Source organism: Apteryx mantelli, chromosome 9 (assembly GCF_036417845.1).
Source record: "Apteryx mantelli isolate bAptMan1 chromosome 9, bAptMan1.hap1, whole genome shotgun sequence".
Lineage (NCBI taxonomy): Eukaryota > Metazoa > Chordata > Aves > Apterygiformes > Apterygidae > Apteryx > Apteryx mantelli.
Window position 1 is genome coordinate 13122349 of NC_089986.1, and position 69743 is coordinate 13192091.

General features: G+C 52.5%; 2 protein-coding genes across 2 annotated transcripts; one reads left to right on the plus strand and one right to left on the minus strand.

The window, feature by feature from the left end:
• The first annotated feature begins 8744 nt into the window (after positions 1-8744).
• On the plus strand, positions 8745-10900 carry LOC106498007 (receptor-transporting protein 3-like). Its single transcript, XM_013959101.2, has 2 exons — positions 8745-8890; positions 10342-10900. The coding sequence occupies exons 1-2, from the start codon at positions 8745-8747 to the stop codon at positions 10898-10900; spliced, it is 705 nt and encodes a 234-aa protein (XP_013814555.2).
• A 10043-nt stretch (positions 10901-20943) lies between these two features.
• On the minus strand, positions 20944-49017 carry MASP1 (MBL associated serine protease 1). The gene is made up of 11 exons (XM_067301448.1): positions 48988-49017; positions 46220-46445; positions 37017-37194; positions 36452-36583; positions 35448-35644; positions 34909-35056; positions 34283-34401; positions 32623-32701; positions 27032-27169; positions 25931-26005; positions 20944-22134 (listed from the first exon to the last, which is right to left on the minus strand). The coding sequence occupies exons 1-11, from the start codon at positions 48990-48992 to the stop codon at positions 21239-21241; spliced, it is 2193 nt and encodes a 730-aa protein (XP_067157549.1). The 5' UTR covers positions 48993-49017; the 3' UTR covers positions 20944-21238.
• Between the last annotated feature and the right edge of the window lie 20726 nt (positions 49018-69743).

Sequence of the window (69743 nt, forward strand, 5' to 3'; positions counted from 1 at the left end):
TGGCCTGCAGCTGCCTGGAGGACCCTGAGCCAGCCGGCAGGGCTGGGGCATGGTGAAAACAACCCTAGCTGTCATTAGGGGTGGTTGAGCATTGGACCCATGGCTGTGCCTCTGTCCCCCGGCCACCCAACAGCCTGGCTGGGATCCTGCACCTTTAGCTGTTGCTCATTGCCAAGGTGAACTCCAGGCAGGATGCAGATTTCAGACTCCCGACTGAGCATCCCTAGACCAAGCAGTGCCCCAAGATGGGTGTCAGCATCTGCATCCCAGCATCCTGCTCTGGGCTGGGCAGTCGAGCTTCTGCTGAGCGTGCGACTGTGTGTTCATGTACAGGGACTGCTTTTGTCTTTCCATGCAAGCCAGGAGAGCAGCAACTCCCATTTTTGACTCTTCCTCCAGCCTGGTGATGGTATTAGTTCAGTCTTTTGACCACAGCCCTCCTGCTCTGTGCCTTTGCCAATCTCTGCACTCCTACCAGCTGGTAGGGTGATATTTGCACCACTGGCAGGTTTACACCCCTTTCCTCTGCTCCCAAATTAAGCAGGGACCTGAGCAACTCATTTCCACCTATGATGCTAAGGTGCAGTAAACATCAGGTCTTCTGGGGGGCTGAGATAGCACCCTGTATCCTCAAAGGTTGATGCCCTTCAACTGCTCTGGCTTTCCCAGCCCACACCAAGAAGCAGCTGGGCTGTGGTGGGCCCAGGGGCAGTATGGTTTGGTTTGGGATATGGCAGATTCTGGTCTTTCTGCCACAACCGCTTTGCAGTGCTCTGGAGGGGCTGCACTAACCAGATGTGGGTGGCATGGTTTTGGAGGTCTTTGGTTTAGTCTGTGGAGAGGAGGTTTGTTGCAGAACAAATAGCCCAATTTCCCACCGCCTATGGTTTTGACCTTGCTCACTTCAGCAGCACCACAGCTGCTGGGGCTACCCCACGTGTGTCAAAATGACTGTCCATAGAAAGGCTAAGAGCAGGGCCTGAGTGTGTTCCTCAGCATCCCACTTTGGAAAACCTAGGCTGATGGCAGTGCAAATGAGAGAAGAATGAGGTCCTGTAAAATTAAATAGCAGCTGGACCTGATTTTTTCCTTGCTTTCAGTCTTTCATCACTCCTGAAAGGCCAGAGGGGACAAGACAAAGGGATGACCCTGCTTCCCTCATGCCTGCTGCAACCCTGACCAGGGGTGACAGATGGTGCTGCTGACAGCCCCTTTCCCTGTGCTTTGTGCTTGCATATAGAAGCCAAACTGGAGGGATTTCCTGATTTTCCAGTGATCACTCCAGAGGCACAAATTCCCAGCCTGACCATGGACATGCACAGTCATGTGAAAACGCACATGAATACAGACAAACATACAGGTGCGCACACAGTTCCCCTTGCAAAGTTGCATGCGTACCTGCAGACATGCACATACCTGCAAACACATCCCCACACAGATGCACAGCCTTTGGCCAACCCTGGCCACTCTGTCCAAGTGCTGCAAAACGGCAGCTCTTTCAAACGTGTGACTAGCTGGTGTGCAGCCAAGGTGGTGACTGTGGTCGCTGAAGCTGCTCTCCATTTCCTGTGTACTCTGGTCTGTCAGTTAGAGCAACCGCTTCCGACCACGGATACCCTGAGCTCCCCTGATGAGTGGAACAAGGGCTGCCAGCAGTATCGGTGCCAAAATTGCTTTGTCAGCTTCCAGCCTCCTGGGACCAAGCATCAGTCAGGGCCCCTGCCTTAGGAGAGCAGAGCTTGCTGATGGGCCCAACACTCCAGTCCTATAACGGGATCTTGCCTACCAGGTACAACTTTGGCTTGTTTGAGGCATGCATAAGCAAGTAGAGACCCCAACATGCATACCTGAGAACCAACCTGGCTCTTAATAAGGAGCTGTATCTCTTTATATACACCAGCCCTTGATTAAAGATGATTTGGAACACCTTTTGGGCAACCATTTCTTAAAGAAACCCTAGCCCAAAAGCCAGATTTTGAGAGAGCTAGGCAGGAAGATGAAAATGGAGAAGTCCTCTCCTGCTGCTTGCAACACCTCCTTTGAGGAGAACTGCACCATGAAATTGTAAAGTGCCTTTCCTGCAAAATGGAACATTGTACATGCCTGGGGAAGAATGGCCAGTAAGGTCATGCATGACAACAACATTCTGCTCACTTACAAGCCAACATGCTGAAAACAGCCCTCTCATGGGGGGCTGGGAGGTTTTGGAGCTGCGTCTCAGTTTTGGAAAGGCTTGGCCGGAAGATGCTTCAGCAGGGTGTGCATGTTATTGGCCCCTCATGTTTATGGGGTGATCTCTGGGTGGGACTGATCTGTCAGATGCTATGGGATGGAAGCATTTCCATGGCCTTGTCTCACTGGGATAGTGACTGTTGGTCCAGAGGGGACCTGGTGGGGGTAAACTGGTGTGCACCCCTTGTTGGTCAGCGTTGGTGGGAGGGACGAGCTCTCAGGGCAAGTTGCCAGGGCCTGTAGGCACAGGCAGTCTGCACAACCCTGGTGTGTCCTGACCTGTCCAGGCCCATTGCGTCTCCTCCATCCCTTCCCGCTGAGAGCCTTGCCCTCCTGCCTTTCACCAAGTATGCTGTAGGCTTGCAGAACATTTGCGTTTCCTCCCACTGGCCTCATTTTGCTTTCTCTAGTTTTGCTTTGAGTTGGCTCCATAGTTTCTCATTCTCTCTCTTCCTGCCTTTGATGGGATCTGCTGTTTGAAGAGGGAAGCAGCCGGTGGGACTTGTGCTGGGGATCCTCTCACTCCCGGGCTTGGAGGGCAAGCGAATCAGCCTCCATCCTACTAGACAGACATGGCCTGGCGCTGACATGGTAATACTGCTAATCCTTGGCCTGTTGCACTGAAAGTCTGGCCAAGGACAGTGCCCAAGATCAACCTCTTACCCATCATACTAGAATGGAGTCTCGCTGGGGGGGGCTGAGCTCTCTTCTTGATCCCGGAGGGACCATCACGAGGCCCAACAAACAAACATGGAGCCAAACACCATTTGCATCTGCTTGCATTTTCTGCCAACACTGCACAGCCAGCCCCTCCCTTAAATCCATCCCCACCTCTCAGCATCCCTCACTATCCTAGAAGTCCTGGGCAATGTCCCCTCTCTATACATCTGGCTTGGGCATATCCTCGTTTTCATGGGACTTGGTCCTCCTTGCCTCAAATCTACCCTGGTATAGGTGACTCCCTCCTCTAAAGGCCTGGCTATGAAGATAGTCCAGCATGGAAAGGATCTGATAGCCGTTGCTTGTCCCTAGAGGACATGGGCATCATTGTTAGGGGTTGACAAGCATTTACCATCGATAATGGCAGGCTCGGAGCAGGGGACAGGGGTGCAGACAGCTGGGGCAGAACGGTGTCCTGGGAGGACAGGGATACCCGATTCACCCTTTGCTTCAAGGAAAGGGAAAAAAGGAGGATCTGGGAAATTATAGATGAGTCAGCCTGCCCTTGATACTCAGAAAACCACTGGAACAAATTAGTAAGGCCACCAAGTGGTAAAGATTGAGAGGCAGTGCTGGGGCTGAGAACACAGATTTAGCAGGAACAAATTGTGTCAAACCAACCTAATTTCCTTTTCACTACAGTGACTGGCTGGGTAATGCAGGGAAACTGGGAGCGATACTATCTTCATGCAGCCTTGCATGACATTCTCATAAGCAAATTAGGAAATTGGAAATTCTCACGCTGTGGGTGGATGGCTACCTATCAAACTATATCCCAAGAACAGTTATCAATAGCTCACAGGCAGATACTTCAAACGGAGTTTCTCTGGGAAAAGGAAGTGCAAGGCTCAAATGATGGCAAAAGGCAATTTGGGAAGGGTATGGGAGCCTTCTGGGAAAAGGACAGAAATCAAAATCACCCTGATGAGCAGCAGAAAAGAGCAAATATGCCCCCCCCCCCCAAGAAATTCCAGAAAGACAACAACAAAACCTTCATGCTAGAGAAACAAATGCATGGAGCTGAACCGGGATATCACCCGCATGGGCCAGGCTCTGAAATGCCGTGGCAGTGGGACACGGAGAGGTGCTGTGTGCGTGGAGTTGGTGGGATGCCACTTACAGCCCGAGGTCCTGGCTACAGCATCGGCTTTCCCCCAGCACTGGGCGATCCCTGGGGGAGCAATGTCTCTGCAGGAGACCCCAGCAGGGTCCTCATCAGCAACGTGGGCACTTCGACTCCGGTGTCTGAGCTCGAAACCTTCCTCATAGTGCCTGCCCGGCTCACCTGGGGGTGTGGGTTGAAGTTACGAATAGTTTTAGGCTATGTGAAAGCGGCAGGGAAATTACCACCCAGGCTGCGCTGTTTCTTTGCCTCCTTCAAGCATCTCTCCACACCCGGAGGAGGAGTCATTACCGGAGCACCAGGATGGAGGGGATCTGCGGGGTCCAGCCCTGGCGGGTGGCCAGCCCAGCGTGGTCACACCGGCACAGGGACGAGGTTTGTCCCCGGTCCCTGCCGAGGCCAGGCTGTGTCGGCACCTGCAGGAGTGCTTTTCTTTCCCAGGTGAGCCCTGACAAGCGGCAAGGCGCTCGGGCTGCGCCGGGAGGTGTGTGCGCAAAGTGGAACAGGACGTCAAAGCAGTTTCGTCTCCGTGGGTGGTTCTGGGAAAGTCCCTTTAGTAACAGCAAATCGAAGGCTTTAATAGAGGGAGCAGCGCCGGGCTCCTTCTCAGAGATGACTCCGAGGACTCAGCACACTGAGTCGTGATTTGAGTCGTGTTGCCATGACGTAACAGGGGGCTGATTTCCACGGCAGCAGGCTTTCGGCGGCAGGGGCTCGACTCCGTGCCGGGGTAGCACCGAGCTCCCCCGTGAGCCGCGTTACCGAGAAAGGAGCGTTTTGGGGAAGCGATGCCTGCCTCGGCCGAGAGCCTTCCTCTGCCCCGTGGCAGCAGCTTTGGGAAGGAAGAGCGGGGCTGCAACCACAAGTTCTCCAGATGAAGTGATCGGTTTGCCTGGGTGAATATGACAGCTCCTGGAGAAAGGACTGCCTCCCCGGGGGTCCTCTGCTAAAAATAGCTCCAGGTGTTCAACGCAGATGCATCTGCCATTGAAGTAAATGGGAGAAGTCAAAACCGTTTGATCTTCCTTTGATTCAGCCCCCCCCCCAGAAAAACTCAGCCACCAGAAAAGAGGGGTCCAAGGAGATGGGCAGATGCCATAGTGCGAGCGGCTCCATCCCAGTCACTTTATGGCTAGTGGCTCTCCTGCCCTGACCCCAGGGCCTTTACGCCCCGAGGCGTAGCAGGGAGAGGATGCCAACTATGAAGATAACCCAGCAGCACTGAGGAATATATTATCAGTTCCTCAGTTCTCTCCCTCTTTCCGCACGAGGAGATTTCCACGTCCCTGGAGGTCCTCTCCGTCGTAGTGAGAGCGCAGCAGAGGCAGCTGCACTGCCCGCCCTGGGCTCTGGCGTGGCTGTTTCATTTGCCGGCGTATAAAAGGCTGGGCAGATGCAGGACACTGCTGCTTTGGCTCATTGGGTGCAGGGGGATATGGTTCACCATAGATCAGCTTTGGGCTCCGCAGGTTAGGGCTTTGCTAGCTCTCTGTAACTCTCCAGGATCCTGAAAGTCTTGGCTCAGCTCTCTCTGCTGTGTTTGTGTAGCTCCAAGCACCAGGGTCTGAGACTGGAGCTTGTGGTTTCTATTTTAATACTGACATGAAATAATAATTAATGAGCAAACCCGGGGGAGAGACAGGGCTGGTGTGTGCTGCCTCTTCCCTGCTCGGCAAAGGGGCCGAGCCCTCCCTCCTTCCCTGCCATCCCACTGCTCCCTTTCTGAAGCACTGGCACTTCCACGGGCAACTCCTGCTCTACTCAGTGAGACGCGGCCTCTCTGCTTTCAGCTTCTCCCCGGTATTGGCCAGAAACAGCAGCTTCAGGGGAAAATACAAGAGCCCTGCACATGCAGCTGTGGGATACGCTGCCATCGGGGCCCCCATCCTGGCCCTGACCCTGTGGGATGGGGATCCCTGAGCCGGGGGTTTAGTCCTCCCCTGTCCTGCAGGCACCTAGTGGTGATTTGCAGTGTTAGTAGGTTGCCTTCACACTGGATGATGCCTGTGTGCTGCTCTGCAGACTACGGAAAGCCAGCTAAACCCTGGGCTCGGGCTCCTCTCTCTTAAATCCGCCTCTTAACAGATATGGGTTTACTGGGGGGCTGAAGGGCCTGTGAAACCCGGGTGCTCCTGGGGCTGCAGCTGCGTGGCTGTGCGGTTGCTCCTGCCCGCGGTGGGGGTCGGCTCTGCTCCGTGCTCCCTCGGGAGCCGTCGTGGCTCACCCAGGGATGGGGAAGAGTGCGCAGGAGGAACGGCTGTTTGCGCTGCTCAGGCAGGAGGAGAAGCAGTTTGGGATGCACCTTGTTTTTTCACTTGCATTGCTTGGGGGTCCCAGCCGCGGACTGGCTTCTTGTGCGAGGCACTTGGGAGGAGGAAAGAGAAGAAAGCAGAAGATTGGCTCTGCCCCAGGATCCTGTCATCTCCTCCACTCTCCCAGAATGGGTAGTGCGTGTCTCAAAGGCGCTGGAGAGCTCTTGGTACAAAGGACTTGCTAGTTTTTCCCTTCCAGCAGCAAATATCAAAGACTCCCTGTCATCCTGCAGTACTTATCTCTACTCCCGGGATCTGTAGGACAAGTCTGACGTGCCTGGTGCTGTTTGACACCTCCTCGCCACCACTGCTGCTGGCTGCTGTGAGCTGCCGTTCCCCTCCCCAGAGGTGCCAGGTGCTGCAGCACTATGTGCATCCTCACCTCCCCCTTCCCTTAGACAAAATATCAACAGGTGACATCCCTTGCTGGCACCGGTTTTAGCTGAGCTGAAATACATGGATCAGAGGCAACTCTGCAGTTGTTCGCTGCTTTTCTTAACCCGAGCAGGGCCTGCCCTTGAGCGTAATGCCTGGACCAGCTGCGGTGTGGAGGCCACCACTGTTCTCACTTGCAGCCACATGAAAAAAAGGCTGAGCTTTGACTGGTGGGTGGATGATTTTGGTCCTTTCCATTTTTTATTTCTTCTTCTGCTTCAGGGTCTGAAATGCATCTGTCTGCCTTGAAAATCAAGGCTGGCTGTGACCACCCTCTTTCCTTGACAACTTCAGGCTATGGCCATACCATTAAATTATGCCTGGCCAAGATGTGTCTATCTCCTCACCAGCACAGACATTGGTGCCAAGTGCCGGTAGCTGTTCTCTGGCGCTGTTTAATTCACTAATCACTGATGGCCTCAACATGTCTCGCTCCCCCCAGCAAGCGCTGCCCCAGGCCAGCTCCAAGGCAGGGCCAAGCTCTGGCCTGCTGGTCTATGTGCTTTTTGCCTATGTGACAAGCTTCAACAACTGCCATGGAGACATGCTGCATTTGAAGTCAATGTGAAATATCTTCAGTCTGATTCTCGGATCCTTCTGCCCTGTTTAAACAGATGTCTGTTATACTGCAGGATTTATTATCCTACGGTCTTTAAATTAAATCCTCTCGGCTTCTGGGAGCCTGAGTGAAACTCTGGGGTGGGAACTTGCTGCTCTGGAAGCCTGACCCAAAGAGCTGTGATTTCTTTCCATGGTGGCTTTGCCCTCAGTAGCCACCTGACACATTTCCTCTGAGGCTGGGCAGCTTTTGCCAAGCCAGCAGACGAGGTGATTTGGGTGGTTTTGTACCCACTCTGTGCACAGGATTGTCTCCTCCAAAAGCTTCAGCCTAGATGAGATGGTCTGCTTTCCATGGCAAGCTGAAGCTGCTTTATCAGACTCCCCATCTTCCCCTAATCTCTCTCTCAAAGCCAGCTATCATCTGGCCTCTTTCCTAACCTGCTTCCTATCCTGCATTGCTCCCCATGGGATGTCTGGGGGGATATGGACATCTAGCATCCTTCACTGCTCCTTGCAGATCAGAAGCAGCAGCGGGAAGGTCAGACATGTCGCACGGCAGAGAGGCGAGCTCGGAAAGAGCCAGCTACAAGCAGCCCGCGGTGGGTTTGCAAGCTCTCACCGGTGGCCCGCGCTGGCTTCACCTCTCTGTTGTGCGCTCGGTGCAGAGCGCAAATTGCCTGTTTCAGTTTTACGTGCAGCGCCGGCCTCCTCGACTTTCCACTGCACAGTTTCACATCAGGCCTCTTCTGCCTGGGTTCGCCGAAAGGTCTGAAAAACAGCCCCTGTTCGGTGGCAGCTCTCAAGAGCGATAAGGCCACCTCGGGCTTATCAGCTGCTGAGTCTTGCATTTTCAGAGGGTTTCACTTCCATTAGCCTGTGCTAGGCACAATCTCTGCACATTTCCCCCCACTGCCATGATATCGGTAGTCATGGACAGCCACGGCAGCCTGGCGGAGGTGTGCATTTTCAAAGTCTCTGAGTAGAGACAGATCTGTGCCATAAGAGCATGACTTCAGTGGGGTCGGGAGGTCCTCCCACATCCATACCTCGTGTGAAGAAACATGTGGGCCTTGGGGAGACCTTGTCTTTGCTTTGGGGTACATTTTGCCTGGCTGGCACCTGATGCTGTGTCAGCAGAACCTTTCGGTGCAGGAATCAAGACAGGGCAGCAGTGTTAATGGGGGAGCAAAGGTTGCCCTTCACAAGCACAACGACTTGACTTTGAGCCCACGAGGGAGCAAAAGTCCGGGAAAAGAAAGTTACTTACAGGTAGCAGCACCCAGAAGCTGCAAGCTTGACCTCTATCTAGGACCCTTTGATGGACCCTCATCCCTGCCACTTCCCCAGCTCCAGGTGGTACCATGAAGACCTGGAAGGACATTTTTATGGAGAAGGTGAAGGAAATGCATGTAACAGAGCCATGGATACTTCAAGAGGACAATACCATCCAGGTGAACATCCTCAAGCCTGGCTGGAAGGAGTTCATGCAGCGCCGTGCGTTTGGGAGGTAGGGGGCTGGCTGACCTGGCTGATGGGTCTGTCCCCTTTCAGCGTAGGCTCAACAGCAGAGGGTTTGCCTTTTCCTTCCTCGATGTTAGTTTATAGGAAACAAAAGGGGCAGTCTGGAGGCAGGTAAGGGTGGGAGGGGATTTCCTATTTTGTTCCAAACTTGGAGGGCTCATTTCCAAACTGAAAAAACATATGATAATTGGAGGGGAGGAGTGTGAGGTAGCTCCAACAGGCCAAAACACAGCTGGCATTTGGCCAGAGCTTCTTCATGTTCATTCCAAGATACAAATGGTTCCGCCAGTGGACAGGAGGAGTAACACCCTGTAGCTGGCAAATCCAATCCCTTTCCATCTGGACTTTCTGGGTCAGTTCTGTGCATGGCTGACTTGGGAAAAAGGACTCCTGGTTTCCCCTGAGGTGTGATGGGGAGCTGCCTTGCCCTGAAGCATTTGTGTGCCTCAAAGGAGTCTCCACACACACTGCTCCCACACTCTACTCCCCTCTCTAAAACAGGAGGTGCAGCAGGGTGATGCCGGCCATGGAGAAGGGGTTGCAGAGTGTGCACACAGCCCTTCATCCATGCCACCCTGCAGCCGCATGAGGGAGGAAGGGAGGTGCAAAGGGGGCAGGGGTTGTGCTGGAAAGGGATGGGGAGGGATGCAGAAAGGTTGAGGGAAGACAGATGGCAGGAGATGAGGAGGAGAGGCCTGGGCAGGACACCCAGCCTGCTGGGACACGGGCAGGCAGGGATGCCTGAGCAGTCTCTGCACCTGCACCCAGAACGGGGGGTCCCAGAGCAGAGAGCAGTCACGGCTCAGTGATGCTGGTGCAGGAGCCCATCCCAAGCATCACCCACTCTGGGCAGGACACCAGGCATCGAGCAGACAGCAGGAGACTGCAGTTGCTGCCATGCACACTGTGAAAGAGAAGCTGTGGGTTACACTCCTTTCAACTTCTCAAGACATCTTCTCACCTGCCCTGCAGCCTCCACCCACACTTTCCTTCTATTTTTCTTCTTTTTTGATTTCCTCGGTCCCCGGGCTTGAGGCTCACTTTCCGCTGAGCTATGCAGTGCAGGCACAGGTGAGGGACTGGAGCCATAGCCCCACATGGACCTGGTTGCTGATGCTTCCCCCCTCGAGGGGTCCCTGTTCCTGGTGGCAGGGCCCAGACAGACTACGAAAGGGGGATAGGCTGGTCCCAGCAGGCAGCCTTGTCCTAAAATCTTTAATGTTGGGGCCAGCCCTAATCTCATGTGTATGTTGAACTACTCAGGTAAGCTTTATGCTGACAGGTGTAGGATGGGCCATTGGCTGATCCGGTGTAAAGCTTGCATGTGTGCAGTTAATGCATGAGCCCTGGCTTCCCTGGTCCCTACTGACTGTGCTGGAGGCCACTGGCTCAGCGCAAGGAGCTGAGGATGAGCTTGTCTTCTCCTTGCCCTGGCAGGTTTCAGTGCTCCCAGTGCTGGCACAAGTGGTCATCGGCCAAGGTGCACATCCTGTTCCACATGCACCGGAGCCGGCGCCAGTGCCAGGGAGCAGTGCGGATGAGAGTCTTTCGCCAGGCATGCAGGCAGTGCCCTGACCCCCAGCTGGAAGAGCCCGACTTCAGCCAGGAGAACATGGCCAGGATCCTGAACAACCTCGTGCTAAAGATCCTCCAGGAGTGCTACCACGTGCCGGTGCAGCCCTCTGACCTTGTCGAAGTCGTTGTGGACGCACCGGTGGCAGGGCCGCACGACAGCGCCCGCTGCGAGGGCTGCCAGCTTGGGGTTTGCCGAGAGCCAAGGCCAGCCCAGGCGTCGGCTGCCTCAACGCGTGTGAAAAAGGCCAGCACCCACCGCATCTGGAGAGGCTGGGACTTGACGCCCCAAGCAACCCAAACGTGCTGCCCCCCTTCCTTTAGCAGCACCTCCCTCTGGAAGCGTTACTGTTGCATCGGTGGCTGCTTGCTCTGTGTTTTGGCAGTGCTCCTCTTTGTTCTGCTTTATTTCACCAACAAGTAGAGGGAGCTGGGGCTTGCAAAGAGAAACCTGGGGTGATGGCTATGGGTTCGGGACACTGAGCGCTTGGACAAGTGGTTCTCCGTGGTCAGCTGTCATTTGTCTCAGTTCACAGGCCACTGCAAGGGAAGTCTGGTGGATCTGATGATTTATTATGGGGCACGTACTGCACAAAGACATCTCTTAGCTCCCTGATGTTAAGGGTAGGGCAGGCTTGCAAGAATAAAATAAGCCCCTCATTCTTAGCCAAAGAAAGTATCTGTGCTTTTTACTTTCTCCAAACCCTTTCCCAGGTATGTGCAAACAGCTTGTCTGGAAGCTTGGGGCCATCATGATCTGCCAGCTGGGCTAGTCTCAGCTCTCAGGGGAGAGACATCCTACTGCTGCGTATTTTCTCTCTCCTGACTTTGGCCTTGGCGAAATTGGGCTCCCAAAGCAGCTGAAGGGCAGCTAGAGCTGCAGGTTTGCTGCAGACTCACGGGGATCAGGTGCTGCCTCCCTACAGTTGTGTACAGGGGCATCTGCCCCAGCCCTGGATGTAGACGGGTGTCCACTGTGTGACTGGAGGCCTGGAGACTGCGTTGGCCTCCAAAAATGTCCGGGAACTGAGCTTTGGTATGGTGAAAACAGCTCTGAAAAACACCCTGGCAAACACAAAGCCCTCCAAGCTGGCACCCGTGGTGCAGCGAGGCTGCGGCAGCTCTCCAGGGCTTTGCTTCCTCCCTGTGCTACCTCCGGGAGCTTTTTCACCTCCCCTAGGGACCGGCACTGTGACCATGTTTGCAGCCTTGCCCCAGCTCTCGTCCCAGGCTGGCATGTTTCCAGGCCACATTTCATTCCTGGGGCACAAATCATTCTCTCTGCGAAGGTGAATTGCCTGTTAATTCTATTTATTTGCTGACAGTAGGTGTTACACTGCATAATTGCGCAAAGGTGAACTAAAGCTAAAACAAAGTCAGGCAGTAGTCACCTGACTTCTCGCAATCACTCTCACTGCCATAAAAAGTGAAAATCAGCTCAGGCCAAGACAAGTCCAACAAGTCCTGAGGCCCTACCCTGTCAGGTCAATAAAAAAGCCTTTTGCTAGTCATGGCAAAATTGTATTTATGGTGCTACAGGGTCTGGACAAAGGGGAGGATGCTGACTCCTTCTGCATGCTGCTGCTTCGCCCTGAGAGGCTCTGGGGACATGATGGGCATCACAGAGATGGAAGGAAACCTCCTGCCCACCAGCAGCCTGACACCGCTCAACCTCTCACCTTCCTGGAGTGCAGCTGCTGGGCTCCTGCAGAACTTACCCATGGGGATGGCATGTCCCATGGGTACCTCCTTGGCCCAGAAAACCAAGGGTTAATTGTCCAGATGACATATGACTGTAAATGTTTGCAAAAGGTTTTGAAATAGCAGTTGGGACACCATCCTCTTCTGGTGGAGTTTCTTATGCACGCAGAGCAGAGCTCTCAGCCCTGGTATCGAGACCCATCACCTCCTGGGTACTGGCTCCTTTCCTAGCAGGGAGCAGAGAGCCTTTGGCTAGAGGAGGGGCTGGGAGCAATTTGTCACCAGCCAGGAAAGCCTTTGTGAGTCCAAGCTGTGTTTATGTCTCCTGTCAGCCCTTCCTCACTCACAGCACCCTGGAGCGCCTCTCTGAAGAGGAACCACACTGATGAGCAGCAGCCTTTCCCTTTTTCCCCAAAAAACGAGCAAGCCAGCCCTCCCCAGGCACACAGCAGGCCTGGTGGAAAAGACACAGAAACCAAAATACTGGTTGGGCACTGGAGACAAAACTCCTTTTGGTTTCATTTCTTGCACTCAGGCCTTGACTCCTTCCCCTTGTGGTCCTCAGCAAGCCCGGACAGGGAACCTCCCCTCCGTGCCCTCTCCGGAGGAGGTAGCGAGGAGAGCGGGGCACCAGCGTGGGAACTGCTGCCTGCACCCAGGGCAGCATCGCCCAGCCCCAAGCAGAGATGGAGCAGCTGTGGATGGATTCCTGGAGGGACATATTTTATGATGTGATAGAGGAGGTGAAGCCAGAGCATGAGCGGAACCTGAAGACGGACCAGAATCTTGTTCCCGATGCCCTGCCTCAGGGCTGGAAGTAAGTGCTGGAGAAGCATGCGTTTGCCAGGTGAGGGTCTGTCGTGGGGCTGGGGAAGTGGACAGCCAGCACCTGCCTTTAGCCGGCGACTGGTTTAGAGGGTAGGGTGAAATGCTGCGTGCACGGGAGAGAATTATGTCTTTTATCTACGAACTGCACCTAACCCCTCTTTTAAAGGCACACCCTTTCTGCTCCTGGAGGAAGCAGTCTGCCTCTGCTAATCTCTCGCTGCCCTGCTTGCTTGTGGCGTTTGGTTTAAATGACAAAACTTTGGGTCTGGCACAGTCTCATGCTCTCCTGTGAGCTCTAAAACATGCAGTAATGGGAGCCTTCCCCCTTCTCCCCTGCCTGGCCCAGCACCAGGACACTGCCACGTCCCAGGCCCCCACCCTGCCTGTGGCATTAGGCACATCTGTGCAGCCTTGTCGTGCTTTGCTTTCCCTGTCTGTAAAACAGGGATTGCAGGGATTGCATGGGGGCACTCAACTCCTGCAATGCTGGGGACCGAGAGGAAGAGCTCAGGGTGCAGCCGGGGTTGATGTCCCACTTGTGGCAAGGCACCAAGGCTATTGCTTTTGCTTCTCCAGGATAATCCTGCTGGGAAAGTTTTGCCAGGGGGAGAGAAAGCAGGTCAGTTCCTACCTTTAATGCCAGCCAGAGTGTCTCTGCTGGGCGATGAACAGCCTAGGGCTGAGCAGTGGCATCCTGACTTCCTTGCTGATATACAGAGGGGAACGTGGATTTGGGAAGCACCTTGCCCTGGGGAAGCAGCGTGCTGGCAGCACCCATGCAGTCATCAGCCAGAGCCCTCCACAAGGACCTGGGTGGGTTTAAGCCCAATTCAGGAAACTTGATTCCCTGTTGTCTCTGTGACATTTTTATCTTGTTTTTCATTTTCATTACCTCTCACTTCCCAGAAAAGCTGGCTGGGGCGCTTGGCTTGTGAATTGCTTTTATTATTTCCATCAACCTTGCTGGCTTGTTCTGCATTAAAAGCACTGTGTCCCTGATTGCGCCTGGGCACTGGGATGAAGGCGGCCAGTGTGGGAAACTTCTAGGACACCCTGCTCAAAGCTTTGGGAATCTTCCACAAACCAGAGCTGCATCGTTCACTTGTTGCCTTTCTGCTGTTTTCTTTGTGGTTCGTACACTCAGTCTGGCTAGTCGAGGAACAGAGACACAGACAAGTGATCTGGGTGACCTGCTGTGCCCTGCGAATAGCAAGGGCTGAAGCAGCTCCTGGTAACTCCCGACTCTGCAGTTGTTTGTTGAGGCTTTTTGGCAAACTGGTCCAACAAGGACCAGTCTCGCAGAGTCGCCGAGGCAGCTGCATCCGTCACCTTCTGACTTTGCAAATGATTTGATGCTAAAAATGGACATGGTAGAAAAGAGACAGGATTTCATGACTGAATTAACTGAAGAAAGATGAGCTGAAGGAAACAAGTCAGCCAAATTCAGCGTCCTCGATGTAACTTGTACAGAGTCAACCCATGGCTCACACAGCCCAGGTGCTCTTCTGCCTGCTGTGTCAGGGTCATTTACACTACTTACTTGGGGTTTGCTTTTTTCCCCCTTTTGGTGGCGTCAGAATGTCTTGTATTTTCATGTGTAAAAAACTGCAAGCTACTGGTAAAAAAACCAAGAAAACCCTGTACGGTACAGGGGCCGTGTGGATTTTGCTTCCTAAGTGCCCTGTCCCACTCATCCCAACGACTCTCTTCTTCCCCCAGCGCCTTCCCTCCTCCACGGCCTCCCTCAGCCCCGGCTGCGGAGCCAGCAGATGGAGCTGCAAGATCTCTGGAGCCCAGCTCCAGTGCCGCACTGGGACCAGTGACTGGCCAGCACTGGGATGGGCCAGCCCTCCCCATGTGCGGGGTGCCCTGTCTCCACCCCTGCGCCCACCCATCTCACTGTAGCATCCTCCCCCCCCCCCCCCCCCCAGCCATATCCTTTGTGGATATTTTTCCCGAGGGGACAGAAAATGCCAAACTTTCCAGACTCAGGGACTTTGTGACTGCTGCAGTGACACCCCCAAAATATGTATTACTTGAGCAACCCCCAGCCTTAAGGAACAAAGTGCAGGCTCAATAAACAGTTTAAAGGCATCAAGATCTCCATGGGATTGACTGAAAAAAGTCTGGAGATCCTGTGCTTCATCCTATGCCCTGGCAGGATATATCCCCTGCTCTCCGCAAGGCATCTCCCAGGCACCTCTTGTAGCCCGAGGATGACTCCTCCAGCAGGTTTCACATTGGAGCTTTCTGATCTGTTCAAAGTTTCCTCAGGGCTTCCCGTGACGAGGGTCCTCCTTGATATTTGCTGAGGGAATGAATATCTGTGTTTTTGCGGGGGCAGCAGTGGCCGCGGGAGTGCTGGGGACCCAGAGGGCTGCTGTGCTTGCGAGTAAACGGACCTGTCTTTCTGGAGGAGACTTTGTGCTTGGGGCAGCCCGGTGCTGAGATGCTCTGCCAGGAAGGGGGAGGCTTATCCTGCCGCCTGGATGGCCTCTTCCCCTCCCGCAGCAGCTCTCCCAGCCTGCCCTCTCCCCACCAGCGTTATGTCATGAAGGCAGAGACAGGGCCAAGTTTCTTGCTGCCGTTGCCTGCAGCCCTCTTCTTTCCCTGCTGAGGTTCTCCCAGCCCCAGTCGTCATTTTTGGCCATCTGCAGCCTCCCAAACCACCCAGCAGCTGAGGGGAACTCCCTTGCCTCCGCCTGGTAAGCCATCTCTGGCAGAGACCACATTTCTGCAGGGATCCTTATTTTCTTGCCTGGCCCTGTCTGCTCTTTTACAAAGGCAGAGCCATCCCTCAACCTGCCTGACACCCTCCCCAGACACCGTGAACTCTCCCACCTACATCCTTGCCTGCATACGCTGCTTTTTCCCAGGTCTCCTCTCCAAAGTTTCCTGCATGCCTGTCTGTCTCCCACATCCCATGTAACGTGTGTTGGGGGGATTCCTCTGCTCCTTTGACCCTCTCCCCATCACTCAGAGACACCTGTGCATGTGTGGCTGCCTCAGCCACAGCCTCATTTTGGGTGTCCTTCCAGGTCAACCTGCTCTGATGTTCAGTTCTGCCAATCTTGCAAGTATTTCCCAGCAAAGTGTCCTAGAAGTGAAGCTTTTCCTGCCTCTTGGTGCTTTTGGAGCCCAGAGCAAGCCCCCACGGCTCAGTCCTGTCCCCGGACTGTTGTGCTCTCACCACGGGATGCACGGCAAGCGGCCAGGAGCGCAGTCCACAGCACGCGGTGCACAGCCCCAAGGGTCTTGGGCAGGCTGTGGCTGTGCCCCTGGCATGCTGCACCGGCCCGTCCACTGCTGCGCTCTGCTGCAGCCGAGTCTCAGCCCACTCCTGGCACTCACAGCTGGCCAGGGATGGGCAAACCTTATCTGGGGGGTGGTGTTTCACTGGCCTTTCACTGCAGTCAGACTGATAAATTGCTGTCTCCATGCCTGTCTTCCTGAAGAGCGGCTCTCACTGCTCTGGCAGGTTGCAAGGTGCCAGCAAATGCAAGGTCTGCTGTTGCTCTCCTTTTTCTCATCTGCTGCCTGTTCCTAGCCCTCCCTGCAAGGAGCAGCAGTGACCGCAGAGGCGCAGGGGGGAAGGTGCTTGGCAGCCGGACTGGTCAGAGAGCAGGGGACAGGGGGTGCATTGCGTCGGGAATTTCACTGCAGAGCTGATGAAGGGAGGAGGAGGAAAATATTTATGACTGATCCCTTGTGGGGCAGCAACATTTTGTAACATGCCTGGGAGCTGTCTAGGCCCAGATCCTACAGCTGATGGTTTAATACCCAAGGGACGTGCTTTGCTTTTGCTTTTGCTTTCTCCTCCCCTTCATCCTTCTGATGTCTTTCGGCCTGCTAGGAATGAGCCAGGCCATCCTCCCTCCACCCTGCTGCCTGCTGTGAGCCCAGAGGAATCCAGTGGAGATCAGTGGAGTTATTTCAGATCTGTGCCTTAGGAAAATGGGAATCAGTAACCCAGCTCCAAGCCCTGGGTCCGGGCCCATGGAAGGAAAGAGTTCCCTTGATTTTAAGCTCTCTCCAAGGGCTGCATTTTCACAGCCTGTGATGTGGAGAAGAGATGCCCAGCAGAGCTGTGTCCCTGCCTCAACTTCCACATGTGTTTGCAGCAGAGCAGCTACTTTGCTAATTGCAGCAAATTAGCTTTGCTACAATTAGCAAAGACACCCCTCAGCCCACACTCCGTGCCCTGACAGCTCTTCCCTTCTTGCGAAGCCCCAACCTGCTGGTGGCTCACTGCTAGTGACTGTTCCTCACCCTGGCTCAGACAGGGGGGAAGAGCACGGGACGCCTGAGTGGGAGGCTGGAAACAGCACAAAGTTTTACCTTCTTTCTCCTTGACACAGATTGTGTCATCGGTCACAGCTCTGTGGAGCCTGGCACAGGCATCGCTGCACTCACTGTGCTCGGTGCTGGGGACCTCTGTCTGCAACGCAATGCACGGCTCGTTTGTGAGGATGGAGAGCTAGTCCGCATGGGATCCCTGAAATGCAAGCTGTGTTTCAGCTGGCAGAAGGGTTGAGCTTGAGTCCTGCCTGCCTTGGGCTCCAGCCCTCTATTCTCCTTGCTGGCACACTGGGGTCTGGGCAGCTGCAGCGAGTGCATCAATGCCCCAGGGTGACTGTGCTGCATCAAACTGGTACAGGGTTTGAAATGGCAAACATCTTGCTTGACCCATGGAAACCTGAGATGGAGAAAAGCCAACAGACTGTCTCTGGCAGAATTTAGCCCTGGAAAGGGGCTAGTCTGGAGCTCAGATTCATGCTGGCAGCTTTGTGGATTGGGAAGTTTGATGGGGGAGTGTGATGGGTCATGGACCCATCTGGAAGAGCCACAGACATAAAGAGCAGAGACAGAGGCAACCTTGGAAATGGCTAGGGCTCTGCAGCGTCCCAGCAACAGGAGGAGACGGGCAGGGATTTGAGACACCAGTGTGAAGCAGTGAGCTTGCAGTGGTCTGCCTAGTGTTTCATTTCATTTCTTCCTGCTTCTCCCCATCCAACCTCTTCTGCTTTCTCTGAGTTCAGACCCCGTCTGCCCCGGATAGCTGAAATAGAGCTGTTGGCAACCTGGCAAGAAATCAGGTCACCTGCAGCCTGTTACTGAAAAGTGCCACCACCCATGGTGGGGTTTGCAAAGCAGCTGGCATGACACATTGTGCTCTGTTACCAGCCCCTGCTTTCCCCAAAGCCTCTTTTTTAATCAATAAACTTGAATCAATAGTTCTAACAAAAGCTACCTGCCTGGTTAAACATTGCACTGCCTTGTTCCTGCTGAAAAGCTGACCTATTTCTCCTCTGGACTCTTCTGAACCCAGCAGTGTCAGCGCTTCCACATCACAGCTGGTGAGAGCAGCTGAGCAAAGCGATAGTATTTGCTCAGGGCTCAGTCACAGCACATTGACTTTTCAGTGAAATTCCCCTGCTCACCAGCCCTGTGGAGCTATTCTGGGGAAGGGCTGCCCAACTGCTGAAAACAGGGCGATGACCAGGGGGTCACTGCTGGAGGGGGCTTTCCTCTCCCCCTCTACTCCCGGTCTGGATCTGGGGTGTGGGAGCCAGTCCTCTTGGCTCTGAGTGTCTGCAGCGCTTCTCAAACCACCGTCTCTCCTTAATTCACAGCACTGCTTGTGCCTCATCCCCTTGGAGGGAATCATCTCCCCGCTGTGACGGGGGTCACGGGCACACGGAGCAGCGCCATGCCTTGCCAGGGTCACAGTCAGCACCACGTCACGCAGCACGTCACAGCGCTGTGGTGCCAGCAGGGGACCTGCACAGAAGGGCCAGCTGCTCTGAAAGAGCATGGCAACCCAGGGGGAGCTTCCTCCCTGGGTATTCCACAGCACTGCTGCAACTGAGCGGGAAGGGTGACACTAAGCCGTGTGAGACCCAGAATTGCATAGACTAGCTCTCCCCAGAAGTTCCTTTCAGACAAGACTTGCTCCATTGCCACTGCTCCCTGGTGCCTTCCCTTCCTTGACAGAGGTACAACACAACATGACAATCCCTGCCAGTGTACGGAGGGGGTTAAACACTGTCAGAGTGGGGGCTGAGTTGCCCGTGCAGTGCGTATACAGGTGGCACTGGACCGTTTTAGTGTTTTGTTCACCCTCCTTCAATTCATTGAGTAGAGAAGGTTTGTTGGGAATGCATAAGTCTGTTCACGTAGGGTCAAGGCTCTGGGACTGGCTGCAGCTGGATTTCACCTCTCCCATGTTTTCTGTGCTCTGCAGTCCAGCCTCTGTGTTGGGCATGGGAAGACTGCACATGACATAGAGCTGGCCTGTGCTGAGCTCAGGTCATTGTGGATGGGGGCTCACAGGCAGAGAGCAGATGCCACAGGGAAGGAGCATGAGTGCAAGGCAGAGACTTGTGGCCAGCCTTTGCCCTCAACCCCTGACCGTCTCCTGCGTGGAATGAAAGTCTCAGGACACAAGATCATAACATACCAAAGTTTTATTTTATCCTCAGGAGGAAGGTTACACAGAACCACTCCTACATGACATCAGATATTTTACAGAATGTAGTATCAAAAATGAAAAAAAAAGTACCTTGAAGTTACACAGCACAGTCATGAGTACAGTTCTTAGCATGTCTTCGAGTTAGACCTGTTCCTTAGACCTCCTGCTCCTCTACGTTCTCTACAAATGGCTTTTTGAATGACAGGCAAAATAGCAGAGTAACTCATTCACTCTTGATTCCTTCCATGCACAGCAAAACTGAAGGAGGAGGAGAACAGGCCCAAAGGAGGCTAAATGGGTGCAGGAAGGAGAGCAGGCACATTTTTGTATGTTGCTGACAGCTATAGGAGGCCTTACTGGCAAGTGGAGGAGGTGTCCCTGCTGAAGGAAACTATGATCACCTGACCTTGTTCCTTGGCAGGGCTTAATTCTCTGCACAGGTCACAGAGGAAGCTGGGGGAGATATGAATCCTTACACTACTTTGGACAAGGTGGGCTGAGTCTAGGGCTGGAGCGACTCAGACACACACAATAGGCCAAAAAAGCCATGACTGAACTCTGGACACCATCAGTAACCTGCAAACTAGCCAGGTCAATGGTCTTAAAAACAACCAAAAGGAACTTGATTCCTGCGAAAATGAATGAATCGCCATGCAAGACTGTCCAGGCCCCCTAGAAAACATTAAATACCAAGGAAGGGCTGCAGGCTGGTTGGCTGCATTCCCATAGCTCTCAGTGGCAATAGATCCATTTTCTCTGAAATGCTTCTGCTGAGAACAAATGTTTGTTATGTACATGTCTCCTGCCATGCCAGAAGATGTGATGCTGTCTTGTGTGTTGGAAATCTTTCCTTAGGAGGTCTACTGTGGCTGGAAACCACTCCGAGCTCTGGTCTGAAGGGAGGACTTGAGACCGCTTGAGGTGATAGAGATGATGGATAAGGAAGGGAGGCAAGAAGGTGGTGGCTGGATGTGAGGATGACACTGAAGCCAAACTCTGCTCCCCATCTCTGTGTCCTTTGTGGGGTGCCCACCCCCACACGGCGGGTAGAGTGGTCCATCTGGGTCGGTGCTGTCTCGGCAGCCTGATAACATTATACAAGCTTTCCAGCCACGGCTGAAGGTTAGGGCTAATGTGGAAACATCCTCACATCCCCAGGGCCAGGCAGAGCATCATTTGAGATGCCATCAGACAGGGACATTTGTTTGCAAATAAAAATGCTGGCAATCCCCTAGTGCTTTCTCACTACTCCTCACAAGAAAATGCTGTCATGCAGTGTGAGGGACCTGTGAGTCCCAGGCCTGCCCAGTTGGGTTTTCCACATTGTCCTCAGCCCCTGTTGCTCCTGCAGTTATGTTGTCTGATGGGAAGAGCTGGTGTGAGAGCTTGGGGTGTGGGGGAAATTCTCTGTGCACAGACAAGGCTTAGGTGGCAGAAAAATGCCTCCTCCATCACTGTGCCTTTGTCATGGCTTGGAGGGAGCCTCCCCGGGAGCAGGGGCAAGCTTTGGAGCTCAGCAGTATGAGCTAAGGAAGCTGGCTGAGATCTAGCCCTTTGCTGCCCTCCCCCAGCTCCCTAGCAAACTTTTCCAAAGAGCACAGCAAAGGGATGTGGGACCAAGCGAAACACATGACGTGAAGGGCTGGCAAAGGCCTGGAGTGTGACTGAGCATCGTGGCTACTGCTTGCGAAAGACCAGAGTCTGGAGCATATTAAAAAACAACAAAAATAACAAAGCAGCAGCAGCAAGCTGCTTAGTCACTCATCTCTCCAGCTCAGGGTCCAGAAATGTCCACCTCTCGGAGGAGCCTGTTTTCTTCTCCACCCAGTCCACATAGTTAGAGACTTTGGTGTACACACCATACACCTGCTTGCTGCCACACTCCTCTGGGCCACCCCATGAAACCAGCCCTTGGGCCACCCACCTCCGGGTCCCTGGGTCCTGAATGACGAAGGCTCCCCCGCTGTCTCCCAAGCAAGTGTCCTTCCCACCTTCGTAGTATCCGGCGCAGAACATGTTCTCGGTCACACTGTAGTTCCCCGACCGGGACTCATAGCTGGTCTTGCACTCTTCATGGAGCACCACTGGGAGTTTGACATACTGCAGGATATCGGACAGTGTCCTCATGCCTGAACTGATAATCTCATCCACAGTGATGTTGGGGTTGGAGATACCCCAGCCGGCCACCAGCCCCAATGTGTTGGGGTGAGGCCCCTCCAGCTCATGCTCAAACTGAGGCAGGCAGACAGGCATGACGTAGTTCCCCATCGTCACTTTCTCCTTCAGCTTGACCAGAGCGATATCGTGGTTGTAATTCTGGATGTCAAACTCCTCATGGAGTATGATCCTCTCTACTGTCCGGTTGATGGCATCCATCTTGTTCCTGACATCATGGAGGGCAAGGTAGACGGTGACATGCTCCTTGGAGACGGGGATGACGGTCTTGTCCCGCCGCTGTGAGCGGAGCACATGGGCAGCTGTCAGCACCCAGGAGTCTGAGAGTAGGGCCCCACTGCCAAACCATTTGTCATTGGGCACCCGGGACATGTCCTCCACCACAATCAGGGCCTGCCAGGGGAAGAAGCCGGGCTCTGCATTTCGCCCACCAATGATGCGCTTGATGATCCCAGGTAGAGCACGAGCTGGCCGGCCACACACTGGGGACAAAAGGGACAGGACAGTTACTCCCAGCTGAGCAAGCACTTATCTAGGGAACCGCTGAAAAGGGACACCCCTGTAGATTATACCACGTGGTTGGTTATATTTATAACCAAATGCTCGCTTGTGTCTTTTCTTTCTGTAGAGGACAACTCTACTCCTTTTCCTGGTGGATAAAGCCTATCCTCTCTAGCATCCTCACCTTCTCTTGGCAGAGTGCACTTAAGAGCCTGAAGCAGGCTGGGCACTGCACCCCATCCCCTATGCTAACAAGTCCTTGGAGGTATGTCTGGGAAGGGAGCATGTCTGTCGTTCTGCAGGGTTTTGCTTCCTAAAGGCAGCCCCAGCTCCCTTTGTGTCTCCCTTGCCTGGTAGGACCATTTCTGTTGGCCATGGTTTGCCCCCCCTTAGAGAGGGTCAGTCTATTGTTCTTCCATAAGGGTGAGGGTGTGACATCTGCAGACCCTGTTCAGCCCTCACTGAAGCTACTCAGGGAAACAGAGGCCAGTCTGAAGCCTACATGGCTTGTCCAGTTATTTCTGTGAGCTAGGAGCCACCCTGTATTTCTCTAAGCCTGATGGCTCAGACATGAGACTAGGACACCTCAGTGCTAGCGCTGCCCCTGCCACCAAACTGCTACATGACATTGGACACATCTCATCACTCTGTTGGGCTGAGCTATTTCTGCAAGACTTTCGGAGCATGGAGCATCTTTGTTGGCTCACAGTCCAAGGACAATAGGGACCTACTCTCCAAGCAGTAAAAATAGTCATACCAAGCCCTAGGGTTGTCCCATGTTTTCTGTGCTTGTGGACAATGAGGCATAGAGTTAGGCAGTGTCTTATCTATGGGTCAATAGCAGGCCAGGACTAGAGTCTAGAGCCTGTTGGTTTCCAGTATTTGGACCCCATTCCCCAACGTGCCCTTGGAAATGCCAGTCGTGGCATCTGCTCCTAAATAGCAGCCTGGAAGACCCAAGAGAGGATCTCAGGTGGTTGTCTCAGGAGGTGCCACTAAGCCTATGGCATAATCTACCTGCTCTGATGAATTCATGTTGCTCAACATCATCCATCATTGCACCTTTGGAGCCTGCAATACCTTCAAGGTGGGACAGGGGGCCCGAAATCTCCCTGTATCTCTCCAGGGTGTGCATACCCTGAAATATGGCTGTAAGGTTCCCATGGTTACGGCAACCTGGCCAAAACAGGCCATTCTTCAGCCGGCAATGAGACAGGATCAGAATCAAGCTGAGCCACTAGTCCCCCATGCCAGAGCAGGGAAGGTGGCATCTTTGGAGCTGGGAGCTCCCTTTGGCTGCTGTCCTGGCTCTGCGGGAGTCCATCGATTCCTCACTTTGCACTTCGGTTTCTAGAGCGATTTGTCTGAATCTGCATCACTTCAGAAACAGAAAGGCAAAGTGAGTAATCCTGCAACCTCACACTCCCCTGTGAGCTCACTCAGCCCTTTCCTGACCATCCTGCCTCTTGCCCAGCTCCTGCTTTCCATGTGCCAAGAAACCCAGGGAAATGCTGATGGGAGGACTGGAGACTTACGTCAGCCCAGCCAAGTCTCTCCCCTCACTCTGGGGCTTGTCATAAGGTCCCTGTGGTCCCAGGGCTGTGGCATTCGTGCTCTCAGAGGAGTTGTGGCTGGAGAACGCCTGGCTGCGGGATGTTGCCTAGCACCGTGGGCTGCTCTCCCTCCCTCTTGAGTCCTCATCACAGCTGTGGCAGCCAAAACAGCCTTCCTCTGCTCAGCTCCTTGGCAGACCTCGAATTAATGTCTGAAGAGCCCCATGTGCTGCCTAGTTTGCCTCTGACCATCTTTGCCAGGCCCTGCAACCTGGTGTGAGGAAGAGGAGGATTTCAGCATGCCTCTGAGAGGGTTGGACTGGGCAGGCTGGACAATGACAGGGAAGGTCATTGCCCTTCCACAGCTGGAAGAGCCTCAAAATCCCAGCAGCACAGGTGTGCTGCGAGGCAGGCAGGAGGAAAACGGGAGGACCACTCTCATCCCTCTCGGCCCACAAAGGGAATCCACGTCCTCCAAGGAAAATGCCAGCACTCTGCCGCGACACCCTCTGTGCTCCCTTGCCAGGGATGTGGGGTTGCAGGGCCTCACAGAAAAGAGGTCCTGACCCCCCAGGGCGATGGCATCGGGGCTGTGGGCCAGCCTTGTAAGCAGGGCAGGAGCTAACACTGATTTGTTGTGGCTGCGATCTGCTGCTAGGAAAACTGTAACTCCCACAGGCAGCATGGGAGTGTGCCTCTCTGTGCGTTTAGCTCCCCTGCCTTTTCCAGTGCTGTAAGGAATAGGAAACATGCTTAGGCAAATAATTCCTGTGTTCCAGCCCAGCCCAGCTGTTCTGCTGCACCAAAGCTGACAGCCACCCCAGTGAGATGATTTTAGAGGAAGTGCAACCAGCCAAATATTTATTCTATTAAATTACATATCAAAAATGCTGACCAGGCTGCAAATGCTCCCACTAATGGCAGAGGCAGACGTGGAGTGGCCTGGAAGAGGAGTTTCTACTGATACGGAGGTAGCGTGAGACATGAGAAGATCTGAAGAGCAGCTGGCCAGCTGCTGCCTGCAGATCCCAATCTCAGGAGAACGTCACCCTCTCTCTGGGATTTTCCATTTTCCTGAAGTCTCTCTGACTTCTGTCACTAATCAGGAGGTCTGGAAACAGCCCATGAAAGCAACTATGGCCCCAAAAGATGTCCCCATATGCTCCCAGCTCAAATTATTTCAGGCTGAAGCATCACGGAGGGATGCAGGGAGCAGCCGCTGAAACAAGAGCAACCACAAGCCTGGTTTCTGAGCTCTGTAGGCACCAGGGTATCTCACTGGATCCTTCCTCTGGCCTTCGGATCACTTAACCCAGCTGGACACCCTGCAATACCCACCATGGGGCTGAGCCAGGTCCTGAGCTTCTGGGTATGTGGGGTACTGCAGCTGCTGTGCAGCGGCTGGACCCCTGCGCCTCTCCAGAGAGACATCCCTGCACATCAGACCGCAGTGCATGTAACCAGCACCGAAAGCTTCTGCCAGCTCCACTCCCCCTCCTGGCAGCCAGACCGGCCTCACGCTCAGCTAGGGCCAGCCAATGTCCCAGGAACTTTTGTTTGATCCCAAGTGGGCGCCTGGCCTGGAAACTTGCTGGCTGCAAACATTTCTGCCACTGCTCAAAGGCTTGGAACTTTTCCTCCCTTGTGAACCAGCTGGGTTTTTCTGCAAGGCTTGGAGAGGTGCTAATTACTCCTGCATGTGGACACACTGCTAGTGGGAGCTGACAGGTAATGCTCTGCCCTTGGCTGCATGGCACGTGCCACCTCTGGTGACTCTGGGCTGACTGTGGCCAGTGGGCTCTGCTCTGGGTGCTGGGGCTGCTGGTTTCCTTCTTCTGCTGGAGTGGGGAGCTTGGAGCCACCTGGACAGTGGGGATGGCTGCAGCACCCCTGCTGCCTGAGCCGTGGCCCCACACCACCACAGTGATGCCCTTGTCACTGCTGCTCGGAGACACCCTCTGCACCCTGGCCATCTGTAGCCAGCACCCAGCAAGCCAGGATAGCAGGAGGCCTGTGTCCCCATCGTTCTCTTGGCCATACGTTGCAACCAGAGGCAGGATATGTATAGCCCATGACGCGTGGTACTGCTGCCACAAAGCAGGGTCCTTATCTAGGGAAGCACCAGGTCACATTAAGCTCAGAGACAGTCCTGTCCCTGCCCATCTCCCCTCTGCACCCCTCACCGTGGGTCCAGCCACTCTGCTCTCACCCCCACCCCTGGTACCTGGTTGGCAGGATGGCAGCTTGGTCCCCAACTCCTCGCTCCTCCACACCCCCAACGCGTCACATGTGTAGGTGGCTGGAAGAGAGCAAAGTGTTAGCTGGGCTGTGGCATGGCTTGGGGGGGGGGGGGGTTCTTTTGCAGTGAGGAGACCCTGCCCAGCCATCAGGACCCTCTGAACACTTTTCTAGAGCAGGACGTGACTTCCCTGTTAAGTCCTCTGTGCTCCTTTCCCTGAGGGGTCCTGGCAGTCCTGTCTCCATGTGCGTGCAATCACCCTTGGTGTCATTGCCCTGAGTCCTCTGGAGAGCTTGTGCTCTGCCTTCAGCCTCTCCTGGGAACTGCTGTCCCATTAATGCTTCCAGTGCTCGTTACACTAATGAGTGCTGGATGCTCGGGACCAGATGCACAGGGCCAGTGGGTTGCAGGGGAACATGAGCAGGAACACTGGAATGAGAGGAAATCCTTTGGCTTTCCTTGCTGAGGGAGGAGGAGGAAGGAGGGCTGGAGCATGCACTTGGGCTCTGTGCAGCCCCTCCTGCTGCCAGAGCTGGGACCAAAGCGTGCAGTGACCTCTGGGGCTTCGCAAAGCACCTTATGGTGTCTCTGTGGTTGTTGACCAGGGGGATAACATGAAAACTCAGCCTGCTGTGATCCCACTGCTGTCTGTTTGTCTTGGTCTTGCTGGACATTTGGGTGCTGGGATGGGGGCTGCAGACCCAGGTGAGGCTGCTTTGAGCAAAAGGCCCTGTTTAAGGCTCTGCAGCAGCTCTGGACCTCAGGCATAGCTGATGGATCTGGCTGCCCTGTGCCTATGGAGAGCGTTTGCCACTCTGCTCTGCCAAGGCTATGAAAGACATGGTCAAAGCAGCACGTGGTGTCAACTCTGTCCTACCTTGCTGCGGAGCAGGATGAGGCCAATCTGACACCCAGGTAGTGCAGATGCAGGGTACACGTATATAACTTATATGCACAGACTGCTGCTTGCAGCGCATGCCAGGGTGGCTGTCCTTAGCTCCCCCGACACTTGCACATGCATGCACACACAGATGCACACCCACCCGCACCATGCCGGTGGCGGTGCGGCCCTGCCCCACTGCTCACCGGTGCTGTTGGGTGCCATGTGGTAATAAGGGTGCTGGCAGTGGTACTGGATGCCTGCCCCATAGGTGGTGAGGTTGTTCCTGGAGGAGAAGGTGACAAAGCCATGCTCCAGCTCCGGTGGTGCTTTGCAGTCAGCAACTGGAAGTCAACACAGAAGGAAGGCTGAGCACTGCGCCGTTTCTCAGGGCACCTTGCTAGCAGGCAGGTAACGCTGGGCTTCAGCACATAGCGGTCATACAGAGAGGCCTGTGTAGCCCAGTATCTCCCATCTAGGACACCGCAGGTGGTACAGCTTGACACGCTTCCCCCTTTGACAATTTAGTCCACTTCAGGTGGCAGCTGGAGGCAGGCCAGCTCAACTCCTAGCCACCGATGGACTGTCTAACCCTCTGCTCCTCTAATGTCTGCGTTGGCTTGGCTGCCTCTGCACCCTGCAGCAGGGAGTCCCCACAGCTCCCTGTGTTCTCCGCCCGGAAAGGCCATGGGGCTCCCTGAGGAGTGGAGAGCTGCTCCCTCTCCACCTTCACTGCCTCTTGAGGGGTCAGGAGTCACCTCCGGCCTGCTGCAGAGGAGCTTAAGGGCCTCCAGAGCTGGGCAGGAGAGGACGTGGAAAGCCTCAGGCTGTGACTTTGCTAAATTTAAGGTTTTGTCTCTCCCATCTCTCCTAGGTGTCAAGCTCAGCCTCACCTCTGGGAGGTGGAGCCTCCCCTCCTGGGTCTCCAGGAAGGCGGTGAAGGAAATCCCAGCCCTGCTGAAGTACAGAGGTCCATTTCCCAGCTCCAACCTTCTCCTCTAAGCCCCCCCACCCCTACCCCCGCATTGCATTACCTCTGACCAGGCTACTCTGTGCTCCTGGCTCACTGCCTGTCCCCCATCCCCAGGCAGGGCAGCAGTCCTCTCGTTACCTGGCCCCATGAAACCCACCCTCTGCAAAGACGGGGCACATGGGCAGCACCGCTGAATACAAATAGCATCCCACAGACTGCGGCTGACACCACTCATGCTGGTGGAGACCCCATGCTGTGAGCCCCTCCTGAGCCCTGCATTTAGTGCGAGATCTCTCTGTTGTACCTTTGAGAGGGGAAGAAACTGCACAGGCAGGTAAGAACCTTTGGGGGATGCTCTGTCTTTGCATCACCTACTAATGGGCAAGAAAAAGCACGCAGTGATTTACTATCCTGTGCATCAGTGGAATCCTCTGAGCGCAAGGCTTTGCTAACCGTGCAGCCCCATCCCTCCTGCTCTGGGCCTTGCACATCAGGCAATGCTGGTCAGTGCTTACAGCTCAGACTGAGCAACCCCAGGTCCTGGCTGTCCCGTGACAGCAGGAGGTGAAGGACAGAGAGAGTGTGGCTTGGCTGGTCTGCAGATGTGGTGGAAAATGAGTAGAAATGGGGAAGACCCTGTCTGCTCCATTGCAAGGATGTGGGCAGGTTTGGCTCTGCTTCACCCACCCCTGATGTAGACCCAGGGCCTGGTGGAGGGAGAAGGATTTCTGGGTGCTGTTGGCTTTCCCATGGTCTGTCCATGGTCCCCTTCCTCCCCCAGATCCTTCACAGGGCTCCCCCCAGCCTCTCCTTCTACACTGTCCCTGAGATCAGGCTTGTGCCACCCATCCTGAGAAGGATCCCCTGTCTGCAAGATCGCTCTTCTGCCAAAGCCAGGAGTTACCTCGTGGGTGCCCTGTGGGAGCTGCTGACTCCCTGTGGTGTGAGTGATTGGCAGTGCAATTGCTTGAGTGATGCTGTGCAGCGTCTCCCGTTCCAGGGGACCTGCCCATGCGAGAGGGCAGGAACCCAGCTCCAATCCTGTCTAGGAAATGCAGCTCTGCTAAACTAGCAGAAACTTTTAACTTAAGATGAGGGGTTGAATAGGGAATGGGGGCCTTTGCAGGGAGCAGATCCTGCGGACCAGGGATGATGTGAACTCTGTGGGCCTCTTCTATGTGCGAGAGGATTGGGAGGTAGTTAAACAGGACAGCGAGCTGAGGGCAGGAGCCCTAACTCCTCATGCAGTGCTCCAGACCGACCAAGAGAGAATTAGCTAGGAGCAGCTGCCAGCACCATGGACGTTTACTGATGCTCAGGGTTAGCCACCTGCCTGGGGGGGAAAACCCTTGTTTACGGCAAAACACTGCAGCCCACAGTTCACCAGGGTCCCCTCCACCTCCTGCCTGGTGGGAAGGGACAGCAGGTGATGGGAGATGGGTGTGCAGGTGCAGTGCAGTTGGGAGGAGGCTCTGGGTATCTGGGTCTTGCAGAGGAGCAGAGGAGGGGAACATGGACCCCCTCTCAGCAGTCCCCCCGGGTCCCCGTCTGGCTGGAGCTTTCCTGCTCTCTTCCTATGGTGCTCAGGAGCATGGTGCTTTCGGGCTGTGGTGCCAACAACCACAGGAGCTTTATAAGATGCTGAGGGATAACAGGACTTGCAGGAAGGAGGGAAGTGATGTTTGGGGACCACTCCAGCTTGCAAGTCTGCTCTGGGGCTGTTTATGGCTGCAGGTGGTAGGCTCACTAATGCACATGTCTTGTTCCCTCCCTGTGTGTCCCACAGGTCTGGGGTAGGCCTGACACCTGGAGAATGGTCACTTGCATAGACATGTTCCCTCCCCCCCCCCCCCGTCATGTCCTAGGACTTGCCCAAAGGGATAGGGGAGCAAGTTTGTGCCTTCAGGCCATTCCAGACTTTTGCCTTGGGAAAGGGGCTATGTAGCACCAAGCTCCCCAGTGTACACCTATCCCTCCTCTTCCAGCCACCAGGCCACATCCCAGGTCCCTCCCAGTGAGGCCCCCTGATGCACCCCAGGGTGCATGCCCTGGGCCCCTGGGACATGGATGAGGCCAGACTTGTGGCTTTGATCTCTGGCTGTGACTGGCCTGATGCCAGCTCATACTTGGCTCTGCCAGGCCAGCAGCAGGGAGCAAAGCGGGAGCTGGAGAGAGCAACCTCCCGTGCCCTGGTGCTCAGTGCCCTGCGGGCAAAGGCATGCAGTTTCTGATGCCAACCCATCCTCTAGGCATCCCTTGCATGGGGAAGGTCTGCGAGGCACCAGGACTCTCGGAGAGAGGAGAGGAAGGAGTGTTTCTTATTTGTGGTGCTGGGCCAGAGAGGAAGGGCAGTGGGAGGTTAAATCCAAATAAACAAACAAACAAGCAGGCAGCCGTGCGCGTGGTGGCTGTTCCTCGCGCAGCCGCGGTCTTCGAAGGGGAAGCAGAGCTGAGCCATGGCGTCCGAGCGGAGTGGGAGGGATGCGGAGGATGTGGCAGGGGTTCGAGGGAGCACCCGGGCCCCGAGCAGCATTGCTGGGGCCGGGCAGGCACCGTTCTTGCAGGACAGAGGGAAAGGTGGCTTGACTCCGAATTTCCTTCCCCCCTCTGGAGACGGAGCTGGAGTTAAGGAAGCACCAGGCGTGGAGGGGTTAAGAGTGCCATGCCAGTTAGACAAGCCGCAGAGATGGATTTGGCAGCCGGGCCTGAGACAAGGGGAACCTGCCCTGGGTCCCGGACAGATTGGAGAGGGGCACCGAGACAGGCTGCCGTCTCGGGGGGCGGCCAGCGCAAGCCTCATGCCGCCACTTGCTCCGAACTGGCTCTTCTCTCTGTCTGGTTGTCGGCTCTATCTGCAGCTGTGCCGAAGGCAGAGGGGAAGGAGGAAAGCAGAGAGAGAGAAAGCCGAATTAGTAGACGAGCAGAGAGAGGCATGCAGGAGACCCAACCCCCAAAACACCAGAAATCGTTAATGAGCGACCCTGTCACCCTGGCAAGCCCTGCGGGGTGTTGTGGGCCCCGAGCTGCGGTGCAGTCGGTGCCGTGCTGGGGACCCTCTCCAGCTGCTCCACCGCGGCAGCCCGGGGCAGCGGCTGGGACAAGCCTTCGTGGGGTTGGTGTTCTCTCTCACCGGGCCGTAGAGCTGCATTTTATCCACCTTGGCTGAGAAGTTATCTTTTTTTTGCATTTCTTTCCAAACTATTTTTGCTCATGCTTTGCCTCTCCCAGACGTTCAGGGGAGGTGGGAGGCATTGCAGTTTGAAGGCCTGAATTGCCCAGTTAGGGGCTTTTTGGCTTTCCAAAAAAGCCCTGGAATTTCAGTGTAGTGATTCATATCATACAAGAAGGGAGCAGTTCCAGCCCGTCTGGAATAATGTAGGTAAACATCTCAATTTTTTCAAAAAAATAATGCTTTTTGGGGTTAAAACTATTTACCCAGATTTTTTGTCTTTTTTTTCTAGCCAATGGTAATTTTTAACTGCTCTCTGCTCAGGCAGAGTGCTGGACAAAATCCATGGGAGACTGCTGTAGTGAGAGCAGTATGACTGGGGAGTTTCCTTTGCAGAGCAGAGACATCACTGACCCCCATACTTTGTAAGGAGCCCTTTCAGATATGAAATTATTTAGCAGGTCTAAGAGCCTCCCACTTTCCATTTTGAGTGAGCAAACATGAATTAAACCTCCAGAAATACTCTGCTAAGGTAGGATCCACAATATCACTAAAATAAAAAGAATCTGGCCTGTTGGGAAGAACCTGGATCCCACATCCCTTGAGTGTATCTATTCCTGCCTCTCTTTGAAGGTCTTTGTTGCAAATCTCTTCTCTGGGTCAGCCTTACGGTAGATTGTGAAGATAGAAGTGAGTGCCTCCCCAAGGGCTGAAGGATAGCAGTGTGTGTTTGGGGAAAAGAAAGAAATGTTATCAGGTACATGAAAAGCGCATCTCCCAAGCCTGGGCCGGAGAGAAGAACTGGGTTAGATGAAAGAAGAGATGATGCAAACCCTTTCAAAAGGAATCTCCTTTCTTCTGCCCCTTTTCCCTTTTTGAGATTTGTAAATATCTGGGCAATTTTTTTCAACCCTTTCACTTAGCACCTGGTTTGGGCTAGGACCTGGGACCTCTCCAATGCCCTTGATCCCACTGGGCCCATTTGAAAGGAATTTCAGACCAGGAGCCAGATTATCGGTGTCCCAGATTTATCTGACAGGTTGGACAAAACTCTCTTACTCACCTGGGACTGGCCATCTCCCTCCCTCCCTCCAGCAGGAACCATTCATTAATGGGCATCACCACAAAGGCAGTTTGATGTGAGCAGTGCCCAGATTTTGCAGTCAAATAGGCTCTGAGGAAGCCTTGATCAATGATAAAACTCTCAGGTGTTTTAACTGGGAAGGAGTCTGCCTAGACTTCACTCACACTTTGAGAGCTGGATTCAGCTCCCCTCAAAGTCATCTGGAGCCCCATGACCTAAGCTTCACACTGTGGTGGACCCATCTCAGACAGTGCTGCTTCTCACCTCACTGCTGGGAACTCTCTCAAGAGCCAGGGTGGCTCTTTTTTGACAGCGAGACAGTAAGCTAGTCACAAATCAAGTTATATGAGCAATCTAAAGACAAGAACAAACCTCTTGCCTATGCCATTTGGACCAAGCCCCGTTATGTTGTCTGAGAAAGAGCCAAAAGAGCTTTGCAGAGTTACATAGCTTCTTTGGCTGGGTGTGCATTTCCGAGTAAGGAACTCTGCTCTGGCAGGGCAGCTCCATTTAGCATGGAATGATTTCAGCAGAAGAAGGGCATTGTCAGGATGAAAAAGGCTGTCCTTACTTTTGCAGGTAGGGATCTTGTTACTCCATGTCCCATCCTTTTGACACTCAATCTGGAAGGAGTCGCTTTCCAGGTTATCCTGTGCAGAAGATGCCAGTTAAAAAACACTGTCAATGTACTAGGCAAGAAAATGTTGCTCTCTGTAAAAAGTCAAATTGTTAGTGATTTAGTCAAGATATATCCAGATTCCCTGGAAGAGGACTTTTATAGCTAAAAATCATAATAAAATCAAAATAAGAGTTCAAAGAGTTTTCTTTTGCTTAGTACCAGCAACTCAATGGCATGCTGAATGCAGAAGAACTGGAGACAATTATTTGTATTCTAGGTGCTGGATTACTATGGCCAAAGGTGGGTAAGGAAGCAGCTCTGCATGGAGGATGAGTCTGGGAAGAGATTAGAGAAATACTCAGCTCCATGTCGGAAGTCAAATCGGGCTACTGGTTTGGAGGGAAGACAGCCACCACGTGAGTCACTCGCACTCCCTGTGGTGCTCAGCTGTTTCCTGGAGATGGCCTGCCAAAAATCCCAGCCCCCTCAACTTGCTGAAGCATTCACAAAGTCCCAGAGGACCACCCGGCCAGCCAAGGCTGGCCGCCCGCACGCCCGGCTGGCGGGTTTCCCTGGAAGCTGAATCAGAGCCCACTGAGGTGGGGAGCAGGCAGTGTCCTGGCAGCTCCCCAGGGGCTTTTAGTGACTTTTTCTCTCGCAGAGGTGCCAAGCCTTGTATCCTCTGAGCTGGCCAGCTCTGGAGGGATGCTAAGAGGATGGCTCAGAAAAGTGCCATTTCCTCTCTCCTCCTGCTTCTTTGGAAAGGAGTGTTTGTGGCTTTCAGAGGAGGCTTCGTCCTTGCCCTAAGGAGGGGGAAGGGTGGTGTGTGGGTCGTGTTCACTCTCTGTGGAGATGCAATGGCTTTGGTAGGACCGAAAAGCCCCTGATGCTCAGGAAAGAAAGAGTCTTATTTTGGGCACACAGAGACAGGTGGATCAGAGGAGAGCAATGACTGGGTATTGCACATGCCTGAGAAGTCAGGGGAAGGACTGAGCTAGCTGGTGTAACAGAGCACCAGGGGGATCCACTTGGCAAATGTATAAAAATTGGTGCAGTGAAATGGGGAATAGTCTCCTTTCTGTGCCTGCTGTGGGTGGGACGAGGAGTCACAAATGCTGTGTCAGACAAGCCCACCCTAACAGTGATAAAACCCTTCTAACAGTAAGGGTGGATGTGGCCAGGGAGCATCACTCCTGAGTTTGGGAGAAAGGACTGCATACCCTAGGGATAGTTGGGGACAGGCCATCAGCACACCCTTGGGGACTGAGTCTGTCTTGGGTCAGGGGATGGATTTCCTGGGTCCCTCCAACTATATGACACCACATATGTCTTGCCCATGATGGGCAGATCAGTTGATGGCAGGAGAAAGGCCAGGTGTTGCTGGAGCCTGGCAAGGCCTGGTGGCAGTGTGTCATGATGTGTCACACCATAGTGCATGGGTCTTGCTGCTCTAGAAGAGCAGTCCTCTCTTAAACAAGGAAACAGGGGAGCTTGAGTCCTTCGGAGCCCTGTCCAGCAGAAGAGCTCTTGCTTTTGCAGTGATCTAAGTTAAAAACATGAAGGATTCCTCCCTTCCTACCCAAGTGCCCAGCTCTATGCCATCGCCTTGTACCTTCAGCACTTTGTATCCGGTGTTGCAGCTGATGACAACCTGGTCTTTGAAGGTGTACTTGGCTTGGGAAGGCTCGATTTTCCCATTGATTGGTGGTTGCACCAGTGGGCATGGGTTCCCTTTGAATAAAGAGCAAGCAAAGCAAAATGAGACTCAGCTGAATAACTGGAGCAAACAGAGAATCCCAGCTCTACCATCCCATCCACTTGGCAGTGAAGCACCCCTGCCCTGCTCTTTGCTATTAGCCTACACTACCAGGGCTCAGCTAGGCTCTTTCCCCCTGAGGAGAGGAGGTTCCTGGTTTCTCCCCCAGTCCTGGGCTGCCCCTGGTTTTGGGCGTTACAAGCCTGGGAGTGAAAAACAGTTGCTTGTGCAATTATCCTGCCCAGAACTGCATTGCTTTGCAATATGCTCTTATTTCAGGGCCCAGCTGCAGCAGGAAGAAAAAGCACCCTTTGAAGGGAGGTATCCATGTTATTTTATTCCTCTTTTCTTGTGATCTCTGCCACAAATCCTTTCCAGAGACAGGATCATAGATCACCAAACTCACAACCTCCACCTGCAGGGTTTACAAAATCCTTCCCCTGCCCCAAGCCTAGAAAATGGAGGAAAGCAGCAGGATTTACCAATTGCCGTGTACGATAGCTTCCAGCCCCTGTTCTCTCCTGAGTTGTCACTGTGGAAGAGGATCTGCACGCTGTTGGTTTGAGTTTCAATGCGTCCTGGTGATTTCTCTCCACAGAAAGGGCCAAACTCCCTATGTCCAGCTTTGATCTGCCAGGAGAAACAAGAGTGGGTGGCTTGAGTGGACGGCTTGAGGAGGAGGCATGAATCCCGGGGACTCACTTCACCCTGAGGCTGATGGTTGGGGACACTTCACTGCAATGGGGTCACTGGAGCTTATGCACAATGTGGTGATGAGTTGTGAACAGCTTCTGGGCCCAGGACCAGAAAGAAGGTCATCATTGCCTCAGAAGGGCAAAATCAGACATGGTGAGAGACAGGGGTTCAGTCAAGCATTGGGGTCCTGCTGGCTTTATCACCCCCATTTAGACTGGGGCAATTTTGGTCCTATCACCAGGGACCAGGGACCATCACCCAGTAATACTGGGGAACTGATAGGAAGAGAGAGCAGGACTAGGGGAGCACATAGAGCACAGCTCACCTTGATAAAGTCATAGGGACAGGTAACCTCGGGGTGGTCTTCCACATCGAAGCTGTCCTCGAAGCTCAGGGTGATGAAGAAGCCTTCCTCCAGCTCGATGCGGTACAAACAGTCTGAGCTTTTGGGATAGGGGCTGGGGAAGTCGGCACTGGTGACCACCCCACTCCTCTGGGTGAAGAGGTTGTCACTGCACTCGACTGAAACACAGCCACAGCTTGCTCAGCATCTGGCCAGCCAGCACCCATCCCTGGCCATGCTCAGGAGCCCCTGTGGACTCGCCTTCCCAATACTTGGCTTCTCCCCATATCCAACCTCCCCTGCATGCCCCATGCTCAGCCTGGGCAGGTGGCTACAGAGAAGTCCTCTACGTTTTTTAGCCCCAGTACAGGGCTGAAAGGGCTGTCGGCTCTTGTATGACCTTGACTGACATTCCACGCACTTTGCAGGCCCTGTGATAAGAGACACCTGGCTGCTCAACTTCCTCTCATCCCAGTCACAGAAGCACCTGGCCCTTCTTGCACCCAGCTCCCTGCCTGCTCATTCCCATAGCAGGCATGAAGTGGAGTCTGCTGGGTGGCTCAGTGTGATGGGGGAGCCACGCTCATGGCTCTGAATATGGGTCCATACAAGAAGGACCCAACATAGCCATCCTCCAAACATGCCTTTGACATGGAGGGTCCCAGGGTAAGAGCTAATCCCAGCTAATCTACATCAGCTCATTCAGATTTAGAGCAGAGGCTAAACTTTTTCATTTCTCTGTCTTGAGTAGGTCTGCAGGGCTTAGATGAGGAGTACAGCCCACGGGGAAAATTGCTTCTCCTTCCCGTGCAAGACGACAGCAGGCCTTGGGCACTCTCCAGTCCCAGGCTATCGTAGGGGAAGAGGCACCTTGACCCTCCTGGGAGCAAGAGAGAGCAGTTTTGCCTGCATTTTGCAGCTCTGTGGCCTGCTCAGGGCCCCCTCTGTGTGACCATCCCCATGTCTGGGCTGTGCCTGGATGGTACCTTTGCAGGTCCTGTTGTCAGAGTGGAGGATGTAGCCAAACCTGCAGGAGCAGTAGTACCCCCCGATGTAGTTGTGGCAGTAGTGGTCACATGCCAGCTCCTCGTCACTTTTCTCCAGGCACTCGTCCACGTCTAGGGTGGATGGGGAGGAGACAGAAAGGAAAGAGGTCACCCTGGGATCTTCTATATATCCCTCTCCACTGAGGCATTTGTCACGGACACTGAGAAATCTGTTGTCCCATGGGGTGGGTCACATTGCAGAAATGGCAGGGTGGAGAAGGGGCAGAGGATTAGTGTAGCTGCTGGGAAAAAGTCCTTGGCATGCAAGGCTTTGCTAGGGCGCACAGCCGCTGGTACGTCTCAACTCTGCAGCCTCTCTACTGCATCGTGAGTGCCCAGCAATTCCCCAAAGAACAGGGTCTGGGCTGCGTACAAAGACCTCAGCTTCTCTTATCGGGTCCCTGGAAGCAAGGGCTGGGATGTGATCCTAGTCGGGGGACCCAAAGGGCAGTGAATTTGTTACGCTACCCTGGCAAGCTAGTCCCGGAGGCCAAGTGTTCCTTACCCACGGCTGTGTAATGGGCATCGAAGCCAGTGAAGCGTTCCTCATTGGAGAAGTCGGATCTGAAGGTGAGCCCCATGTAGGGACCTGGGGACAGGATCACTTGTTGGCCAGGAGCCTGCTCTGTGTCTGTCGTCTCCCTCCCGCAGAAAGTTGCCAGCTCTTGGTCTTCAGCTTCAATCTGTTAGCAGAAAGACTGAGTCGGTGTTTGGCATGGTTCAGGACTTGCTATCTGGGCTCTGCTCAGCGCTTGGCTCTGTAGAGGAGCCAAGCCAGCCTGTGTGGTACTGGACATTCCTACATCCTTCTGCTACCAGACCGTCAAGTAAATTTATGTGGTTTGGAAGAGTCTGTGGAGACACCTCTTGGTCAATGCTTTCACCTCAGCCTTCCTAACCTAGCCACACTGGGCCACAGGAGAGCACAGTAACCCATTGGTCTGCCTGGCCTCTCAGAGCCTTTTCCCCTCTGTGCATTTTGAAAAGGAGGAAATGACTTTTCCCACCTGTACAAATCAACAGCCCATGAACGGCCCAGACTGGGCTGAGCTGGTGATGAGGAACCATGAGGCTTTGGAGAGCTCTGGCGCTGCATGCTTTGCACACCCTCCTCGGACCCAGCTGCTCTGCTCCAGCCCAGTTCTCTTTCCCTTGCAACATCATCTCCCCTCACTGCTGCAGAATCCAGCAGACTTGTCCCAGCTTCCTAGGGCTGCCTGGGATTTTCCAGCAGGTCGGAAGCACAGCATTTGATGGCTACAGTCTAAGGACATATTACTCCAACACAGCGCTGAGCTCTGGGCCGCACTGTAGTGCATGTGTCCTCCTGGCCCCTGCACCCCCAGTGCAGTCGCAGCACCTGAGCATGGGCAGCTCTGCTCCCCTGGGTGCCCCATCCCACTCTGCCCTGCACCCCCTCAGCCCTCCCAAGGTGGGCTGCAGGTGGGTGATCCAGGGAGCCTGGACACCTTTGCAGAAGCAATTTCCAGCCTTTCCCTCTTCATCTACATCCTGGATGTAGAGAGTTGCTGGGAGTTTGTAAGGAGAGGGTGCAGGAAGGGATCCTGTTTGGGAGGTGAGGTGAGAGCGTGGGCAGGTGCTGCAGAAGGCAGCATGTGAAAATCAGCCCCAGGTTATGTCATTCCCCCTTGGAGCTGCCGGTTCCTGAGATGCCTCTTCCTTCCACCTAAGCATTCATCAGCGCAGCAGCATCTGTATGACAGCTGCAGGGCCAGATGGTGTTGCTGGGAGGGCGCTTGGACCCCCAAGGAAACTCCCTGCCCCTCAGCCCTGGGCATGCTGAGATGGGAAGCAGAGCAGACAACCTGTTAGCAGTGCTGGCGTGAGAGCTGGAGTCACTGCATGCGCTGGGGGGACCAGGCATTAATCACCTCCGCTTGGGATGTCTCGTACTTTGAGGTTGCTTGTCCTCTCCACACTACATGGTCCCCATGTGTGTCCCCATTATCACTGCCCCTGCCTGCTGGGAACAAGCCACGCACAACCTCACTGCTGGCCCATTTGGAGAGGCCGCAGCCCATGGCTGGTTTGCATCAGGTCAGTCAGGTCTGATTTGCAATCAGCTCTAATTTGAAGGGTGTTTCTGTCCCCTCGGCCGGCCTGCACAACCTTGGTCTCGTCCCGGCTGTCCCTGTGTGTATCCCTGCTGCTCAGGTCCCGGTCAGTCCTGAACATGCAGCGGCAGGCACATTGACTCTGAGCCGTGTCCCATGGCCCAGTGGGCACTGCGAGAGGCCGATGGACCAGTGTGCCCAGCTGCCATCCTCATGCGCTCGCTAGCCTCTGTGTGCATACCTTTAAAGCACAGCCTTGTTGGTGCCTGGAGGCACTGCAATCCCTGCGGAAAACTCTCCTGCTTTCCCTGGAAACCCCCTCCCCTCCTTTTTCCTTGCTGTTTTCCCCAGGAAAATTTCAGGTTTGAGTCCTTATGATCCCATCTCGGTCCTGCTATCCCGCCCCCCCAACCCCTTTCTCGGTCGCAACCTCTCCCAGCTCCAGCGCCCAGCACCCTGTCTGCTTTTCCCCAGGAGATTTGAATATGAATGACCCCTTGGCGGAGGAATGCAGGCTCCTGCGAGCACGCCAGCCCACCGTCACTCATGCCAAGCGGTGGCTATTGAGGCTGCGAGGAAGAGAGCAGCCCCCCGGCACGGAGAGCAGGGAGCCAGCAGCCAAAGTGCAGCGACTGCCGTGAAGCATCTGCGGAAAGCGGCCCACCTGGCTGGGACCGCGCGGCATCGCAGGGCCATCCTGGGCTTGCCTTGGACTCAGTGATGTGAAATCCCCCTTGCACTGCCTCCGCAGGCTCCCATGGCAGCCACCGGCACCTAGAGACCCTCCGGACTGGGGCAAAAAGGGAAATTTCCCAGGGCTGAGCATACAGGCGAAAACTTGCTCATGCCAGGCAAAGACTACATGGAAATGGCAACTCAGCATGCCTTGACATTGCCTCCAGATATTTTCCATACTCTCATATGAGCCAGAGCTCGCCAGAAAAGAGAGAGACTTTCCGATGATAAATTTTGAGAATTCGGAGAAAAAACATACGTCCCACATTGGGACAAAAAACAATTCAATTTTGTGCGTGTGTATGTGTGGGTAAAAAAGTTCCGAAACAAACAAACAAACAAACAAAAAGTTATTTGGGGTTCATCTGGTTTCAATTGCATTGAAATATACTGTGGTGCTTTGGAATTTTTTTTAAATCTAAAATAAAGAACGGTTCGAAACAAAATATCATTTCAAAATGAGAAATGGGAGCTGCTACCTCCCAAAGTGTAAAAACCTGGCATTTCAGCCATGTTAAAAAGCACACTGCTTTTCCTTCCCCAATGTGAATCTCATCCGAGGCAATGTGAATACATGACACACGGCATCTTCTGTCCAAAGGAACCGTTTCTAGCTGTCTCCTCTATTCTCAGGCCAGCCCTAGCTGTCACCTCTGCCTGCAGGGATGTGTGAGCCGCGGCCGCAAACTCATCCCCTCCCCGCTGGCCCGAAACCGCGCTGGAGCCGCTGAGCAGCAGGATGCAGGAGGAAGCCCTTCCCGCGCAGCCCTGGCCGTGGCTGGGCCATCCCAGGGAGCCGCGGGACGAGGCCCGGAAAGCTGTAGCTGAGGGTATCCGCGGCCCCTTATCTGTGACGGGTCCCATGCCCCGAGACCCAGGGAGCAGAGACAGCCCTCCGGCAGTAAACTAAACAGAGAGGTCATCCTCCCTGGTTAATATTTGCTGCTGCTGCTGAGGACTGTATACTTTTTCGTAGATCATTTACATCCAGTGAGCAGGCTGGTAATTAAATCCTGGTTGTTTGTTTGGAGTTTCTCCCTCTAGGGTCACGATGTCGACGTTTTCACTAGAGAAGATGTGTCCCTGAGGGAAATATCAATTGCTGAAGAGAATTCCCTATAAAAATATGCTGAAAGAATCCTCCTTTGAAAAATAAAGCATAGTGACACTCTTGTGCCTTAAATTTACCCTTGCAGAAGCTGGACAACTGAATGCCCCTGCCTCCTGCCGTCTTTCCCATTTCTGCTTTGCTCCTGAGCCCATTGTTAGGATTTATCTCTCCAAGGAAATGGAAGGAGATGGGAGTCCCTCCCCGAGCTGGGGCTCTGTCCCCTGCATTTTGGCTTGGACTGTGACTAAGGGGTTGGCATGATGCAATGTGAAGTGGTGAAAGAAGTCGTGCATCCCCAGTGCCCCACGCGGGTTTCTCTGCTGGGACTGGGGGTCTGGGGCACCCTGGTTCGACCAAACGCTCGGCGAAAAGGAAAGCCTTCCTCAGGGCATCAGCTCCTGGAGAGACCAGAGCAGCAGCGCTTCGGAGAGACCTCCTGCAATGGGCGAGTTAAAGAAACTTCACAAACCCCAAGTGGAATTTGGCCTGGCAGTTCGATATCTGTCACCGGAAAAGAGCACGAAGCTGCAATAAGGAAATGCGGCCGCCACCCCCACACTCAGCCCTCCAGGAATGCACTAATTGGACTGATGAGGGCAAAACATACCGCTTGTAATATATATAAACGGCTCATTAGGCAGAGGAACTGCAGTGCCGGGCTGAAGACACTGGGAACATGACATGGGGAGGAGATGCTCAGAGACAGGGAAGGGCACAGAATAGCCCCTGCAGAGTCGCCTTGCCATTAAAGTGCATGAAAGAGGACAACACCCAGATTAATGGGGCTTTTGTAAAATGACTGATGATGCTACTTTCTGTTGGGAACAAGGCTGGGATGGGACAGCCCAAGCCAGGACCAGAAGCCTGCATCTTGGCTTCCTAGAGATCGTCTGCCCCGTATGCATGCGTCTTCTCCCCGATATGTGTCCATCCTCTCCCTGATGTGCTTTTGGGGTCCATCAGCATGCAAATGTGCACCTGAATTCCCACAGGAACACGCACAGCAGCTCGGGAAAAAGTGCTCCTGCTGCAGCGGGACAGGGAGGATGGGCAGCTTCTCCTGCTGGGGACTTGGCACAGCATTTCAAGACTGTCTCCTCCCATGGTCTCGCTGTGCCCACATGCCCTAATTCTCCAGCACGCCTGGGCTGGGCTTGCTCCCTGCTGAGGCATATGAGATGGGATACCAGGGTTGCAATGGAGCCACTGGCTCCTTTGCCTGGCTGTTCCTCACTCTTTCCCTCTGGGGCTGCATTGGGGGTGACTGTGGCCCCTAACCATGCAGGGGGTGGCAGGTGTCACCAGGCTTCTCTGGTCAGAGACATCATGGTTGGAAACGCAGGCAGCAAAGCCCTGGGCTCTTCTGTCCTCCCAGCTGCCTCCGGGATACTTGACATGCTCCGCTTGGAATTCCAAAGCGCCAGGGCCCTGATTACCCCCAGCTGAGCCTGGCTGACGGCACGACCCCCCTGCCTCCCCCGAGTTCATGCCAAGCCCTGCTTTTTGGTTTTCTCCCCTCCCTGCTCTCTCTGAGCAGACAAACATGTACATGGGACTGGCATGCAATCCCCGGCGCCCCAGGCTGCACGTGGCCCTGGAAGTGGCAGCGGGCTCCTTCCCCGGCCCCACTTGGCGCTGCAGGGGCCACGACAGCACAGAGCACCCACGGTCTCTGCAGGGACCGTGGCGCTCGGCATGAGGCTGCAGCACAGCGTGCAGCCCTTCCCTGGCATTACCCAAGTGCTGAAAAGCAGGCAAATACGGGCTTCCCTCTCTGCTAGCTTGCGGGCAGGAGGCGGCAAACCCCGAGCCGAGGACGCCACATGCAACGCCAGTCTGTGACATGCCCTGAATGCCACGCTAAACCTCGGGGAGACATGGCTCCGTCACATCGCAAAGCTTTCACAATTGCCTGTGAGCTGCTTACCGGAGCTGGGGCATTAATCGCATGCTCTCTCTGGTGCGGCTGTGCCCGCTCTCGCAGTCTGTGCTTGGAGGAGGGAAAGGAAAGCCCTATGGCATGTGCTGAAATCTGCCAGGCCTCAAGCATGTGCCGTCCTGAATTGGGATCCAGTGGCAGGGCTTGGGGTGAAGAAGGGTAACACCACCAAGACTGTGAGCCTGCAAGGACTCATCATAAGCTGACTGTGGGGAAATCATCTCACCAAAGGCCCCGTCTTCATCTTCTTCATTCAAGAACTTGGACCCAGCTGCTCTGCCAAACTTTCAAAGGCTGATTTAATTCCAGAGCTTGACAGAATATGTGCAAAAACGCATGTATAATACCTCAGGTTCAGTGTCCCTGACCAGCTGCTGGATTGAGACATGAAGGCCCTTCAGAAGGGTACAGGGAACAGCAAAGTCATCCAACCCCTGAGTGAGTTGTAGGAAAACTGCAGGCTACTTTGCACACTCCTTCTAGCAGGACCCATCTCCCCATGGCTGGCCTGGAAAGCACCTGGCACCTCTGTGACAAATTGACTCCCACATGGGGTGGATACCAGCCTGGAGGTACTCCAGATTTATGACCCAAAGCTGTGACAGCTGCTTCCCAAGAAACCCTGAAAAACCACACAGAGGTTTTGAGTCACAGCCTTGGAAGTTCCCCTTGCTTCCCCCAGTTCAAGACACAGAGATTCAACCCAAGCTGAGCCCATTTGTCCAGGCTGGGGCAGAGCCTCGCACAAAAAGCCGTTCAGATTTCGTCTTGCAGCTCCCTGCCTCTACCACAGTGCTCCCCTATGCCACTAGTCAAGTCCCTTAACCCACTTTTCCTGATTGCAGCCACTGCTTTCTGGGTGCTCCAGGACAGTGCAGCACTTGTGGCACCCTGGAAGGGAGCCGAACTTTGTGCAAAGCCAGGTGAGACCACCCCAGACGACGTACCCCACATCAGTGGTGAGAGGGACCCAAGGACGCTCCGCGGGGCTGTGCCATGGTGAGGGCTGGGGCAGAGCCATCAGGGGAGCAAACATTCCCCCTGTCCTGGCAGGGCTGACGCAGCTTGTGGGGTGGAAAGCTGGAGGGCACAAGCTGAGCAGAGAGTACAGAGCCCAGCATCCACGGCTGCTTATTCCCAGTCCCTCCTGGGCCTGGCACACGGTTCGGGGCATGGATCCAAAAGTCTGGGAGAGGCTGTCTCCAACTCATGAAGGCCCTGAGTTCAACTTCCAAAGGCAGTTTGTATGCTGGCGTTTCCTACCTGTGCAGGGCTGACTTTCTTTGGGTGCATATTTTGAGGGGTGACTGTCCCTCATGTCCCTTCTGGATCACCCCCTCCCTAAAGCACCACTCAGCCTTTGCCATCTCCATTCGCACAAACAATCCTCCTGGCCTGTAAGCATTGCTTTCGAAGCTGCATGTTCTTTTTCTATATATATGTATGCATATATCTGTATATAAAAATAAACAGCTATTGTTTTAATTAGCCATTGTTTCAGAGCTCTGGAAACTGTTCACTTCTGAAGACCACCCCGAAGGCAGGGATCTGTGTATGTTTGAAGCTTGGCTTCCCCTGAACTTGCCACTCAAGATCACTTTCTACACTGCTCCAGAGCAGGCATGTGGATGGCTGAGAAGATAATGAAAGCAAAGGCCACAGCACAGTTGCTTTCTACCTGTCCTGAGCTGGGATTTCGTTTTTCCTTGCCTTGCACTGGGGCTATTTAGCCCTGGTGTTTGACCTCATTCTTATAGCAGTGAAGACAATGAAGAGGCTGACAGGAGAGTCCAACAGACTTTGGATCAGGGCCTTGTTCAGGACAAACAAGCGGAGGTATTTCTTCACACACGTATGTAATCACATATTTAATCTGTGCAACTCTGGCACAGGATGCTGCAGAGAGTCACACATGAGTTCAGAAAGCAACTGGACAAATTCATGGAGGGGAAATCAAGTACTATCAAGTACTAGCAGACACAGAGATGCCACCTTTGGCTTTCTAAACTGTGATGAGCTTCTTTACTGGAACTGGCAGAGTATTAAAGAGAAGCACCTATATACATTGGGTCTAGAACTATGTTCTATAGGCATGCACCGTGGGCCTCTATCAAAGACAGGGCATGAGCTGATTCTCTTTTCATGTCTTGCACTGATGGTGGTGGAGGCTGCACACACAGACCCAGGGAGGGAAATGGCCATGAAGTCAATTTTGTGCTCTCCTTACATTTTCTTAGCTGGTAGTTTATCAGCATCAGGATTGCATCTCAACCTAGTGGAGGAGCTTACAGATCCCCCATAATCCATCCAGATGGACGTTTTCTGAGCATTTTCAACACAAATATAATTCCTTGGTGGAGGCTCCGCAAGCTGAGTTTCAGCCCAGAGCAAATTTATACAGCTGAGATCTAAATCCCTGTGAAAAATACTGCCTTCTTATGGAAATCCAGCGGCAGGGAGAGTTATGATGCCAAATTGGCATCATGGCCAAATAACAGGGAGCCTAATGAAAAAGGAAAAATGAGCAGGGGGTGAAGGGCGGGAGGAGGGGTAAAGCTTGGAATGGGGAAAGTTTCCAAGAAATCCACTCCTTGAGACTATTGGGTTTTTAAAGTAATATATCTCTATATATGTCCCTGGCCCTTGTGCTTGGAGAAGATCCAGGAGAAGCAGAAAGAACTAATCAAACCTCAGTAAGAGCTGTTATTAGCGGAAGGAGTGCCAGCACAAAGGGGAAATTAAAACAGCAAACAGCAGATCTGAGAGGAAAAACACAAACATTTGCTTCATCTTCTTAGTGCAAAAATGAAATAATAATTTCAATTAGCTGGCAACTAGTGTCAGGGCTGAGCTCTGTGGCTGCAGACCTGGATCGACACTCCACCTGCCTCTGTGCGAGGGGCTGAGTGAGACCTGTGCCTAGTTTTGGCCCTGTTCAGCAGGGCTAACATCGAAAGCACCTGCTTGCTATAGTTGGCCCAGAGAGCAGCAAACCTTATCTAGTCCAAAGCGAGGGGGAACCCAGCTTGTTCTAGACACAAAGGAGAGCCCTGTCTGAAGAGACGTGTTTCAAGGTACAAGGATGCTCTGAGGCACGGCAGTGTGTGGCGCGCTGTGGTTTCTGATAGGGTCTGCTCTGCGCTGAAGCAAACTGAAATCTTCTGTCGCTGGTCATGACAGCTTCCTGGGAACACAGATTGTCTATGCTGTGGGTATTTATGAGCAGTGGCCTTGAAATTTGGATCTGAGCTGTGAAATGGGCTTGCAGTGAACCCAAGGAAGCCTTTGGGTCTGAACTGTGCTGCTTGTGGGAGGGAGGCTGTGGACACAGATCCAAGCTTGCAGGCTGAAGCTCAGGTCTAAAGCTTCCCTCTTGCTTCCCTTGGGACTGGACGGGATGTCCTGAGAACCTGTAAGCACAACTGGGAGTCCAGGCTGCCTGTGGGACACACACGGCCATGCCTAGAGAAGGTGCACAACTCATCAGGCGCCCTCCTTGCATGTGTTTGGCACTACAGTAGCACAGGTTGGGGGTTTAGCTCACTTTCATCAGCATTTAGGTGCCTAAATACCATTGGGTTCAATGAGAATTAGGTGCCCAAATACCTTCAGAAACCTGGGCCTTTGTGGTTAAGCTCTAAACCTTGTGTCCCATTCACTGGTTAGTCCAATGTATCATCTTATCATCTTATCTGTGCTTGCCCTGTCATCAACTGGACTAGCAATTCTTGTGCCTAATAAACAGTGAAAAATAGCGTGTTCCCAGATTTTCCAGCACTACCCTCTCCCAGCTGGCAAAACCGGTCTCCCTGCTACCCGTCCATTTGCCCTGTGACACCACAGCTCACCTTCACATAGTCGTATTCACAGAGGTAGGATGACTCCAAGTCAAAGTGCATGAAGTAGAGCTTGATTTTAAATCCATCGGGCACAGAAATATTCCATGTCATTTCTGAGTCACTGGGATAGGAATCTGGGAAGTTTGGGGACTGGATCTCTCCAAACATATCTGTCAGCTCAATGGCATCCACCACAGAGAGCAGAAAAGCACAAAAGGACCAAGCCGGAGGGTACCTGGAAAACACAAAGGGAGACCAAATGAAGCTCTTGCAACACCAAAACCTATCAAGGGCTCAGTCTGTTTTTCCAAGCAGGTCATGTAAGGTCTCATGGTTGAGACACTGGAATCTGACTGTATGACTAAGGGCAGGTCCTAGATGCAACATCAGGGCAACATCTGGGGCGTCTGTGTCCGGGGCCTGCTCTGTCCCAGTCTAAATGCTTGGCAGATATCCAGCTCCCTGATGCCACGGTGCGGGGCGGAAAGTGCAGGAAGGCTCCTGGCCTTGCAATGAACAGAGCTCCCAGGCGCATTTTTGCGGGCCACCACGCAGGGCTCGCTGGGCATGGGAGGCTGGGGCCAAGGCTGCAACTTGCTAGGATGCTTTTTAACACAGGGCTCTGAGATACAGCGCAGCCACCTCTCTCCTCCTCCATGCTCCAGACAGGGAAGCTTGGGCGGGTCGCAGACCTGGTACAAGGTGCTGGGTGGGAGAGGAGATGCAGCGCTGCGTTCCCGTGAGCAAACTCAATGCCGAGTTGCAGGGAGGCAGGAGGTAGGGTGCCATGCTGCCGCACGCAGGAGGGATGGGAAGATCCTTGGAGAGGTGTGTTAAGTGGGTGCAAAAAACACAGCAAGGGCCTCCCAACCAGCTCCAGGCGCCTTCAGGAGTTAAGTGTTTCTAACACTTTCTGTGAACAGTTAGCTGTGGGCTAATGGTGCTCTGATGGGCAAATCTTCATTTAATGGAAGAATAAACATAAGGACACTTAATAAAATAATGGTGCTTTCTAAACCAGTTTAATGAAAGCATCATGGCTGTAACAGCTAAGTATTATTGTTATTATTATTACTGTTTAGCTTCATCCTGCCAGATTGGGATTGCTGACTCTCACAGCACAGCTCTTCGTAGCTGGGCAAGTATAATCTAGCATGTTCCTCCTCTTCTCTTCTCTTCTCTTCTCTTCTCTTCTCTTCTCTTCTCTTCTCTTCTCTTCTCTTCTCTTCTCTTCTCTTCTCTTCTCTTCTCTCCTCTCCTCTCCTCTCCTCTCCTCTCCTCTCCTCTCCTCTCCTCTCCTCTCCTCTCCTCTCCTCTCCTCTCCTCTCCCCTCCCCTCCCCTCCCCTCCCCTCCCCTCCCCTCCCCTCCCCTCCCCTCCCCTCCCCTCCCCTCTCTTCTCTTCTCTTCTCTTCTCTTCTCTTCTCTTCTCTTCTCTTCTCTTCTCTTCTCTTTCTCAGGGTAGCACTCCCCCAAGTAGAGAAGCACACAGAGGTTAAAGTCCTTGGAGTTTTTTGGCATCAAACTCAACTTTTAAAAATCTGAACCTAAAGAGTTTGCCACAGGCATCAACTTTTTCGTGTCAGAGGTGGGCAGAGAATCTAGGTAAATCAGCAGCAGTCCAGTTGACCTCCCACCAGCCTTGAGCTCCATTTGCAGCATGAAAGTGAGCATAAATGGAGCATTTCTCAGTGCAACGGGAGGTGCACACAACTCTGCCTGTGCTGGAGGTCTGAACACGAAAGTTCATTCTATTGCATGGGAGCTAGAATGAGGAGCATACCCTACACCCTTTACGTCCACTGGAGCGCACATAGGAAAAGAAGCATACAGGAAATTAGAGCCTTTAGAGAGGAATATTTAAACTTTTAAAAATAGGTGCTAAGGCCTGGCAAAGACTTGTAGGTGTGTACTGCAGTTGCTGGAACTACTCACATATATATGTATATACGGTTTCAAAATTAGGGCTTAAGTTAGCTGTGCTGGTGAGGAAATTGAAGCTATGTAAGTGGATTATTTTTAACCTGTCTGCGTTCTTTTGAAACCAGGGCAGTATATTACTGGGGATCATTTCTCTAGTGCCATCACTTTCCTCAGCTCTTGGTTACAAAGCAAAGTTAATGGGAACTGAAAAATTTGGATCGATTTTTCTTTCAAGCAGAGTGAGGTTGAACATGCCTTTTTCTGACAGCTTGTCTCAAACCACAAAAATGTGTGAAGGGAAAATCTGTTTCTCTTCTGGTCAGAGTACATGCACAAGGGCTAGATGCTCATCTGGCGTAAATGGGTATCACCCCCTTGACTCGAACGGGCCTTTCGCTGGTGCAACTCTTTGCTTTCTCTTTAAACAGAGGAGGTAAAATAACATCAAAGTTTCCCATGCCAGGAAAGTCTTATCCTCACGCAAAAGTGAAAACTGACCATGGTGTGCACAGAAACACGAATCCCGTGCGGCACCTAACCCACACTTCTCGGTGCGCGCCGCGCGCGTAAAGCACGGCACAGCAATAATCTCACGCTCCCTCAGTGCGAACCAAGCAGCCCGCGCCGGCCGCGAGCGCCTCTCAGCCTGCTCGCATTCCTCCGCCGCTCTGGCACACAAGCCGAGCTGCAGCGCGAAGCCGAGACGTGAGCAATGCTCTGCTCGCGCGCGGACGGGGAAGCCGAAGCCGCGGTCATCAAAGGGAAGCGCTCTCCAGAGGGATCGCCCCTCTCCCTGGCCTGGCCCGGAGACAGCAGCGCACGGGTCCCCGGGGTCAGTTCGTCGGTAGGTACTCACCTCATTTTGCAGCTCGGAGAGTTTCCCGGTCGGTTTGGAGCACGGGGCTGTTTGTTTGTTTTTGGGGGATGGCTTTGCCTCGTTCCAAGCGCTCCACTGTCCGCCTTATCTTTGTGCCGAGATTTGTGAGCGTGTGAGCGTGTATGTATGTGTGTCTGGAGTTGTCTGGCATTTTCCATGCAGGTCACGCCTTCCCCTGCCTGCAACGGTTCCCCACATCCCCACACGCACACACGCACACACACAGACCTGACGGCATTGAAACTGTCCTCCCCTCCGCCAGCCCGCTCCCGCAGTCCCTCCTCTCGCTCCGTCGGGCTGCCCGATGCGCTTCAGCAAAAGCCACGGGACTCAGCTAAGTTTTTGTTTTTCTTAATCTCCAGAGTTTGGTTTGTGTGTGTGTGTGTGTGTGTGTGTGTGTGCGTGTGTGTGCATGCCCATGCACATTGTGTTTTCTCTTTTTTCTACAGGCTGCTTTGCCAGATGGCTAAAATTTGCCTCTCAATAGGGACAGAGGCTCCAGTAAAAACAGAAGGCAAGAACGTGTGAAAAAAACCTGTGCAAGAATAAATAGCTTTAGATGTGGTGCTGCAGCTGGGATCTACGCTCGGGACTTGATTTTGACTTCTCTGCTCAGCGCTGAGGCTGCCCAGGGTTTGGGACTTTAGTCTGGCTTCCAAGAAACTTTCTAATTGTGACAGTCCGAAAAAAACGGAGCCAGTTTTCAACCTCCTGCAAAGCTCAGGAATTGCTGGATTCAGCATTTTGTTCCCGGGCAAAAGAGCAGCTTTAGGTGCCGGCTCTGTTCACGACTGAGGACTTTAAACACTAGAGCTACAGGTTTTGATCCTGACTCCCTCCTATCAAAGAAACAGTAAAAACATGAACATTCCCCTCCCCAAGCCACAGGAGATTCATTTCCCCTCCCTATGCCAGGAACAAACAAACCAAAACCCCACTTGTCTGCATAACTGTTAGGAACAAAATCTATTTGGGTTGCAAAGCAGGGAACAGCCCGTAGGGAACCAAAGGATGCAAGTGACTCCCTTGTCCAGAAGTGACACCCTTTGAGACGTTAAGAGCAGAACTTTAATAGCTGTTTACCAACTTCGTCTTGAGCTGGTTAATGTAAACCCTGCAGACATCCGCTGGCAGGCACAGATACATATGCAGCGTGTTAAAATGCACACACGAACAAGAGCAGCAAAGAAGCAGGGAAACAAGGATGTGTTGGCACCGCTTCCAAAGTCTCCCAGGACTCACCAGCCCTCTGATGTCAGGCTGCGGCTCCGCCGTTAAAGGGGCAACGTTAAGTCAGGCCTCCCACTTGCGTCTGCGACGTCTTCGACCCCTCTAGCAATGTGTGGCCCCTACAAAAGCTAGGAGTGAAGGGGACTGGAGGAAAGAGGAGAGAGAGAGTTTTCTCCTTTCTCCATTTCTTGCCTTTGTGCTTTGGGGGCTGACAGCTCCTTGGATTTCTGCATGGGCGCTTTAGCTGCTTCGCTTGCTCTTGTGGGTCTCTGGTTCTGCACTGGCGAAGAAATAGTACCTAGGAGACTAAGTCGAGTAAAATAGAAAAATAAGAGTGGAAAAGCACTAAAAAAAAAATAGCAGAAAGGCTCTGTGTAAAGGGAAGATCTGGGTCTGCCATTATTCGTATCTCTGTTTGGAAAGTTTTAACAGCTCATCACTGTACAAGCACCAGCTCTCACTCATGTTAACACACCCAGGCAAGCTGATCAAACTAATTAATATCTAAGCAATGTGTCAAATGCAAGACTTTATTTTTGCAAGCAAGTGTGCTCTTGTCTGAGCCCTGAATACACTGTGAACTATTTTTTCCCTGTCTATTCTGCAGGGTGGGTCCTTCATACCCTCATTTTTCCATCACGACAACCTTCTATAGCTTTTTGGAATTGGTTCTCTCACTAAGGAACAATTTTAATTCTAAAGTGACATCCTCTTTGCCGCTGAGGACACTGGAAGTTGCCGATGCCTCTTTCAAGCCAAATCTCCGAGGGTCAAAGCCTGTGTTTACGCTGCGAGGTTTGTCTGGGACACATGCAGTGGCAACACAAGCTCCATGTGCTTTCTGCCCATCTCGCTGGATGTAGCATGGGCTTAAAGCATCCACACTGACCCTACGGGCCCTGGAGTGTAAGAGAGGGTGAACACTGTACTGGCAGCCCTTGGGGCTGATTTCCTGCTGGACTGTACACGGGGTTGCTTTGGGACCATGCCCGTCATGCAGAAGGGCTTTAGGGATGGAAAACCCTTACTGCAGCCCTTCTCTCCCTCTGACCCCCCTGGTGTCCAGACTGCTTAGACATCCCCTTCAAGAGAGGGTTTACATGGCCCTGCAGGTTGAGGCACATATCGGTCAGGGGCAAAACCAGGGATAGATGCCTAGGCCTGCGCTCTCCCCTCTTGTCCCCCTCTGCTAGTGGGGTGGAGGGGCTCTGCGGGGACCCGGGGGCCTGAGGTCTGTGCTGCAGCCGCCACTCTGACGAGCACTTCCTGCACAGCTCCCAGAAACCTCTTCCAAATCATTGACTCCTGGCAGGCTTGGAAAGCCAACGTTTTGCAGCAACGGCCGTCCGTCTGCCACAGAGCTGCCCTTGCTCCTGGGCTGGATTAACCCTGGTCGGGCTCTACATGCCGGAGAGAGGATAGTTCTCTGTGGGCCTGCTTGGTTCCTGGGTCTGAGTCCACCTCACGCAGAGTGAATTGGTGCCCTCTGGCTCTGCAGGTGCAACTGCTGCCTTATCGCAGTTGCTGCATTAAAGCAGAGGGATGCCCTAATGCACTGCCTGGTGCATGAAATGGCTTGAGCTGGTGGAGTCAAAAAGGCCTGCCTGCTCCAAGGAGCCTCTGAAATGGGGCGTGCAGAAAGCAGGGATGACTCATGCCTGTGACTGAGCTGCACACCCATATCCTGAGGGGTTTCCTTGCCCCAGCCCACGTCCCCACGCGCCAGCCTCCTGAACACTTTGCTTCGTTGAAGTGCAGCTCCCTGCAAGCTTACACTGGCCAGCCTGGACACCAAGGTCTTCTCTGACCACATCTAGCCTGAGTCACTGTGGGCTCCTAAAGAAGGTTTAGAGGCAGTGGCTGAGTGGTTGCAACCTCACTTTTGCTGTCCCCAAGTGCCTAAAACTCTCCGCAACCACATACATCCCCATTTCTTCATGCATTCACGTGTATGCAAACCCCAACCCCAGTGCATGCAGTGTCCCACACCACTACTGTGTGGTTCACCTCCCCAAAACAGCCCTGACGGAGGACTCCGTCCGTCTGGGCAATTGCAGTGCCTCCCTTGGTTATGGCAGCATAGCCCCAAGGGACTCTGTGCCCCAGGGCTGCTGTGGGTCTGGGGTGCTGCGCAGGGTGATCCCCAGCCATCCGACAGCCGTGTGGGCTTTTCGCTCCAGCTCTTCCCTGGCTGCTGTAGCAATGGAGACCCTGTGCTGCAGCATCTGCTTGTGGGGGAGAAGGAAAGGGACCTGCAAAGGGAAGAAGGAGAATCTGTTCGAGTTGCAGTGCCTTCTCCAGAGCTATTCCCACCCGTCTGAGGGGAGGAACTGCTATGGTGCACCCCAGAAATACTGTCAGAAATGCCCCTATCTGCAAGCCCCTCTCAAAAGCAGACTCCACCTCTGAGACAACCCAGAGAGCAGGTCTTCACCCCAACACTGCGTTGAACCATACCTCCGTCAATTCTTGGCACACAGCGATGAGCTTACACTGTGCTCTGCAGGGGAGCATTACTGTGGTCCAGGAGCCCTCAAAAGGAGAGCCCTCCCCATCACACCCTGCCTTGCTATTAAATCAAATGAAGTCCTTTGCAGACTGAAGGTGCTTAGTCTAAGAGATGGTCTGTGAGGGAAAGGACCCCAAACTACAAGGACTTTACAATTTAAAGCAAAATTAGAGTGAAAAGAGACTTGCAAACAGCTTTATGTTGGCTCATGCTCAAAGAATAGGGTATAGTGAAAGGTTTGGGGGAGGACAGTTTGTTTTATCCTCACTCCTGTCCTCACTACATATAAGAAAAGATATACATTATCAGAAAATGCTGCAGGCAAAAGTGATTTGGAGGGCAAAACTCATGTTGGAACAGGGATGTTGGGCTTATTGTTCCCTGCCTTGGTGTTAGTGGGTACTTGAATGATAGGAAATGGCAAAGTGCTGGGATGGTTTGTCACACTGTGCCCAAGAAATCTGAGGACACAGGGCTGCCAGAAGCCACTGGTGCCAAATATGTGGCAGAGCTGAGCCAGGCCTGGCCACTCACATTGCCATTTGAATTGTCTGCTCACAGTAAAGGAAAAAAACATCATTGAGAGGAGGATCTGGTGCTGACCAGCTAGGACACCAGACAAGATTCACCTTGACTCTGACCTGGAACACTTTTATTTGTTCTTTACCTAAAACATACAGGTTATAAACAGCTATGTGAGTAATGTCAGGGATGTTGAGTCTTGTCCCTGCCTTTCATACACATTATCTGAGGCCTCACCACCAATAACAAAAGTGGGCATGCTGAATCTTTAAGGAGCAGTGTTTTCTTCCCATGTGTTGATGGAACAGTTGGGTTAAACTGCGACAAACCAGCAGGCGGATTTGGACCTGCTTTCTTACAGATTGATCCCATCCTTGAAGAGATCATCCCTGGAGCTGAACTGCTTCTTCATGCCTGTGATGTGGGCCAAGGAGTGAACCCAGCAGTGTTGTCCAAGGCTTTTCTTTAATGCAGGGACCAGATTTGCCTCTTAGAAATAACACCCCTAAACTCAGTGGAGTCAGACAGGGATAAAACAGCTGTGAGAGATAAATCTGGCCCTGCAGGAATGAAACAGCATCATGAATCCACAGCTGGAATAAATGATCATACATTGACCATCGGCATCCTTCCAGAGCCTGAGATCCTCTGTCCCCTGGGTCAGGCCAGCACGGCCCAGTGCCACAGCTGCCCTCAGAACCTGTATTGGGTCTATTGCCACACATGCACTTCTTCTTGGCCTGATACGTGCATCAGGGATGAAAGTCTTGGCGGATCCTGCTCCCTGACAGAGCTGCAACAACTCCCTAGCTCCCTTCCACCTTGGGTGCTGGAGGAAAGCCTGGCTTCATGGCACCCGAGCTCTGCTCTCAGCATCTCTCCTGCATCTCCCAGGACACTGAGCTCTGCTCCCAGCAGCTCTCCTCTGGCTCCGATGGACTCCTGGAGCCCCCTCGTGGCTCTTGCTGCTCATGAGGCCCATGAAGCCAGCTGCGGGGAGCCACGGGCAGGGCCCGCACCTCCCCCCCCCCCCCCCGCGAGGTTTTGCTGTGTCTCAGTGCTGAGGAGGCAGCAATGCCCCCCTCAGGGGTGACCCTGGGGGACAGGGTGCAGAGGTGGCAATGGAGATACCCAGGAACCCAAGCAGGGCACACGGTCCCTTTGCACAACCATATCGCTGCTTCATGAGCCTGGATGAGACAGGTCCTTTGGGGGCTTTGCTGTCTTCTGCCCTTGGGGTCTCCTCCGTGGTGTGCTGTAGCAGCAGCCTGGGGTGGACATGGCTGGGACGCAGCTGCTGTTGTGAGGCTGGGAGGGAGGAAAGAGGGGATGTACAGTGGTGGGGAAAGGAGGATATGCGAGAAGGACTTAAAAAGGTCAGAAAAGGAGGGTATATGGTGATGAGAAAAGGATGAAGCATCATGCATCAATGGGAAAAGGTATATCTACGGAGATAGGAAAAGTGGGTATACAGTGATAGGAGAAAGCAGATACACGGAGATGGGGAAAGGTGGCTATATGGAGATGAGGGGAGAGCACACTCAGAGGGAGTGTACACAGAAATGGTGAGCAGAGGAAAGCTTGCTCAGTGGTTAGAGCATGGGGAAAGCTATTTGTGATGCAGTTTGAAGCCACCAGGCTTTCCGGGTTGCTGGGACATTTACCCAGTGTCCTCACTGCTAAAAAGGTGCATTTTGTCGCCTTGTGGCAAGCTGCTCCCTGAGATGACAGCACCGTGGGGACGCAGTGGTTCATCCAAGGCCCCACTGCCATGGGGGCCAGGCCTTCCCACAGCAGTCCTCGGTGCCAGGGCCTGGCCATGTCTGGTGCTGCGCAGCAGAGCCGGCAGGATCAGGACCTCCCTGCATCCCATGCCGGCCCCGCGTGCCGCTAGATGGCACTTGAACCGCTGTTTGGCGAGGTTTGCAGGGAAAGTCCTCCTGCGCACTTGGCCTCGCAAGGGTGTCTGCAAGGGTGTCTGCCAGCTGGGCATCCCCAGGACACTGTGGCCAGCTCGGGGAAGACTGGTGCTGGGTCCCCAAGCAGAGGGACACCTCCGGGGGTCTGTGTGAGGCTGTGGCTTAGGCTCATCCATCCAGCCCCCCCCAGCCTGTGCACTGCCGATGGGGAGGCACCCTCTCTGCCCACCTGGGGCTGGCTGCAGGCTCAGGCAGACGTCCCACTGGGGGAACCCTGTCCGGGTGGCCTCCTGCCGTGGCCTCAAACCCTGTAGCACTGCCTGGAGGAGATGTCCTCCCTGACCGCTGTTTTTGCCCAGGTGCCTGGGAACATCCCTACGGCGGGGCTTGCCTTAATGGGAGTGGAGAGAGCAGCTCCTTGTGCTCTGGTGTCTGGACCAAATGCCCTTTTGGGGGGTCAGGTGGGGACCTGCTCTGTGCATGATGTTCCTGTGGATAATTCTGCCCTATGGACTGGGCAGGGAGAAATTTTAAGGACCGAGTGGTTGTTTGGGAGAGGTGAGTTGTGCCCCCTCCTGCCCCTGGGCTATGTTGGGCCTCCTCTAGTGTTTGCCCTGTGGTAGGGTTCATGCCACAGCCATTTAAAGAAGTAACTCATTGAGACAGCACACAGCATTGATCAGAAGGTACTCAAAAAAAAAGCTAGCACGTTATCAACGCAGCTCAGTGGCTATTCACAATAAATCGATGCTTCATTTGGCTATGAAAGGAAACCAGATCCATAATGCCGTCAATGAAGATATCCAGCCCTCTTTCTCCTATTTTCTGCCTCCTTCCTCTGCCTCTACCTGCATGCGGCGAGACACACATGCACCCCTGACTGGCAGAGCGTGTTCATGACTGGTACAAGATGGTCTGGATGTTGTTTCATCCACCTGGTGTTCCCTACTCTGCTGAGACTGGGAGATGCTCGGGTGAGCTCAGAAGAGTGCACAGAGGAAAAATTGCATTTAACACTGAAACAAAACCAGAGGAATCAAGAAATTGTGTCATCTATTGGCCCAGGCAAATATATCTTTTCCCACTGCTGGGTCCCAGGCACTACATCACCTGTTCCTGACAGCTCCCAAAACTCTGTCTTTGTGCTGGTATTTAACCTTGGGTGATGGCCCCAACTATGAAGGGTAATTTGGTATTGCTCTCATTTTTATTTCACTGGAAGGGAGGCACCTAAATCACAGAATCACAGAATCGCTGAGGTTGGAAGGGACCTCTGGAGATCATCTAGTCCAACCCCCCTGCTCAAGCAGGGTCACCTAGAGCACATTGCACAGGATTGCATCCAGGCGCGTTTTGAATATCTCCAGAGAAGGAGACTAATGTTTTTGAGATTGTGAGATTTGGGCGCTGAAGCATGATCCAAGGTGATGAGATGCAGGCTTGGCTGTGTCTGCATCACTATTGAAAGACAGGTACAAGATTTGTAAAGGATTTAGGCATTCAACATCCACCAAAGCAGGGAACAAAGCAACCCTTACATACCTTTGAGAGACCTCCGGACTCCCACGAGGGTCCAGCCAAGGCTGCTCCATCTCCATGTACACCAGCGTCCCTTTAAAAGGAACTGCGCCACCGTAATACTTTCAGACAAGCCCAAATCACTGTGGTTTCCCCCTGACCGAGCGGCTGTGAAATTGCAGCGGGGGCAGAGCATGGCGTGACTGAAATGATTACACGGGTGGCAGGGGATGATAGCAAATCCGCAACGTTGGAGGGGACTGCATGCTGTGCCATGCGCCCAAGCAGAGATAACATGCAAGCCGTCCAAGCTCAATTAACAGTTTGTTTGCAGGACCTTGCTTCCCTGGAAAGAAAAAACAAAACAAAACAAAAAAAACCAGAAAAACTCAGAGCATTGTTTCCTCCCCCTTTTTCATTTCCAAAGGCTTGGCCTGTCTGAAGTTGGCTCTGTGTCTAACTATGACGTGAGTCATTGCCAGGGATGGTCCTGAAAGCATCAGTCCCTGCTTACACAGAGGGCTCACAGCAATTCCTGTATCTGCCAGCTGCTCCCAGCATTTGTGTCTGCAGCCCCTGTTCTGGGCTCGTAACTCCCTGCCTGAATTGCAGCCTCTTTCACCTCTGGGGAAGCCTGAAAACCAAAGGCCTGGAGAATCCAAGACTACCTCTTACCAGAGGAGATGGATGTTCATTTTCTCTCGGGTTGGGTAGACTCTTTAACTCTTGGTCGTGGCGAGGCTGAGATGGATCGGGGAGCCTTTGTCAGCTGCAGAGGTGAAGGATCCTGCCCCTGCGGATCCTGGCCTGTGAATGTCTGGTGTAGCAGGGTGGTGCCAGGGAGCAATTCACCGTGAGCGGTGGCTCCCAGTGGTGCCCTTTGGTTCCTGGAGGAGCTGGGATGGGTGGTGATTTGCTGCTGTCACTTGGGCTGTGGGCACTGCCCAAGTGTGCTGTGGCCAACGCAAATTTATGCTGCAGTCCTCTGCCCATGTCTTTGGTAGGAAGCGTTTTCAAAGGCCCTCATGATGCCAGTTACCTCAGACAAAATGGCCTGGATAGAAAAGTACACAGAGAAGTCCTGGTATACGGAGAAATGCCACGGTGACATCCAGGGCTTCTGGACCTGGTGAGGCAAAAACTAACAGCAAAACTCTGGTGCTGGGCTGGTTCAGCAACCAGACAGTTCTTCCTGTAGATGTGCCAGTGCCAAATGACTCATCTGCACTCAGCCAGGAGTAGGAATGTCCCCTGCGGTAGCCAATGTAGAAACCCACATGTTTGCAGAGCCTTTTGGTCATTCAGGGAATTGTTCCTCTGGTGTTGACGTGCAGCCGCCTCTGGGGTTAAACATGGCTGATGAGTGCTGCTGTAAAGCTGCTAAGGCTGGAAGATAATAGAGCTGTATAGAGGGGATTTTGCAAGAGGAATGTGTCTCAGACAAATCCTTTGGCCACTGATGCTAGTGTACTCTCTGTTATGGCCCAAGGGACCAGCAGCTCACCCATAGCCACAGATGGATTTGTGTCTTGCCTGAGAAGTTGCACCTCAAACGCAGTGTGGCACAGCATGGCAGGGTCCCTGACATCCCATACCTCAGTTTCCCTAAGTGTTACTTTCTCAAGCTGAGGATGAGCATGTGAGCTCTGTTTTTTGAAGGGGTGAGCCATTAAAATAGCAATACAAACATTTGAAGCCTTTACTCAGGTAACACAAAAATATGTTTCCCAGAGCTGACCCTCACAAATGTGGCCAGCTGAAGGGAACAGCTAGAAATAATCCATCTTGGCTGGTGTGTTCTCCTGGCCCTCAGAGCAGGACCATCTGGAGAAGGTTTGGCCCATTTAGCCCTTTCACTGACCATACCTTGGAGCAGCAATGCAAGGACTGAAAACTCCTGGCAATGAACTGACAGGCAAGTAGAGAAGGACTTGGTGAAGGAGGGATGTGGTGAGAGGACTGCAAGCTGTTTGCATTCCTCTAAGGAGGTTCTGTGCATCACACCAAGCCAGCTGATGAACGGTCGTTCTTCATGTCGGCTGTGTGGGTCTCACTGTGGAATATTATTGACAAACACCAGCTCTATTCTCATTAACAACCTGTTAATCACCCGCCACCTGTCGTTAGAAGGTGTGCAGAGACTCTACAAATGGCAGGCAATGCACAACATGTTCTGTAGGCTGGAGGGGGAACGTAGGTTATAGATCACATAGAAGGAGACAGGAGTGCTTGGTGGATTTTAACAGCCCACCTGCATTTATGAGACCCAGCAATGGGCCATTATTTATCTGCAAAACCTGCTGTGGCTTGTACTTTTACACAGAACCACATTTATAATGCCATTCAAGTCACGTTCTGGTTCTTACTCATGCCCCAAACCAACTGCCCCACAACACAAAAACTCAGCTGAAGATGAGCAGTACATCTGGGAGGAGGAGAAGACTTAGTCCTGAGGGCAGCAGCAGGCAGAAAGTGATGGTGCCCTGGGCTGTATTTATGGAGAGCAACGTCCGCATTATTCATTCGTGAGTGAATCCTTGGAGGTGTACTTGAGCACAAAAATCGATACCAAATATTTATAGCATTGCAAAACAATTTGCACACAGGTGATTTCACCCACTGTCAGGATGCGGCCACTTCTGGGGCTGAGTGCAGTTACCAAGAGTCCGTTATAAGAGCAGAGGTGAAGCAGAGTGCAGGCTGATGAAGGGAGAAATTTGAAGCCAGCATCTGAGATACCATCAGGCACAGACCTAGACACACATTTGCCCTTGCCTAAAGATAGAAGAAGTTCAAATAACAGTTTTATTTCTTTGGCAAAGCTGGAGTCTCACTCCTAGCACTGTGGCCAAGACCATCCTGTTCATTGCAGAGCGTAGCTTTTACTGGGGGTGATGATCTCTCAGCAGAGAAAGGTTCATCATAGCACTTGGTCCCGCAGCCTCAGGATAAAGCTCAGGACTGCAGGCTCATTGCAGAGCAGAGTGTGGAGGGTTGGTGGCAACCGTGGGTTAACCATCCTTGCAGACCTGACTCAGGTGCACTGGGTTTGCCTGGAGACCAGTTAGGCAGAACCCAGAAGTCTGCATAAGAAGCTACAGAGGAGCTAGGGGTTGAGTTGTGTTGCTGCATCAAGTCTTGGGAAGATTTTCTTTGCTCCTGATACTGCTGCTGTCTTTTACCTCCTTTCCTGTTTCTTTCTGCACCAGGCTCACTTGGGGTGTGCAGGAGTGTGAGTAGCTGCCTAAAAAGCCTCTGGGTGTTGCCTGAATGAGCTGTGGTGTGTCTGGTCCTTAGGACAAAAGTCTACCTGCTGTGGTGGTGTGGGTGGGAGACACCTGGATCCTCTAGCAAGTGAAGGATATATACCTGTGTCTCTGCAGAGGATCTTCTTGCAAGGCATCTATATCCATTTCTTCCTCAATGATATCTTTATAAAGCTTTTGGGGGCTGAGCTGGGACACAGAAACCTTTGCTTTCTTCCCAGCTTGGGTTCCCTGGGGAAAACCAGTCTGCAATGACTGAAGGCTGGTGGGTATCGTGTGCAGTGGGTTCCCCAGGGGCCTGGCACTGCCTGGCTGTGTAACATCTGTGCTCTACTCTGAATCCCAGCTGGTAGTAGAGCTGTATTCATAAACTGTGTAGGTGGTGAGGATGCTGTGCGCTACTGTGATACAAACAGTGGTAAAAGTACCAAACCCACACAAACAGGTCACTGGTGTGGCTTGGGCAGCCCTAATGAGAGACTGAAGGACCATCCAGCCCTGCTGCTTGTGGCAGTTGCTATGCTTTTTGTCTCCTCACTGCCAGACAGGGCTGGAAAAGAGAAACAAAAGGTGAAAACAAGGACGGAGAAGGGCTGCTTTGTGTTGCAACTGTCATCTCTGGAGTATTCTGTACTTTCCTCTGAAAGAGCTGGTTGGGGGGAACAGGGCACCAGAGAAGGACACTGTGGGACAGTTGCTGATCCTAGCTGTTTTGTTCCGAGGTTATTATTGTTTTGGGGTTTTTCCTTAGCTGTGCAATCTCACTTATAAAATGCTTAAGTTCCAGCCAGGATCAAGTCTTGCCTTTCACTTTCTGTTTTTGCTTAAATGAATATTGATGCAGTGTTTATCTTTAATTAATATTCATGATCATAAAGGACTTGCAGCCATTCACTTTTAATTACACCCTTCTCTGGTAAACAGTCTAGTGCAATTAGAGAGCCTCCAGCATGTGGAAGAAAAACAAACTTCTCTCCTCCCATTCCACAAGTGACAAGCGGGCTTCCTGCATGCACCTCTTTCTCCTGTGCTGTGGTGGCATGAAGTGAGGACTTCTATGCAGGATAAGTCTGTGTTGTGTCCCTTCTACCACACTGGTAGGGAAAGTTGAGTCTGCGAAGCTCTGTGATCCCTTGCAGGCCTTAGAGTCCATGAGAGCCGTGTCCTGGTTTTGCATATGGGGCAATGACCTGGGAGGGGTGGAAAGGTGGCAAACAGGCTGTCTCAGCAGATGGAAGCGAGTGGCTTGGAAAGGCTGGGGAGGGTTCCCTGGTGGGGAACTGTGAAATGTGGTTTCCGTTTCTACCTTTGCAGCAGCCTCCATGCGTGACTGTGAACAAGTCACTGTCTCTCCATGCCTCTGTTTCCCCAGCTATAAATGGGAATCAGACAGCTTCCAGCGCCTGCCCTCCCTTTTGACTGAGCACATTCCTCCTCTGCTTGCTTTATGGCTCATTGAGTCTCTGTTCTCCTGCAACTGTAATTAGCCATCTAAATGAGATCTGACATAGTGAGCATGGAGTGGTGCTTCGGATGGCAAAATGATGACCATCTCTCCTCCCTTAAGCAGCATTCCCTTTCCAAAATTAATTTTTGAACGAGCTACTATATTGAGCTCATTCTCTGAAAATCGCCCAGCAGCTTCTGCTGGGAGCTCGAACCATCTCTAACACACAAACCTGTCCTCTCTGAGCACCACCAGGGATTGCACCCCAGCCTTCAGGCCTGAGACTCTGAGCCACATGCTGTCCATGGCTTTTTTGTCAGCAGTGATTTCTGCATGTGGTGGGGTCAGCTACAGGAAGCAGTGAGCCTGGGAGCTTGCGTGTGGATGTGGACTCTGACTCTGCCCTGTTGTCTCAGAGCTGGGTTTTCAGAAGTTTTTGAAAATCAAAGCCCTTAAGTTGGGCAAGTCAGGACCCCACATGGAAACATCCCATATTACAACTGTGTTCTGAGACTCCTGTCCCAAACAATTTTCTGTTCTTGAACTTGCTTTTGAGAAGCAATCAGTCATCACTGGGTGCATCCTGCTCAAAAGAGCTGAGTGTTACATGGGTCTTTCTCACATTTAGTAGTCATCTTCAGCAGTGGGGGAGAGATTTTAATGAAAAACCCTTTTAATGTTGCTGTTCTAAGTGTCGTGTTCAGTCAGGGCTGAGTGGAGCAACAGGCTGATCATTTTCATCTAGTAAAATATACATCATCCTATTTTACATAGAAGATAATCATTGCAGACCTGACTTATTTCCCCCCCCCCCCCCTTCATCTTTTTCCTGGTTTAATTACTGTCTTCCTGCTGATGCCTGTGCTGATGTCTGTGTGTGATGAAATGAGTGAAAATTTAAACTGCCCTGGGTGATGGGACATAGACCTTGCTGAAAAATTTAAATCTCTCCTATTGAGAGGAGGCCAGCCCATAAATAAAGGATGAAATCTCTGCTGCAGGAGAAGGAGAGCTAGCGCAGCTACAGAGACTTAATGCCTTCCTGCCTCCTCCAGCTGCATGTGCTTGTGTGGTTCTGCTCATTGCTGGATTTCTGGGAGCAGTCAGATGCCCTGGATGTGGTGAGAGTCCCAGGGTGACAGAAGCCGGGGACCTGGGGCTGCAGGAGCTGGCTGGGTCACTGTATGTGTAGCTTGTCCCTGATGCTGGGAGGCCTTTCTGGAGCATCACTGCTCTGGTACCTGATCAGCTGCTGTCTGCTTTGATCCTGTGTCACCATTGCATGCTGGTCACACCAGCAAGGCAAGGTGGGTGAGGAGAGGTATCCTCTCTTAGTGGATCAGCTAGAGAAAATCAGCAAGGTTTTGGGCACAGAATCCCTTCTTCAGATATGAAACACAAGTGAGGAGGCTTGAAGTTAAACATAAATTGAAAATGACCATGCTCAGTTTAACAGGGTATGTTAATCCATTTAGCCCAAGAACTAAAGCTACTGGTATATAAATACAAGGCTCAGTCTCTCTGGACCCTCTGCCTCAGTCCATGCTGCTTTAAGCAGTCACATGGAAGAGGAAATTGTATGGGATGGACTGTGTTTTGGAAGGAAGCGGTGTAACTTCTTCCTAGCCAGGTGGTAATCTACTTCTAAGCAGATGATGCTCTTTGGCTCCTGTTAGTGCAAGTGGTCCCAAGAGGCCACTATGAAAGTGAAGGTGGGGAAAGGGAAGCCCTGAAGGATGATAGCTCTTCGTGCTTTCTCTTTGCAGGTCCCAAACCCCGGCGATGCCCCCTGAGGGATGCACCATATGTCTGGGCTTCAGATGCTTCAGTTTGTCTCCCCCTCTGAGTCATTTCTCATTACTTTCGGCCAGGCCAGAACACTTTCTGACTACAGGTGGTGATGGCAGATTTATTAGGATGACAGATGTGGGAAGGGACGTGGCGCAGAGAAAGGAGCCTGACACACTGGACCCTGCTGCTTGGAGGAGAAGAGGAGCAGGAAGGAGAGGAGAAATCCTCCTCTGGGTTTGAAATCTCTCATTTGGCAGCTTTGCCCCACGAATTGGAGCCACACAGCCACTCTCCCTGTCTCTCACCCCAGCCCTGGGTACCTTTGAGCCTACTGACCCATTTCAGCCAAAGCTGTCATGGGGCAGAGTCTCGAAGATATCAAGTTTCTCTTAAGCTCAATGAAAGGGGGGAGGAGAAAGATGTCCAGATAGCATCTCTAAGGGGAGAACATACCAGAACTAGACACATGGGAGTCCACTCAAAGTGCCAGAAAAGCTGCCTTCGTCTGCTCTGCTGCCTGTGGAAGAACAAGTGTGAACAAGTGGGACACGGGTGCCAGCAGAAACGAGCTGTGCCTGGGTGGCACCGTGGCCCCTTCATGCCACTGGCCCCTCGCAGGGAGTGGAGACGCAGAAGTGAGGCAGGCTGGAGTATCTATTTTCATTAAAGTTGGTAATTGCTTTTGTAATTCTCTTTTCAGAGCCGGGTGCAGTGAGCTGTGCAGTGACTGGAAATTGCACCGGCCCAATTTGGGGGCAGTGTAGAAATTGCCTAAGCTGCAAGGCCATCTTTCACAGGGGTTGCAGAGCTGGTTCCCCTCTGCTGCGGTGGGTGTGCTGCAGGAGCAGTTGAATCCTCAGCAGATTAACAGTGACTGCAGAGTGCGAGGGGTGCTGGCATGAATAGGGGTGGGGGAATGCGTTCCTGATGGCTTGCCCCTAAGGGAAGTCTGTGTGGGTTCTTCCAATTAACCCACTGTGCTTAATTAGCAGAAGCTCCCTGCAGAGGCAGATAACTAGGTAAGGACCTCAAGGGTTGGTCCTCATTAACTCTGGATTGGAATATTGGATGGGGAAGCGCAGAGCACTCTGGGTTCAAGGCTCTGCTGTCTGAGCCCTGGAGAAACTTGGTTCCCATCTCCTGAGATGTTATCCCCCGTCCCTTGGCAGCTGACCTCCCTCAGCTGGGACTGCTGCCTCCGTCCCTGGGAGCAGTGTGCTCTCTGCAGGGTGTTTTTACGAGGTGGCCAGCCCACCTCCCAGGACCCAAGGGCTGTGGGTTTTGTGGGATCAGCTCATGGGCCACAAATGCCTGTTTGCAGGGCTGCTTTGGAGGAAAGCTGCCAGAGCATCATCCTCTGTGTGTAACCAACACAGATCATGGAGGTCGTTTGATGCCTCTGATGAGCTGGCCTGCTCAAGGGTCTGGGCAGATGATATGGAGATCCTGCCTGTCCTGTCTTTCTCTGCTCCAGCTGAGTGTTTTGAACTGCCAGATTTGTGGTTCTGAGATATGAGAGAGGTTTGCAGAAAGCCATAGCAGTCTGTCCAACCCCTGCCGGCTGTATTCAGCCTGTAGCAAGTGGTCTGTGTTAGCTGTTGCCTCCAGCAGCATATAGCCTTTTAATTCCTGTTCTCATCTCCCTTGGGGGAGGCCCATCCTTCCTCATGAGCAGAGAGGCAGTCTTTTCATTACCCAGCTGCACTACAGAAAAACAAGGAGCTCTGGGTTTTCTATTAATTTTGAAGAAACAGATATTTTGATTGTCAAGTCAATCCCAGATTATTTTGGGCGAATGCAATTTGACAGACCATTATTTTGAAGGGACATGGATCATTTAACCAAGCTTAATTGCCTTTGTGTCACAATTAGTCACTCAGGCTGAGGAGGAATTGGTGTCACCATCACTTTGTATTGGGAGCCAGTGACTAAATCTAATGGAAGTGTTTGAATCAGAACTTTTATGTATGTACATTCATTATGTTGCTAAATTGGCCATATCTCCTTGCAAGGCTGGAGAACTCTTTGTGAGAGTGTGGTAGTTCAAGATGGCTGTTGCATGAATGAGATGAAATGCTGAGCTGAAGAAAAGGTTTGGGAGAGGCTGGAGAGATGACTGAGATTTTCAGGTGCATCCTGATTTAGTGCTGATCCAGTGGATATGGAGAACAATGCTGAGCGCAGGCTTCAGGGCTGCTCTTAGATATGATTAACCTCTGGCCTAGGCTGATGGGCTTCCCTCTTCAGACCAGACCTAGAGAATAGAGGGAGCTGCCCAAGGGTCTAGGGAGGGAAAGGCTCAATAATTCCTGGACCATCCCATAACCTGGTGGCATCATCAAAAATGCAAGGTTATTCCTCAGGATACAGTGAAAGGAAACTTGAATTGCTTGTGAGGCCTCCTGTGTTTGGGAATCCAGCTCAAAGAAGCAGGTCTAGACTAGAGATAGACAGAAAGAGGAGAGTGCTGCATGCAATTGCAGGGTGTTGTGCCTGCCCCAATCTGAGCACCATCCGATGGCTGTGGGAGAGCTCAGCATCCCTGCTGCCCTCTTGCAAGGAACCTCATTTCAACCTTCAGGGGTAATCCTGGGGCCTAAGAGCAAACCCGACCCTGCAGCCAACCTGCTGTATAAAACATCCTTTAAAAGTCATTTTAACCCAGGGTGCACCAGGAGCAAGAATGAAGTGGGTTTAGTAGAAACGGAACCAAAACACTTTTGAAAATTCAATGATAGTTTTACCAAAGGGCTTCATTTAGCTCTCCTTTTGAGATGGGCTGATATCCTGATACTCTTCCTAAGATAGCCCCTTCCTCCTTTTTTCCAGGTACCCTTGCACAGTCTTTAATGGTGCCCTGGAGCAAGAAAGGAAGAGTTCAGGCCTGACTGATCCTGCTCATCGCATAAATCTGAGGTTCAGATGATTTTCACTTTCTCTCAGCCGTTGTCAGCAGATGATGCAGTATTGTTGCAGCTCTGCCAGTTTGGGGATTGCTCTGCACAGACACTCCAGCTTTGTGTTCTCTGGACCAAACTCTTGCAGTGCAACAGGATGCGGTAAAACAAATGGAGTAGAAATGTGCTTGTGGATTTACTGTTGCTGAAAAGACCTGGAATGGCATACATATGGGGAGGGGGGAGGGAAAACAGAGGTTCACCTAAGCAAAATGGAAGAGATTTTTTTTTTTTTTTTCTTTCAGTAGGTGACCCTGGACCCCAGGCAGGACTTTCTCTCCCCAGGAGTGTCTCCCCCTTCATTTCTGGTGAAAGTGGTGCTCAGGTGTTGTATCTTGGCTGTGACCCTCCGTGGCTGTGGTTGGGGTTACACAGGGGGAGCAGGGATCACAAGCAGCTGCTCCCACCGCTGTAGCGCAGGCTCAGGTGACACTGAGGATGGCTGGGGGAAGATGACTTTCCTTTGCTAACTCAGCCATGGATGAATGCAGTTTGCTTGTGAGTTTGATGCGTAGATAGATGCAGTCTAAGACGGGGATGTTATTTGCTGTTTACCTATTAAAGTGATGCTATCAGGTCAAATCTGGCCTATGATATGGACAAACTTTAAGGCCATCAGTTGTGTAGAGTGTTGTGTTCAGAGATGAGAAAGTTGTAAAAAGGAAAGTGGTGAGCCTGATGGGAGGCCGGAAAAGTATTCCCATTCTCTGGGTACTGCTGAGACCAAGATGCTGCTGGAAATCCTGACACCGGCAGGAGGCAGGAGGATGTTAGGAACTTCCCCTCTGGGATCAGAAAGCCCAAAGATTCAAAAGCCTTTCTGTTTTTCAGAAAACATTCTCTAGCCCAGACTGTAGCCAAACATTGCAAGCAAGTAAAGGAGCCAGAAAATGAACTTTTAAATCAAATTGACTCATTTGTTTTCAAGGTTTTCTACCCCACAGAAATGAAAGACAATCATACGGGGAAATTGGAAGACAAATTGGGTGTTATTTCAAGTATTGCTGGCTCACATAATTTTATTGTGATGTTTGCAAGAATAAGCGTTTGTTCTAAAGCTTTAGATTCTGGATTCAGATGAATTCTTGTGAGTCTAAGCTTTTAGTAAAGAAAAGGACACTTATGCTTCATAATCATGAAAAACAGCTTGAAAGTCATGGCCTGAGATTGCAGAAATTTAGAAACTGGGAAGTGAGTATGGAGAACTCAGTGGGCATATTTTATCAGACTCGGGATGTTAGGGCCTTATTTTTGGCTGGCTCCTTATTTTTAAATGCTTCCGCCCACAGTGCAGTGCAGATAAAGTGGAGCCAAATATATACTGTCTTGATATCTGAAGACACTTCAGCACTCAGTGCGTGAGCTGATTATAACAGAAACAGCCTTCTGTGAAGCTCACTTGTCTGCAACATCTCTGCAGTTGGAGCCTACTGGGAAGTGAGGAATGAGGTGCACGAGTGACTCGTCTCCCCCACTGAATGGGGGAAAGAATTGGCGCTGATGGCAGGGGAATATTTTGTGAGAACTGACAGATGTTGTGACTGCCGGCTTTCTGAGTCTGCTCCAGCGCTGGTGTCGGATTAAGGGGGTGGGCTGGATGTGGCTCCTGCTCCTCCTTTGAATGGTTTTAACAATCTGATGAAAATGAATCTGTGTTGGCCCCCTTCCTGTTTTGATCAAGAGGATCTCTGCTGTACGCTCAAACAGCAAAATGCACAAACTCTGCAGGAGAGCTAATCATGGTGATAGGCCAGGTAATCTGTGCGTGACTTCTCCATCAGGGAAGGTGTGGGTCCAACACAATCTTTCCATGTTCCTGGGAGAAACTAAATATCTGGATCCACTGTGGCTTTGGGGAAAGGGAATGAAGGGGAGAAGGGATTAAATCAGTACAGCTGAGGTAAAATTAACCTATGCTTTCAAACATTTTTGTCCCATTCCTAGTAGATGGGGTCCCCATCATAAAAGGACCCTTAAGTTACAGAGGTCATCATCAATGCTTAATGACAGAGCCACAAAGTGAATGAAACCCAGAATGACTGCTAATGTACCTTGCGGAGCTGTATCCCCTCTTCATTTTTAACATTTAAATCCCTTTCAGAAATACAGCTATTAATTTCGCAGTTGCCTCAGTTTTGAAGAGCCAGCACAGCCAGAGTTCCTATCGGCAGAAGAACACGGCAGTCTGACTGAAAACGGCCTCCTCTTCTGTTTAGCCAGGTTTCTGATCAACACAATCCAGGTTGAGGTTGGTTCAGGTCTGGGTTTCTTCTGGTGTAGGTGGTGCTGGTCAGAGGAACTCTGGTTCAATAGTCTTGGAAATGAAGAAGGGACAAATGTCTCAGCCTCTTTCCTCATCTCCTCGCCTATAACCCTTGCAGCTTGTTCAGGAGCTTGTTTGGCTGTTACCCTGGCTTATATTGCCTATGATACATTTTCTGAGGAGGCAGCTGTAATCTGTTATTTTAAATTGTCCTACCTTTGAAATCATAAGCAATTTCTGAAAAGAATAGTTATAGAGTGGCAAAGAGAAGGATAAGGGAAAGAATCCCATAGGGCTTTTCGGACATTTCCAGCTTCTTTTTCGTCTAGACAAAAAAGAGAAATAGCCAAAAGGAACAAGGTGATCTTCAGTAGAGAAGCATGAATTTCTCCATTATATGTCCATGTTCCCTGGCTGGCTTCAGACAAGTGATTCATGCTACAGAGATGCAGCCCAGCCTATCATTATATTAAGCATCCAACTAACAGAGGATGCTCCCAGCCCCACGGAAGTCCAGTCTCAAGGTTAATCACCTTCACCTCAAAACACTTCTAGGTATTTGAAACTTGAACTTGATTAACTTCTGCTTCTAATTAGGATACCCAGTGTTTTCTCCCTCTGCAAGAATAGGGCTGCCTCTGTTGTTAGAAAATGGCATCTTACATAGAGATGTACAGGCTGAGAACCATTCATCCCGTAACCTAAATACTGAGTGTCTGGGAATTACACAGCCTGGCCTCACTGGAGCTAAGGCTTTTCTATGTGATGTCCAGAACAGCTGAAATGTCCCTGATGAGCTGCATGGCCTCATGTGATCCAATGCTGCCTAGCTAGGAGACCACATCTGCCCCCCAAAATTGGAGGATGCCAAAGCAAAGGTGTGGAGGAAAACCTCCTTGTGGTCATTGACATGAATGAGATTTATCTGCTATGGTTCCAAGGCTTCAAGGCATTCCCTTGTTTCTAATGCTGGTTTTAACCTTGCCCCATCTCTGGATCTTATGTCACAGCTTGAGGTCTCTGAAAATGCAGTGGAGCAGGTTCACAGCAGACTTTGTTTCACCACCAGTCACAGGGGGAGCGCAGCTGGAGGAGATGCCCCGAGTCGCGGGCACATGCAGCGGTGAGTCACAGTTTCCTCACTGAAGAGGGAGCTCTGTTCGACTTCTCCCCTACCCTCTTTTTATTTTAGGATATCCTGAAACAAAGTTGCCACCTGCATTATTGACATACACCATGTTGTTTAACTTGCCTACATAAATGATGAATCAGCAGTCAGTGGTTAGCCAGCCTGCTGTGTCAAGACTGCGCTG

What these genes read in the sequence shown, in the direction of transcription:
- LOC106498007 (XM_013959101.2), top strand. Translation starts at nt 8,745, where the DNA reads ATGAAGACCTGGAAGGACATTTTTATGGAGAAGGTGAAGGAAATGCAT. An exon ending in CAGCGCCGTGCGTTTGGGAG is followed by an intron (nt 8,891 to 10,341) that starts GTAGGGGGCTGG and finishes TTGCCCTGGCAG; the next exon opens with GTTTCAGTGCTCCCAGTGCT.
- MASP1 (XM_067301448.1), bottom strand. An exon ending in CAAGATCCCTACCTGCAAAA is followed by an intron (nt 27,170 to 32,622) that starts GTAAGGACAGCC and finishes GTTGACTTCCAG; the next exon opens with TTGCTGACTGCAAAGCACCA. An exon ending in GCTGCCATCCTGCCAACCAG is followed by an intron (nt 22,135 to 25,930) that starts GTACCAGGGGTG and finishes TTTTGTCCCCAG; the next exon opens with TGTGTGGCCGGCCAGCTCGT.